The sequence below is a fragment of the Xenopus laevis genome, chromosome 9_10S (genome assembly GCF_017654675.1).
Source record: "Xenopus laevis strain J_2021 chromosome 9_10S, Xenopus_laevis_v10.1, whole genome shotgun sequence".
Classification (NCBI taxonomy): Eukaryota; Metazoa; Chordata; class Amphibia; order Anura; family Pipidae; genus Xenopus; species Xenopus laevis.
The window spans coordinates 112,559,994-112,632,082 of record NC_054388.1 but is presented as its reverse complement, the minus strand read 5'-3'; the positions used below and the strand labels follow the sequence as shown (position 1 = coordinate 112,632,082).

The 72,089-nt window shown below is 38.7% G+C and overlaps 2 protein-coding genes across 3 annotated transcripts; both read right to left on the bottom strand.

Annotated features, from left to right (window-relative positions):
- Positions 1-29,106: 29,106 nt before the first annotated feature.
- Positions 29,107-38,452, bottom strand: LOC121399005. 2 transcript variants are annotated; one of them, XM_041578749.1, is made up of 7 exons: positions 38,416-38,452; positions 35,776-35,866; positions 35,345-35,668; positions 34,397-34,465; positions 33,802-33,846; positions 31,388-31,438; positions 29,107-30,215 (listed from the first exon to the last, which is right to left on the bottom strand). In XM_041578749.1, exons 3-7 carry the CDS (start codon positions 35,646-35,648, stop codon positions 29,323-29,325), a joined length of 1,362 nt encoding a protein of 453 aa, XP_041434683.1. In that variant the 5' UTR covers positions 35,649-35,668; positions 35,776-35,866; positions 38,416-38,452; the 3' UTR covers positions 29,107-29,322. The 2 variants fall into 2 exon arrangements, with proteins under 2 accessions (XP_041434683.1, XP_041434684.1); XM_041578750.1 differs by lacking the exon at positions 38,416-38,452 and having other exon boundaries at positions 35,776-35,963.
- Positions 38,453-52,053: 13,601 nt separating this feature from the next.
- Positions 52,054-66,954, bottom strand: LOC121398999 (interferon-induced very large GTPase 1-like). The gene is given in 14 exon segments (XM_041578736.1): positions 52,054-54,566; positions 54,569-56,953; positions 57,257-57,302; positions 57,591-57,700; positions 58,810-58,873; positions 60,443-60,558; positions 61,069-61,132; positions 62,192-62,307; positions 62,812-62,875; positions 63,431-63,546; positions 63,705-63,753; positions 64,890-65,068; positions 66,007-66,052; positions 66,878-66,954. Coding segments are annotated over 14 exon segments (5,709 nt in total). The 5' UTR covers positions 66,923-66,954; the 3' UTR covers positions 52,054-52,257.
- Positions 66,955-72,089: the final 5,135 nt, after the last annotated feature.

Sequence of the window (72,089 nt, the reverse complement as noted above, 5' to 3'; positions counted from 1 at the left end):
GTCAGAAGAGCCATCAAACGTCTTGGAGCTAAGGACTATTCTTCAAGCTTGCCTGCACTTTCAAGATCAGCTCAGAGGCACAAGACTAAAGATAAGATGCATCAACATTACAGTGGTGTCATATATCAGGAGACAAGGGGGAGCAAGAAGTTCATCGCTACTGGCAGAGGTGGAACCAATCTTTTTCTGGGCAGAATCAACATTGGTGGATCTCACAGCTGTGTATCTTCCAGGAAAATTGAATGTAGCCGCAGACTTCCTCAGCAGGTTCACAGTAGGAAGACACAATTTGTGCCTCAACCAGAAAATCTTCAGAACCCTCGTCCGGATTTGGGGACAACTGGTCATAGATCTAAGGGCTTCATCCAGCAATACCAAATGTCCTCTCTTCTTCTCGAGGGAGCCGGATCCAGGGGCTCTAGCAGTGGATGCACTGACTCAGAAGTGGACTCACCGTTAATGCTATATCTTTCCTCCTCTACCTCTGATTCAGACAGTGCTTCAGAAGATCAAGCAGGACCAAGCAGAGGTAATATGCATTGCTCCAGCTAGGCCAAGGAGACCGTGGTTCTCGGATCTACTCAAACTGTCAAGAAATCGACCATGGAAACTTCCTGTTTCAAGTGATTTACTGGTCCAGGGTCCATTCACCCATCCAGACCCAGGGTCACATCGATTTCCGGGGTGAGATGGTCTCAACATCTATTGGTCTCAAGATTTTTCAAAGCAGCAATCAGGATCTTACCAGTCAAAAGATCAAGGTTTCCTCCTTGGGATCTTCCTAGAGTCCTCAAGATGTTGTCTTCTCCTCCATATAACTCCACTGAGGCTCTTTCGTTATGGCAGCTGACAGTCAAGGTGGTCTTTCTAGTAGCCATCACTTCAGCAAAAAGAGTTGGCGAATTGCAGGCTCTTAGCTTTTCTCAAGACAGTCCAACCTTCTTACCTTCTTGAGGTTCATTTCAGCATTTAAACCATAGGTAGTTTTGTCCTTTCACCTCAAAGATGAATTGGTCCTACCAGCCTTTCCTGAAGAACCAGGGTCTTCCGAGCTACAAGCACTAGATGTAGCAGAAAATATCTGAGCCTACTGCAAAAAAAAAACGAGTCTATCAGAAACTCAGATAGACTCTTCATTATTCCATTTGGCTCAAGAAAGGGTAATGCAGCTTCTTCCCGATCCATTTCCAGTTGGATCAGATGGATAATTAGGAAGGCCTACTCTTCTTCGGATCTCCCAGAACCATCCAATCTCAAAGCTCACTCAACCAGGGGCCAAGCAGCATCCTGGGCGGCCGAAGCAGGGGATCCTGATTTTAGAGCAGCATCCTGTTCCACTCCAAGCACCTTCATTTCCCATTATAAGCTGGATGTGGCATCCTCAGAACATTCTCTCTTTGGTTCAAGGATTCTTAAATCTGCTTCTTCTATGAATTAAATTATTTTGCATGAATTATGTCTGAAGGAATATCATTTTCCCACCCGGGAAACTTAACTTGCTACGTCCCGAAGAGTATGGACATGGAGAAGACTGGGGAAAAGGGAAAATTCTATCATACTTACCGTAATTTTCCTTTCCTGGTCCTCTCCATGTTAAGGTTTCCCAACCCGCAATGTTTTGATGATGTTAGAACTTGTAACTAGACGCCGGCGGGCTGCTCAAGGGTGAATATTTATTTTTTAATTAATGGGTGGGTTCTATAATTAGGAGAGGGAGGGGCCTATCCTGAAAAGTATTGACATGGAGAGGACCAGGAAAGGAAAATTACGGTAAGCATGATAGAATTTTCCCTTTTCCTGATATCTTCAGATGATAGAGTTCAGATTCATTGCATGGTTGTTGATAAAAACCCAGTTTTATCACCCAAAAGTGAAGTAATTCCTGGAAAAGTAGAAGGCCATTAATTCTCTGGGCAGGAGGTTTTCCTAGAACTTGTTTGTAATGACAATTTACGGACGCAGGCATCAAAACGTCCGCTAACGTGAACGTGATTCATATAGGGAAAAAATGGATCAGCGCCTTTGGCAACGGAGTCGAACTCACCAGAAACAAAAAGAAGGGGAGAAAGAAAAAAAAAGGAGAGAATCGACATATAGTGTAATATTTTTGGAAATATTCATTTTACACCAGATGCTTATGTGAAAAATTTCTATTTTATTGTGTTTGTTCCCCGTTTTTCCAAAAATTCCTTTTATTTTAGTCCTCCATTTCGGGGGCTGTGCCTAATATTTAATTTTCAGCATGCATGTGCGTCTTCCACCAACAAATAGTTAAAGTGCCTACTTACAAGACTTTTATTTTTTCAACCACGTATAGTAGTGTTTTCCTTTCCCTTTACGACAAATTTCTGTGCCTTTCACCAAACAACGGCTAAAGTGCCTACTTACAAAACCTTGGTATATGGCTCGCATGTAGTATTATTTTACGACCCTTTCTTCTTTTCTCAGTTCCTCCAATCAATCCCACATGGAATAGAGACGTATATTGTGTAATACGTTTTAATAAATGTTTAAAAACTTTCATAAAAAAATTTTGCACTCACATTTTAATCAGGTTTCACAAGCATTTCTATAAAATCAGCTGTCCTTTGCAGGTTGCCCAGATCTTTCCGGGGTAGGAATAAAAAAGCCGGCTTTTCCTATCCCTCGTGGTTGCGTTCCTGCTGGTCAGCGTCCTGTCCCCTACTGCCTGACGCGTTTCGCTGATCCAATCAGCTTCCTCAGAGGCATGGGGATATCCGTTGCATAATTTTCTTAAAAAGCCGATCCTCGGCTGGTTACCTTGGTTACCGTTCTATTTCCTACCGCTGTGCGTTCCACATGCGGTCCAAACCTCTCTCCAGTGTTTCTTCGTGGTTCGTTTCCATGTCGAAGTTTTCTAGGCAACCGCTACTTTATCTGCATACACAGTCTCTACTATCACTTCCTATCGTCTACACGGTACTTTCTAAATCCTACTTTTATCTAAAGATTCATCCTATCTGTATATCTGGTTCTCTAGCCATCCTAACTTTTTCTTTAGCGCTACTATGGTGTGCCTCGACTTATCCTTTCTATTTTTATTCTATTTAAGCAATCCCCTCCATTTATAGGTCCTAATTTGTTTTTAGTTCTTTATTTATTAACCATTTGATTCAAAGTGTTATTATTTTCATGTTCCCCTGATTTTGTCCTATCAATTTTATTTTTTTGTGTTTACGTGTTTTTCTTTTCATTATTTCCATTAAATTATTTGTTATTCACTATTTCAGGTGTTTAATTTTGTGTTCACTCTTTCCCTTATGGTGTATCAATCAATTATTATATGTTTTTATTTTACTATTTTCTAACATTTATTTCTTTTAGCTTCTGTGCTTTCTACATGTGTCATCATATTAAAGTGAAATATAAATGAATTTGAATACTAAATCCATGTGTTCTTTTGTGAATAAGAATCTCTTACTCTATGAATTTTGTATTATTTACTTAACGTGTGTCAGTGAAATTACTTTGATTACAAAAAAGCCTGCAAATTCATATCCAAATTTAATCCTTGAGGTTTTAAGGTCTGCATATCAAATATCCATTTACTTTCCTCTTGCAACGTTCTTTTAACCCTATCACCCCCTCTCCAATTTCCTTCCACCTCTTTTATGCCTGTCTTGCTACAAGTTCCCTTGGCAGACTTATCACAAACTAAATGTCTAACTGAGCACTTCCCCCAGCAGACTTATCAAATATAGGGGTGGAAATAAAACACACACACATTGATCATCATTAAACCAGAATAATATATTGTAAGAAAAGTAATACAATACCGATTGAAGACAACGCAACGTCTAGCCGAGCTTCCCTTGGCAGACTTCTGAGAGGAACATCAGCTGGGGGACCCCGGGCCCAAATCAAATACAGCGACTCCCAGAGCACATCAATCGGCCATTGGTCCTTACAAGACCAATTATTCTACACAACACGTCTGCTTGTAGATGAAGTCCCAAAGCCCCCCCAGCTGAGCTCCTTTTTATATTGGTACAATAACAAAGTAATAGATCATTACACATAGACATATAAAATAATAATAATGGCTACATGCCCAGGACATGGCCATGAGAATGACCATGAAAATGGAAATAACCATGTGAATGAAAATAATTGCTGTATATAATTGCTGTGTATTTTGATTATAACTATGTGAATAAGATATGAGCTTCCTCCTTAATAAACATATTTATATGTTTATGAGTCTATTACCTTAACTCCTACTATTCCCTGTTCTCCTGCTAATAACTGAATAACTCAACTCCAGTTGTTCCCTGGTCTCCTGCTAATATCAGTACATCCATTTTACAACTAAGGAGCCATATTGAATGCACTTGATCACACTCACATTCATACATGGCCTGCCATGTCACATTTGTATCACATTCGACCCTTGATCAATTGCATTCAATAGAATCTCACACGACCCTCGGTTGTTTGCAATACAAGCGAGAGACTTCACAACATATGAAAATCAATGATATCAATATTGGATGTACTACCAAATTATATTTCTTACTTTCCTACTATCGAAGATTATGGTAACTTTAACTATACCACTAAATAATTGGGTTATATAGTATACCTATAAGTATATACTTAAAAAGTTATACTTTTTTGTTGCTTTGGGGTACACATAGATATTAGTGAGGGTAAGCATTGAATTATGATCAGACAAAATATCACAACCAAAACTACTTCTATAACTGTTTGAACCCAACCTCCCACATCAGGGATCCAACTAGTAAGCCAGTCCCACCAACCTTCATCCTTATGTTCAGTGATGTTAGTGACTAAACTATGTATGGTCAGAAAGGTTAAAACAACACATACCTTTAAAATATTGACAACCATGGTTAAGCTTAAAAAGTAAATAATCAATGGCAGCCCTATTTTGTAGTACTGCATTTCTAATATCTCCAAAATCTGCCAAGAGACTAGTAATAGCTTTACTGGTAGCATTTATACTCTTGACCATAATACAAGCAATCTAAATAATTTGACGGCCTTGATACAGTATATGGTCAACGCAGGTATTGCAACCAGTGAAGCACCTAAAGCTATAATTTCTGATTTATCAAACAAATGTAAGTCTGATTCACAATCAGATGGGAGTTGCTCATACAATGTCTTTCTTTTATAGCGATGTATGGTCTGATCTTGTAATATATGGCTTGTAGGGATAGTTAAACTAAGCAGCAAAAGACAGGTTTAGATATTAAATCGGAGCTCACCCTTCTTGTGCAGCATCTCTACCTTCAGTCGCAGCTCTTGCGGGATCCTCCTCACCTCGTTGAGGAGGTAACTTTAGTGCACAGATTCACCCCGTTTCACGGCGCAGAGCGAAGGAATCACAGGAGACGGTATTGCTCAATTATCTTGCGGCTTTATTTGGCACATCTAGTGAGTTTCTAGCAGTGGGTTGGTGTGGAAAACCTACGCGTTTCATGCCCTCTTCCCAGGCACTTCGTCAGGGTCTAGTGTGAGTCACGTGTTCAGGGCTTTAAATAGGCTAATTATTAAGTGTCAATCAATTACATTGAATACTCCATATAAAAAACTGTGAATTGTTGTTTCAATTGTTCATAAAAAGTGATAAAACATTGTGCAATATCTTATATATATTTTAAATGATTTAAAAAATAATTTAAAAAGTAATTATGAACATTATAACCTTGCGTGTAGTGATTACAAAAAATCGTTTGTGACACTCCTTAATTAAAATACATCTGTTTTTAATCCTTTCAATACTTACATACAACTGATTTAACATCACATTCTCTGTTGAGTCCACCACCAAAGGGACTCAACAGAGAATGTGATGTTAAATCAGTTGTAGATTGAAATATTAACTGACTCCCCATTAGCAAATTAATCAGATTTTTATAAGCACTTTAGAATATGAGCAATTAACCAGAGAGAATTTATGGATTGTAATGAGCCCTGTATAAACAAGTAAGTAACGGTTATAAAAACAATTGGATAATACCAAGGAACAAATAATAGTATAGTTCTTCACATAAGGTGAGGTAAATAATATCAGGGATATTCTTTATACACTGTTTAAAATATACAAAATATACACATTAATAGTATATAATTAAATAATACCTTGAGAGTAAAAAATGAAATATAGTAATATCTAAACGAATGAAAATTATAGATGGTGTATTATTATTATATACATATATTTATTTTTTTAATAAAGCATCCAGTCAGCCAACAGTTATTTTTCAATAAGTGAAATAAATGAAATCTACTAAATTAACTGTTGGATGTAAGTATTGAAAGGATTAAAAACAGATGTATTTTAATTAAGGAGTGTCACAAACGATTTTTTGTAATCACTACACTCAAGGTTATAATGTTCATAATTACTTTTTAAATTATTTTTTAAATCATTTAAAATATATATAAGATATTGCACAATGTTTTATCACTTTTTATGAACAATTGAAACAACAATTCACAGTTTTTTATATGGAGTATTCAATGTAATTGATTGACACTTAATAATTAGCCTATTTAAAGCCCTGAACACGTGACTCCCACTAGACCCTGACGAAGTGCCTGGGAAGAGGGCACGAAACGCGTAGGTTTTCCACACCAACCCACTGCTAGAAACTCACTAGATGTGCCAAATAAATCCGCAAGATAATTGAGCAATACCGTCTCCTGTGATTCCTTCGCTCTGCGCCGTGAAACGGGGTGAATCTGTGCACTATAGTTAAACTAAGTCTGGTAAGTGCACAAGGCCCCCCAGAAATATTGGCTGGAATATAAGTAAAGGAAATGTTTCCACAAGAAAAGAACCATCCTTTTGGCAATGGGACATGCCTATCTAGACTGGGAGAGGGGATCATATGATTACACAACATATTAGTAGTAATATTATTACATTCCTTCATAGTTCTAGACATACTGGTGGTTTGGGTCTTTTAGTATCAATCTTTGCCTGAATACAAGCAGGAATCTTTTCACTACCACAAGTCATATTATAACACACATCTGCTGCAGTTATATGGTGAGTGATCAAAGAAAGAAAACTTTTTTTCATTTTTCTTGTAGCATTCTGATCTGCAACATATGCATATAAGAATTTGACAAACCCGACCTCCATTTCCTGGAGCAAAGACTGTGTAGGGCCACAAGATAGTTGATTGTCCTGGGAATCCAACTACCATTTTGGGAAAGAGTTTTTCAGTCCTCATAGGTAAGATTTCTTTTTCCTTTAATGTTGATCTATAAAGAGATACAGTTTATTATTCTCGTAAATAACATTTTTCTATTGGGACATAATCCCATTTCTCTTGACCTGGTCTGATTACTAATACAACATTATCTTTTCCTGCTGCAATTACTTCAGCAGGTTCTGGTTGTTTATTTGGGTGCTGTATCCAAATTTCTTCTACGTCCCTCCATGTCAGTACACATGGGGCATTGCCCCTCCCAGACCTGGAGGTAGGACCTATAACATAGCCAATCAAAATGAATCATGACCTATAAGACCACATGACTTCCTCCTCACCACAGTTATTTTTTGTCCTACTGGACAGGGAGGTAGGATCTCCCTCCTCACTTTTTATTTTTTGTTGAATTTTGAGAGAAATCAAACACAGTTTTTGTTTTTCTTTTGCATTTTCTTTTTGTTTATTTATTTATTTTTTACCTCTGTGTAGACACAGAGGGATGATTCCCAGGTAATGGAGAAGATTTTACCTGATGCCTCAAGACGCATAATCTGTAAATTATCGCTTATTGGGAAGAAGTGCAGGTGTGGGCATAGCCATGGTCCTAGCCCTGTGCTAAAATAGCCCCCCTGCTATATGCCCAGCGAGGCACAAGATTCAATCTAGTGCTTTTTGCGAAGAGACACAGTTGTGGGCTTCCCACATTATTACCTATGAGCCTTTTGTTTTTTCTTCTGTATTTTTATTTATTTATTTATTTTTGCTTATTTTTTACCTTACCTGATGCCTCAAGACGCATAATCTGTAAATTATCGCTTATTGGGAAGAAGTGCAGGTATGGGCATACCCATGGTCCTAGCCCTGTGCTAAAACAGCCCCCCTGCTATATGCCCAGCGAGGCACAAGATTCAATCTAGTGCTTTTTTGGGAACAGACACAGGTGTGGGCTTCCCACATTATTACCTGTGAGCTTTTTGGACTCCCCTTTTCTTTTGAGTTATGTGAGACTTTACAGAACTCTACAGAACTTCTGCAAAAGGGCCGTGGGTATGCATATGGGCTAGTTATAACTGCCTGAAGCTGGTGAGTATGATTCTTCATTATCTACTGTGTGTAGTGCACTGGGAAGTCTGCATGCTAATTAGCTAATTATGTCCCTCAGCTGAGAGCTATTGGGGCTTTGGCTGGAGTTTCCATCCAGCTAATTAGCCACTCTGATAAGGTGCAGGTGTGCCTTCGCCCCGTTGCTATTGCTGTTTAATATTTGAAGCCTTGTATGGGTGAACCTGCATCCTCTGTGCAGACACAGAAGTTATATTGGCACCTCCAGGAAGGACTAGAGGTTGCACTGCTCAAGCAGTATGGCACCTCCTTCCTTCTTATGAGTCTGCTCTTAACAAGCAGTGTTCCACCTGTCTGGATATTCCTGCTGACAAGCCTGAGCTATCTGGTAAGGTGCCTGTGTTCCCCTGACTTCTTGTATTATCTGAAGTCTTATGTTGTGAGCTGGAGTCCTCTGTGCAAAATACAATATTGGCTCTTGCTACACTTTTAAGTACTGGCTGGTGAATCCCTCTGCCTAAGCAGTGTGGTACCTGAATCCAGAGATTTTGATTTCTCGGTATCCATTGTGTATTTGAAACATTAATTTCACTGGGAAGTCTGCATGTTAATATGCTTAATATGTCCCTCAGCTGAAAGCTATCAGGGCTTTGGCTGGAGTTTCCATCAAGCTAACTAGTCACTATCTGGTAAGGTGCAGTTGTTCCTTTGGCCCCTTTGCTATTGCTGTTTAATATTTTAAGTTTTGTATGGGTGAACCTGCATCCTCTTGGCTGACACAGTGGTTATATTGGCTCATGTGCTCAAGCAGTATGGCACCTCCTTCCTTTCTTATGAGTCTGTTCTTAACAAGCAGTGTTCCACTGGACTGGATATTCCTGCTGACAAGTCTGAGCTATCTGGTAAGCTGCCTGTGTTCCTTCTTATATTATATGAAGTCGTATGTTGTGAGCTGGAGTCCTCTGTGCAAAATGCAGTTACACAAGGTACTAAGTCTGCATGTTAATAAGCTAATTATGTCCCTCTGCTGAAACCTATTCGAGTTCTAGCTGAAGTTTCCAACCTGCAGACTTTTCATTGCTATCAGGTAATGTGCAGATACTCCTCAGTTTGCTTCTGTTGTTTCTATTGTCCTCTGTGCAGACACAGAGGTTATATTTGCCTTTTATTACACTGGGTGCTTGCAGGGTTGGCTGGAGGCTTGCACTGCTGAAGCAGTATGGTAGCCCCTTCCTTACATTGAGTCTGCTCAGTGCTGTAACCTGATGTCATGGGGCCCCACAGCAAATTCATTTTAGGGCCCCTAACATATCCAGAGGTTGTGCTTTTTTACCAATACGTATTGAAATTGCTCTTTATTTGGGCCTCATGGGTCCCTATACCTTTTGGGCCCACCTGCAGCCGCAGGGTCTGCTTCCTCTTTAGTTACGCCCCTGAGTCTGCTCCTTAGAAGCAGTCTGCCACCAAGGATCTGTCTGGATTATTCCTACTGTCTAGCGCATATTATCTGGTTAGGTGCCTGTATTCCTCTGACTTCTTGTATAGTTGTCATCTGAGGTCTTAGGTTTGTGAGCCCGAGTTCTCTGCGCAGACACAGTAGGTAAGTGTGCTCTTATTACACCTGGTATTTCCAGGACCGGCTAGGGGTTTGTTCTGCTGTAGCAGCATTGTACCCCATTTTTTCCTATGATGTTTCCACACTTAACAGGCAGTGTTCCAAGTTATATGGTGTCTTTTTGTGTGATATAGGCCTTCTCTTAGATATTCTATTCCCATCTGGTGGCTTTTGTTGGGAGCTCAGTTGTAGTTATACTACATCTACTGAGTTTTTGTGACTGTAGGTTTCCCTTCTTTAATTGTTGGTAGATTAAAGGGCACTTACTGTTATGTCTATTGGCACCTTAACAGGCTTGAAGCCAGCTTGTCTATGGCCCTTTGTGTGGCCTCGGGCATCTCGCCAGGGAGCTGGGTTTGTGTGGCCTCTGGCTTTCATTATGGCCCTTGACTTGGGTTAGAGCCCTTGTTTTGGTCCATGGCTTTTTACCATGGTCCTCGGCTCATGGTTCTGCTGGCCTTTTACAAGGGCCCTTGTTCTGCTGGCCTGTTGCATGAGCCTTTGGCTCATGTTGTCTTTTACCCTTGGCACATTTGTTTGGTTGTCCTTTTACCTGGGTTATTATGGCTGCGGGCCTGTTTTCATGGCCCTTAACTTAGGTGCTTGCTTGCCTTTTACCAGGGTTCTTGGGCTGTTGGCCTTTTCTGTGGCCCCTGGCTAAGGTGGCCGCTAGTTTTTATTATAGTCCTTGTGGGCTTGTGGCTGGCAGTCTTGGCTGTGACCTATGGTGCATAGGTCACCAGCCAGGCTGTGGCGGCTGATAGGCATGGTTACTATTCTTGCTGTGGCCCTTGGTGGGCATGTCTGTTTGCCTTGCAGCAATCATTGGCAGGACAACAGCCATTGGTTTTGTCTTGTCTGCAATCCTTGCAGGTATGGTTCTGGTTACACCAGCAGTAGGCATGATTGACTATTTGGTTGGATCTAGCATGGGTTGTACCATCAGCTGGTGTTTGCTCTGAGTTTCACAGCCCATAGCTAATTTTGTTGCTGATTGGTATTCAGCAGCTGATGTTGGTCATATGTTGGCTTACAACTACCTTTTCTTCTGCCTTACATGCATTGTTTTTGGTCTTGTATGCCACTGCTTATTATCAATAAGGCTGGCTTGTGGACCAGGGTTTTGCAAGTTCAACAACTGACGTGCTCCATTGTTGCATGTATGGAAATTGACTTTTGTGTCAGGTGCCAGTGCAGTTGGTTACCTTGTCCCTAAGGGTGGCATTCACAATAGCTGACTTATTTACTATTGCTTGTGTATTCGAATTCCACTCTGGTTTTTTGCAAACACTTCAGCTGACGGGCATCTTGGCCTGCTAGTGTGACAATGGCCTTGCACATCTATGTTGGAATACATAATAGCTGGCTGGTCCACCACTGGTTGCATGTATGGTGGCTGGCTCTCTGCCAGTGAATTGTGCATCATTGCTGGTTGGTACCAGTTTTTGTAGGCTATAAGCTTCTGGCATGCCTGATTTTGGATTGTGATCCCAGCTGTTGGCTGGTTCAGTAGCTTCTATGTATGGTCACAGGTTTGGTTCAGTTTTTGCATAAACTGTAGCATTGTGCAGCTTGAGCTTTAGTGGCCTCGGCTTTTGTGGGTGTTTTCTAGAACTGTAATTGGCTTGGGTCCCATTGCTTGCTTGTGTAGCAGTTGGCTGGGGCAACAGCATAGCTTACGGGTAGATGGCTTTAAGTCCCATTGGTTGGTTCAGCAGCTTATCCTTGTGCTGTTGTATACCCAGTTTAGATTTGGTGGTTGGTGGAGCTACTGGGCTGTACCAGCATGGCTCTACAATGGTTACAATGATATGCTGATTTATGATAGACCAGAGTTGGTGTTCATTTAGTTAAGTCTTCATTAGGTATTATTAGCATGGAGTTAGTGGATCTTGGACTGATCTCTGGTGTAGAGGTGACTCCGGTCAACACTGGTTTGAGCTGCTTCCATTAAGATGCAGGACCAGGCTAATGTGGGCCAAGTCTTTTTAGAGCCACTTGCTATTGCTGAGGATCGTGTATTTCTCCAGCACTGGTGATAGATGCATTCAAGTTGTGTTTAGTTTCTGATCTGATTGATTTCCTGGTGGTTTCTAGGGTGTTTTAGTTCTGAGATGGCTATTGCCATCATTCTGGTTTTGTCCTAGGCACCTTTTTTGTTTTAACAGTTGCAGGATTTTTGTTCTTCCCCAGGTGGGGTTTTGTCAGATAAACATATTGCAGGTATCCCTCTAGTCACTGAGGGAACCTTTTTAAACAGAATATGTTTATTCTTAATCTGCAATGCTTGATCCTCAAGTACCGGTCTCTGTAATTTTGTGGTTGATTTTGTAGCTCTTGTTAATCGTTTACCATGTCCTAGGACATGTTCTTGTGCCTTTTATCTACCCTTTTCAGGAGATATACATTTATCAGCTCCCTTGTTGGATGGATGTGATGCTGGCCTTTTCTCAGGGCCTCCTTAGCATCCGTTTGGTTTTTGCATTATGTTGGTTATTCCCACCCCTTGTTTTCGGTGCATGGCTTGGTAGATCCCATGTGTACTGACATGGAGGGACTTAGAAGAAATAGAGAATTTTACTTACCTACTTGACGTAAATTCCTTTTCTTCTAGTCCCGACATGTCAGTACAGGGTTTCCCATCCCAATTATTTATTTTGGTTACTGTACTGCTATGGCAAAAGTATAACTGTGGTGAGGAGGAGGTCATGTGGTCTTATAGGTCATGATTCATTTTGATTGGCTATGTTATAGGTCCTACCTCCAGGTCTGGGAGGAGCAATGCCCCATGTGTACTGACATGTCGGGACTAGAAGAAAAGGAATTTACGTCAAGTAGGTAAGTAAAATTCTCTATATTCAAAATGCTAATTTTTCCAAAAATTGCGTTTCCTATTCTGAACCTTCCGTTATTGCTAAAACATCTTGATGTGCAGAAGTTAGACCGAATCCTTAGAAATTTTATTTGGCATAACAAAAAACCTAAAATTTCTTTATCTAAACTTAGAAAACCTAAAGGTTTAGGAGGGCTTAATGTCCCAGACTTAAGAAAGTTTAATATTGCTGCTAATACTAGATATATTGTGGAATGGTTGTCGGGTACTGAGAAATTTACTAATCTGAATCTGGAACTATTTTTGGACTCAAAAGAACATATTATATCTTCTTTACATAAAAACTGGTCTGAGCAACATATAGATATTAAGAGAAATCCAATTTTTAGGGATACAACCAGTACATGGAAAATTCTATGTAAACAGAATAATCTAAACTTCAATGTCTCACCTTTTTTATCTCCTTTCTTTCTGAAGGGGTTTCCCATAAAGCAAAGAAATCAATTTTCTTACAAATGGAGAAAATTTGACATTTCTCAAATTACTCACATTTTAGATCCTATTTTGGGAGACCCACTCCCTTGGAAAATGTTTAAGGAAAAGTATAGTCTTTCTGAGAAGGAAAGGCTCAGTTATTTGCAGATTAGACAAGGCTTTCAATTAATTGATGATAGAACAAAAACACAGCCACGTCATCATCAGTTTTATAAAGGTTTATTACAGTTGGTTGAAGACATTAAACTAAATAAAATTTCATGGATCTCATTACATCTTTTAAAGTCAGTTTCCAAGGATATGGATCCACTAGAGAACTCGAGTAAAAAATGGTCTTCATTTTTGGGAACTAATGTTTCTTCCAGGGAACTTCTGCACTCTTTCCAAAATTTTAGAAAGAATATATGTTCTGAGTCTTGGAGAGACCAGCATTTCCGGCTCATTCATTTAGGTTATGGCTTATTGTTCCAAAACTGTGATGGCTCTCAGAAGATTTCTTTTTGCCCAAAATGTAAAGAGCAGAATGTTGATTTCTTTCATTATATCTGGGATTGTCCGTTTATTAGAAACCTATGGGAAAAAATAAAAGGTTTTATTAAAAAATCGATTAATTTAGATGTTTCTTTAAATCCTCAATATGCTCTAGTAGATGTGAAAGACTTTTTTCAGGTATCTTACAATGGTTCTTCTATTAATATCTCAGATGAAATATTATCTTTTTGTTGGTTAGTTATGGCAGCTACTCGGAAATCTATATTCTTGTACTGGATAAAAGAGAACCCCCCTTCTTTGAAGGACGTGCTGTCTTATCTATTTAACTTATGTATTCAAGAGGTAATTAGATTTAGAATGGATGATCTTCTCCAAAGAAATAGAATAAGGAATAGATGGTCTCTTTATATCTCATCTTTAGAGGCTGATAAGAGGTCATTTATCCTTAATCTTATGGGACAAGATTTATGCTAATGATACGTTAAAAGAGATATTTAATGCCTTCATTCACAGAAATGTTTCTCCATGTATTTTTGCATTGTCAGATTTTAATTTGTAAGGAGAGAATATCAGGTCTATTTATCTAACTTAATTTTATTTTACTTTATTATTATTATTCTAATATTTTACTATTTTATGTTATTTGTATTTCCCCTTTTTCTTTATTTATTTATTTAGTTTTCTTTCATGTCAAATGTTTTTACCGTTATGCTTATGAATATTTCTTTTGCTCCTTGTTGAAACACTGTATGTTTATCATATTGTCATATTCTTGTATTTTATTGAAAATCTCAATAAAAAGAATTTCAAAAGAAAAAAGATAAGCCGTTTTGATGCAATTAACAATCCATCTACTTATTGTGGATGTAGCTGCTGGTTCACCTCTTCTATTACCTGAGGTAATAATGAATAGCTTATCTGATTTTCTCCAAGACTTAGTCCTATTTAAATAAATCGATAAGCTTTAAGCTTAATTTTTTTTTTTTTTTTAAATATGTCTCACCTCCTGACACTATGGGCCGCATTGTCTGGGCTACTAGGCACCTGCAACTCCATTCCTGTTGTTTTTACTGTTCCTACAAACAAACAATTGAAACACAGATAGAAATAAAAACTCTTGTGCGTACAAGACTTCTTTCTAAATGCTAAGTGCAGAAGAAAAATCATCCTTGTTATAGCCATTATCCTCATTGTACCTGAAAACACACTTCTCTGTGTTTGGCATCTTTCTCTCTGTGTGCTGCTCTGCACTGGAAGTTCTGTGCTCAAACTGGAAGCTAATTATGCTTCCCCACTGCCCAAAACTAAAATGGTGCTTTGTGGCTTAGCGTTGCCTAGCAACAGTGCACACCTGCGGATTCCTTGTGTGTTTGCCTGGTGTAACACGCAGGCATTTCTCCGGTGACTGTGATCAGATTACATCTGCTCTGCACCTCTTAACCCTTACTACCCTGGCTGCGAATCCGGTATATAAAGGCTTTTTTGTCTCTTTGAAAGCAGACATCTTTTAGCCTCCTATCAGCAAAAAAAAGACAAGGACAAGAGGGGGATGAAAGGAGATATAGGAGAGAAGGGACCTCATTGGAGTTTTTTGTTTAAACCTGTCCTATCAGCATGAGGGGGTGGGAACACCCTTAAGGTGGCCATAGGCACACAGATCCGATCGTACGAATCGAGGATTCGTACGATTTTCGGATCGTGTGTGGCGTGTGCCGACATCTTTCGCCCGGCGGAGATCGGTCGTTTGGTCGATCAGTCAGGTTTGATTTTGACCATATAGCCATGACTGTTAATGGCACATCGGGGAAAGATCCGCTCGTTTGGCAACATCGCCAAACGAGCGGATCTTTGCATCTATGGCCACCTTTAGTGTGGGGGCTGCCATGTTGAACAGGGAAATATCATTTGTGTGAAAGTAGGGAGGGGTATGTGTATGGGGCTGGGTTTTCATTTGGAGGGGTTGAACTTGATGGACTTTGTCTTTTTTCAACCCAATTTAACTATGTAACTATGTAACTATGTAACTATGTAATATTATTTTGCTATTATTTCCTCGATTGTCATCAGAAGATACACAATCTTTCTTCTGCTGCTGTTTGGTCTGTCCAGGTCTTTAGTGGCATCTGAACAGAATATGAATGTTACATACAGTAAACAAATGACTGGAGTTACAATTAAGAGAATGTCCAAATCACATAATATGCAGTTTAGAAATGTGCAAAATTAAAAATAAATAGATCATTTATAATGACATTTGAAACATCTGAAGACCCATTTACATTTGAGGCAAGTAAAGACAGAAAGAAAAAGGAGAAGAAAGGGAGAGGGTTCTGCCCAATTGACTAAATATTTAGAATAAGAAGGAGGGGAAATAAAATAGGAAAAGAGAAGAAGTGAAGGAGCGGAAAGCTGAGATTCTGTGCCACAGAGTATTTACAAGTTTCTGAAGCCTTAAATAAAATCCAGGCTGTTCATACACAAGAAGATGAAGTAGTTAAAGAGAAACCAACACAGATAGCAGAGATCAGGCCTCTTCAGTTAATAGAAATGTCACCTGTGAATTTAGTTAAACAAAGTGTAAACAACATTTGATGTTATTGTAATGCTTTCTTGGGCTAGGCAGACCACAAGAGTTAAATTGTCCAGCTAGTGAGATGAGCATGGGTTACACTGTGACTCACACATCAGGGTCAGGGCCTTCGTCAGTGGAAGTTTTCCCTTAAGGGTGTAGTGGTACTACAACACACAGGCTACTGTACATACAAATATAGAATTGATTGGACGCCAGGAGGTTCTTATGGTGAAGACAGATGAATGGTTTATTAGTACAAGACAATGACCACGAGTTTACTCACGTATGAGGAGGTATTGCATATCACAGTGTCAAGTGGATAGAGGAGGGTAATACAGTAAATTACTCCCATAAGGCATGGCAGACAAGGAGTACTTCAATTCCCTCAGGTGGATATACCTCTAAGTGGTCTGGATCCCATCCAGTGGAGTGGTCAGGTAGAAGAAGTCTAGGCCTAACACCCTATCCACTGTGGTCCCTTCACTAAAGGCATACAAGGAAGCACTTTGGGAAGCTACTCCCTGCTAAGGATCCTTGATGGAGCACACAGCTGCTCTTGCTATATTTCCTGACTATCTCACTCTCCTTGAGAGTCTATAACATAAACTGCCCTGTGCTTGCTAATCCTCATTCACATGGTTCCCTGGTCCCCAACTTTGTCTCAAAAGGTACAGCTCCCTTTAGGATGGTGGCTTTACTGGTCCTTGGTATACCCAGGCTCAATGGGAAACACCTAGCTGGAAGGACACCAGGAGCCAAAGAGGAACACCCACCCCTTTCCACACACTATATAGAAGTGTGGTAGGGAGTGGTCATTATACTATTGGCCAATAACTACTGGTTGAGTAAATGGAAAGATACATAGGCTTTTGCCTAGTAACTAGGAAAATAAGGAAGAGTAGGGATTTAAAGGCATAGGAGCCGTTTAGAACCTATGGGTCCCTAGATTTTAAAAATAAAATAAAAATTCAGAATGTGTTTATTTCATGCAAGTGTATCTGTATAGCTGTTAAAGGCCAGCAATTTTACATTGTAATCTCCATCATTGAAAAGTTCCCAGTAGAGGGGAATTTAGATGCATCAGTGGTTCATTTTCAAGTTCTGATCAGATGCAGCTCCCAGACTTGATTTTCTTCTGTGCTGTGATGATCAGTAAGTGAGTCTGGGAGGGAACTGGCTATATTCACATTCATAGGGACAATATCAGTCTCATATTTAGGATCTGATCTGCTTTCCTGGAAACTGTGCTGTTAGAAAAATGCAGAGAAAATGCATAAAGAATGCAGACTGGCGAGAACTACTATGCGGGTGCCTAGGGCTGTCACCTTAGCTCGGTATTTCTTTGTACTGTCAGTTTCAAAAATACCTGCCTCGAAACCCAGACATTACCCACCCTGATGTGCCAAATCTGTACCACACCCCCAACACAGTGTCATTGCCCCTTCACTTCACCCAAAACAATTTGTATTACATTGCAAACTAAAAATGAATGTGGCTAAAAATGGCCTATTTTATATAGTGAACTTATTGCACGAGGCTAAAGTTTGAGCTTGTCAATAGCAGCAATGATCCAGGACTTCAAACTTGTCACAGGGGGTCACCATCTTGGAAAGTGTCTGTGACACTCACATGCTCAGTGGGCTCTGATTGGCTGTTGAGAAGCTAAGCTTAGGGCTCGTCACTAATTATCCAGCAGAAAATGAGCTTCCCTGGCTGTAATATAAACTGATGCTACAGGTTTGCTGATTATTCAATTCTGATGCTAATTGCACTGGTTTCTGTGCTGCCATGTAGTAATTATGTGTATTAATTACTAATCAGCCTTATATTGTGACATTTCTATTCTATGTGTACTGTATATTGTGAGTGGCTCCCTAAGCTCAGTAAGTGACAGCAGCACAGAGCACGTGAATCAGTGAATCAGCAGAAAAGAAGATGGGGAGCTACTGGGGCATCTTTGGAGACACAGATCTTTACTGCTAAAGGGCTGTGGTTGCCTTGGGCTGGTACAGAAGCACAAAACATCATGTACAACATTTCTACCTACTTCATTCGTTAAGCTTTAGTTTTTATTTAAGGTGTTTTTGCCAACTATTCACAATGGAGCACCTGGTTTAGCACAGACTTCCTGTTCTCTCCAACTGATACAGAACATATTAAAATTGTAAGGTGGATTTGTGGGAGAAATACTGCTGGCAAAACTGCAAATTTCTCTGCAAATCTGTACCAGCTAAAAAAAAATATCATCCCTAGTCAATGCTTTGCTCTTGTGATGTCATCACTCCACCTCCTCTTACGGCAGCTCCCCTTTTAGAAAGCAGAAAGGGTGCCAACCCTATGGGTCCCTGTAATGAAGCCAGAATTCTTGGAAGAAATGCTGCATTGTGAATAAAGCAACATTTAACAGTATATATATGTTAAAATAGAGTATTTTACACTTTAAACTTGTGTTTGGCCCCTACTGTATAGTCTTTAAGGATAATGGAGTCAGGTATGCATTGGGCATTTTGCTGCTTGAGGCAGGAGACCATATGATGCCTGTGCCACTCTCATTTGCATCAGGCCAGGATAATGTTTTAATGTAATGATTAAAAAAGTTACCAGTAAAGTAATTTGCTGTCCCTTGAAATTGCATCTTATCTAACAAATCTCACCCTTTCTCAAGGCAAAAGTACCCTGGGAAGTTTATGATCATCTGATGTTGCAGCATTTTCTCTATGATTACGGATGTGAAATAATTAAATACACTATTGTAAAAGGCTTATAATTAGGGATGCGGCCGAATCCATTAATCCTTGGTGAAATATTCGGCCCAATACCCAACTGAATCCAAATTTGCATATGCAAATTAGGGGCAGGAAAGGACAAAGTGCAAAAATTCTTCTTTTGTGACGAAAAGTCATGTGATTTCCCTACCCACCCCTAATTTACATATGCAAATTATGATTTGGATTTGGTTCTGCCAGGCACAAGGATTCGGCCGAATCTGAATCCTGCTGAAAAATCCGAATCCTAGCCGAATCCCGCACGGAATCCTGGATTCGGTGCATCCCTACTTATAATAAATGTTATTTTAAACAAAAAGGGGCCAGGATGCAAATGATGGATCACTAAAATCCAGGCAAACATATGACTGGCCAGCTTGTTCCATGCACCCATATCATCTTTTATATAACACTGTGTAAACTGCCATCTGTTATTAAGTGCCATTTTACCACTCCTGCAGCTCTGCGTGTCACTTGATGTGGCTGAACAAGGTTTTCAGTAGATACCAGATTCTATGTACACAGGGATCAGACTCTCAGGAATTCAGTAACAGGAGACAGAGACTGAGTAAGAATGAAAGTGAAAGATACATCTGATAATTCCATTGTGGCAAACTTCACTGTGTTGGCTTTATGGTTTGATGTTTTGCAAAAAAAGGTTCAGATAAACACAGCACTGGACTGGGGGACCCAGGTCCCATTGGAGCTGCTGTTGATTTAGTTTATTTGAGATAGAAAAAACCTTTAAAATGACACATATTTTCAAAAAGCTTGAATGTTTATTTATTAAAAAATCCAAATATAAAAAGTATAAATGAATAAAAACTTTGATTGAATACTAATACCTCAAAATACTATTTTTCGTAAAAGAATGTGATTTCAAGTGAAAAAAATCCAGAACACCTCAAAGTAAATGAATATTTTACCAATAATTAAGGACACCTCCCACTGACTTTTATATGAGATGTTGAACTTTTCTGTTAGAACTTTGCTTGGTTTTTACAGTTGATAAAAAACCAAAACATCGTGGATTTAGAGTAATTATCTAAATACACAATTTTTAGTGCTTAAAAGTTTGATTTGAGGAAACAAAAAAACAAAAAAAAAAATACAAATGTTATAAATATACATCTAAATCTGCAATGGGTTTTGTAGTGAAATTCAGGATTACTGGCCAAGGGGTAATGTTGTCCATATTATGATATTATCCAATAGTATTAGGATGTAAACTGGCTGGGATGAAAGTAAATATATATATATATCTAGATATATCTGCAAATGTGCCGCCCCCAGTGGTGTTTGTTCCCTATTTAAAAGTTCTGCTTTGTTTTTAACCAGAATAGTTTAAGATGAAAAACAGTTTAATTCTAAAGTTGCAGTGCAGTCTGTAATACTGCGGGGGGAGGGCATATATTAATGGAGTTTCACAACTGAAATGACATGTTCTGAGAACACCCTTAACTGCTTCCAATTGGCCTTTATTTAGTAAAAAAAAGTACAAAGCAAGGTTTCATTGTTACATAGTTGATAAGAGTTGAAAAAAAGCCCATCAAGTTCAACATGTCAACATGTCAAGATGTGACAGCACTTACAATGTGGGGGTTGGGACATAGGGGGAAGCTATAATGCAGGCAGGCAGGAATAGTCCTATTCATGGTACACAAGCAGAAGAAGTCGGTATCCAGGCAAGAGATCGGTGCAGGCAGGAGTCAAGTCAAAAGGTCAAAGAGCCAGGAGTCAGACAATAATTATGGAGCATCACTATGTAGCACACTGATGTCACTGTAAAGCAGCGGCTATTGGCACCACCATCTTTTGCTGACTGACAATACTCCTCCAAATGAAAACCCAGCACATATACACACACCCCTCCATATACTCACATAAACTTTATATGCCCATATCTATACTAACTATAGATTTAAGTATCACAACAGCCTTAGATATTCTGCTTGCCAAGAAATCATTCAAGTCCTGGTCAGGGAGGGAGTTATATCACTCCAACATGCAGTGCAGCAGTAAAGAGTGATTGATGATTATCAGAGCACAAGTCATGTGACTGGGGGCACCTGGGAAACTGACAATATATCTAGCCCCATGTCCGATTTCAAAATTAAATAAAAAAAAATCAATATGCTCTTTTGATAAATGGATTTCAGTGCAGAATTCTGCTGGAGCAGCACTATTAACTGATGCATTTTGAGAAAAACACGTTTTCTCCTGACAGTATCCCTTTAAAGATGTAACATCACCTACCCCTGCTTCCAATGTTATTCAATTAGTAGAGTGGAAGTCCACATGTCAGGACACTTCTTACCGAATAACATTGGAAGCAGTGCCAGTTGGGAAGAGGCAATTTGATTGCTTCTGTTTTCCACTGGTCAGAAATGGCCAAACCACTGGGTGTAGCATTAACCTAAAATCAACGTCAATATAAACTTCAAAATTTAAAGGAATAGTTATTGTATTTAATGTTTTGCCCACAAGGACAATAATATGTCCTAAAATACCTTTCAACTGATGCAGGACAGGCCTTTTGTTTAGTAAAAGGAAATTAAATTATTCCTATGAGAACAGAGAAAGTGAGTTTAACAATTATTCAAAATGCCTTCGTATGTCAGGCAGGAGAAACTACAGATGCAGCCACTTTGGTTTGTCTGTTTGACACAGAATAACTAAACACAGATATCCCATTTATCTCATTTAACACAGAAAACTGCGTCACAACATCCCATCTAATTAAGGCATTCACCATTGTTCACAATGGTGCTTTGGTATGCTAATGGAAAGGTTAAATGCATTAAATGAGTTAAGATGACTTTAGATAACGCAGTTTCTTCAATTAACCATGAGTCATGACGCATTTATCTCACAAATCCAAGTGGCTTCATCTGTACAATCTTAACTCAATTTGGATTTGGTCAAGGTCGGCTAAACCTAACATTTAAACAGAATTAAGATTTGGCAAAATCCTCACTGATGGTGCCAGCTGGAAAGCATTTCCCTGTGTACTGAAGGGGGCACAAGCTTATAGAAAGTCCAGGCTACAGAGAAAGTGGAATCTCCAGTTGGAAAAGGAGAGATTCATTATCCAAAATCCCATTCTCCAACAAGCTCTGAATTATGGAAAAGTTGTCTCCCATAGACTCCATTTTGTCTAAATTATCAGAATTATTTAAAAAAATGTCTCTGAAATAATAAAACAGTAGCTTGTACTTGATCCAAACTAAGATATACATTATTAAATTGGAAGTCAATTGGGTTTTCGAAGCAGTAGAGGGGGTGGGGAGGTTTCAAACCTCAACCAGTGCTCGGTTCTTCACGATTCTCTCTGATACTAAAGCTCACAAGAGCTCGTGGATTTGTGGTTTTAAGGTCTATATAGCTCTTTATAGGATTTAGATTAATAATCGAGACCACAGTCCCGGGTACTCTGCCTTCTTTGTCTTTGTGGTGTCCTAGGGATAGAAAAAAACTAGGTAGTAGATTTGGGACAACTCCACCTCCTCTTCTTTTCTGACTTTCTATTTCTGACTTAATATTTATTCTGTTTATTGCGGTCTCTATTTAATTAATTACCTCAACTATAATTTATTGCAAAGCACTATCAAGCACATTCAATTTATGAATTATTGTTAAGTTCGGATGAATTTATGTTGATTGCCAGTCTTCATTAGTCGTTTAAGCACTTAGGCACTTTAAAAGTTTTTGTAACTCAAAGTGACTGGAGGGGGTTATTATTAACTTTTAGACCGATACACCTTGTTGCAAAATGATATAAATTAGTGTGAAATAGAATTGATTGTAGCTAAGGTCATATCAGTACAATTTTTTAACCTCATTATATATAACAGAATGAATTGTATCACATTTATTTAATTAATTTATAATCAATTGGGATTTTAACCAGTTAAATTATAGCAGAAGCACTTTTCTTTAATTCATACGATTACCACAAAGTAACCAGTAATTTTGCACGCAATTGAGATTATATTTATTAGGTAGCTGGAAACTAACTAGAGACTGCTGAGCGAGTTTGAAGCAAGTGGGGTAGTTTTTTCTTTCTTTTCAATTTAAGATATACATTACTCCTTGAAGCAAAACCAGCCTATTGGGTTTATTTGATATTTAGATGATTTTCTAGAAGTCTTAAGGTATGAAGATCCTTTTTGGTGCCCCTGGTAACTTGAGGGAAGATTTTCACCTTACTTCATGGCTGGCGTACCCCTGTCTACACTCCATATGCCCCACGTGTTCCTAGAGTAGTTATGTGATGTTGTATGAGCACAGTTGAGCACTAAAAGTTTGGTTTGTTCCCGAACAGGATGACAGTCCAATGGTGTGGTATCAACTGTCATCAAACTTCAGACACAGGTCAAAGCAGTCAGTGATCAGAATAGTCAGGAACTTGCCAGGAGTCATAAACCAGAAAATTGTGTTGACATGATACGGTTGCTCAAGTTGCACAGTGAATTGCACAGACTGTTGAGATCAGAGAAACCTTACAGCTATTTGTATGCCTTGGTTATATACATATATATGATTAAGGTGTGTATATTCCATTTCTCCCTATATGTATCTGTACTTTACATGTAAATATATTAGCCACACCCCTAAAGCATTAAGTATGTTAGTAGAAATAAACATAGGCCTTCTTACACTCATGTATTGTGCTTTATTGGAGATTAACGAGTCTGTGTGAAACTTTCCTTATTGACCAATGGTGGGTCCTGCATTCTCATGCCTGGGTCTAATAATAAAAAGCCCACATCTAGTAATTCATAGTAATCCAGATGTCAAGCAGATAACTAATGTATGCAACCTGCTGATTGGTGCTTCTCTACTGATCTGTCCATTCAGACTGTCAGTCCAAGTGATTGAACAGCAGCAACTCTGATGCCTCTTCAGTTCCTCGTCTTTCAGTAGATCATACACTGGCAGATATGCTGAATGGGTAAATTACATTTCCAAATCTGTCTGATCAACAACCCAACTTATATCAAAACTACATGAATATCTGTGGGCATTGTAGTTCCACACTCTGTACATGTATCAAATATCATATGATTTTATTGTCATGTATAAAGCCAACTTAAACACTGACCCCCAGCAAATGCCTGAGAGACCCATGTAAATGCCTGTGTTGCTACTGTGCAGGGCAAAACTTATTTTCATTAAATCAAACATAAAGTAAAATAGAAAGACACAAGGTATTGAGCTTCAATTGTTTTATTTCATTCACAGAATTTTATCAGCAAATAATTCTATAAATCAAACATTTGGGGGCACATTTACTAAGGGTCGAATTTTGAAGCTAAAAAATTTGATACTTCGTTATACGAAGTATTTTTAGATCGAAAACTGCCGCTTTCGTTCGATCGATTGATTGAATTGATTAAAAACTAAAAACAAATACTGGCTATAGGTTCTAGGAGGTCCCCGTAGGCTAACATAGCAATTCGGCAGGTTTAAGGTGGCAAAATGTTGAAGTCAAAGTTTTTTAAGAGACAGTACCCCAATTTTCGAATACTCAATGTTTTTTCAATTCAAATCAACCTATTCGATGGTCAAAGTACCCAAAAATTACTTCGAAATTCAAAGTTTTTGAATTCGAAAATTCACTTTGAATTAACTTCGACCCTTAGTAAACGGGCCCCTAAGTAACTGAGAAAAACACAATGTATTGAACAATAAAGTTGCAAAGAAAAAAAAATTCAAACAAATAAAAATAAAAAATTGCATTTTGCAATGTAATATTCTAGGTTTTGAATAGTTTTTCCATTAAAGACTTTTATTACATTTCCCCATAATGGTTTTATTTCATCAGCAGATAAAAAGATAAAGAGTTTATTTTGGCAAATATGCTTGTAAAAATCCTAAGGGAATAAATAGAAAGTGAGTGAATGTTTCTGTGGTTAGCTCTAATCTCATAATGTGGCCTTTAGAGTTCTGCTCAGGGAGCCCATAGCAGGTATATACTTTGTCCCATGATCATGATTCCTTCCATTTCTTTCTAGAGTTTTAGTCAATGCAGAATAACGCAATGCAGAATCTAATGATGTAACATATAAAATACAATATTTTTATTAATGTTAACTAATACACATTATGTAATTTATAAAGGTTCACTCCTTTATTTCAGACATGTACAACATCCTTTTGGGTGGACGAATAAATGCAAAACATTTTATCTTTGGAGATTACAGATGCTTTAATATAATTTCACTTTCCCATTGAAATTGACATGGCAATAGGCCAATCGCCACTTCACTTCCCACCACTGCTATGTCATGACCCCACCTCCCCTACATCACAGCCCCGCCTCCCCATCTGGAGTTAGTCTGGAGGAAAGGTGGCAACCCTAGAACCAAGACCAAGGCAATTTTTATTTTTGGACTAAATTCATGTGATGTTAAGGGTTCGACAAGGCACTTGGATTCAGCCATATCCAAATCTTGCTGAAAAAAGATTCAGCTAAATCCAGTGAACGAATGTTGAATTTGGTGTATTTTTATAAAGAAATATACTGACTATAACAGATTACTTTATGTCAAAAGTGAACAGCTGAGAATTATAGGAGGTATATAAAAATATTTTATTAAGGCTTTTTGTTAGAGCTAAAACCAGGGTCAGACTGGGCCGGCGGGGCACGGGGAAAAAACTCGGTGGTCCCCCTGGCTCTTGTGGGCCCCGCTGGGCCCAGGTCCGCACCCACATGTTGCTAAGAATTCCACAACCCCCTTTATCGGAGGTCACAGAAGAAAACTGTGCTTGCGCAGGCTCACAAATACGGCTCCACGTGCATGTGTAACGAAGCACCAGACACCAGCACTGCAGGCCCTCCAGTCCGACACTGGCTAAAACTCATCCAGATATGAAGTATGATATGAAGAGTCCAATGCGCTGTAACACCAAGGAGTGTAGTCCTCTTCTGCAGTAAATATGCACTGATTTCCTTCCTTTCCAGCACTACAGTAGTCCTGTGTCTCCGCTACAGGGGAAGAGCAGGTACACTAGAAAATGACATACCTCCAACCAGGGTCAGGACAGGCTGGTCTGTAATACCATCACTGGGAACTCTTCTGATCCACAGTCACACACAGAGGAAAGATTGCAAGGTTTATTTGTAGAACACTGTAACTTTACATAACATGCAAACATATAGATCTCTTACAATTTCTCATAGGCGGGTGCTGATTGTAGTCACAGAAATGATCAGCTACTGCTTCCAACAAATAATCATCCAGTGAATGACAACTCACAACTTTCAGTTTTAGCATTCACAACACCCCAAAGGTAGCATTGCCTGCCTTTGGTGCACAATCCCCACTGAATGTGAATCTCACAGTGGCCCCACTCCAAAAATCTCTCTTCCCTGAACCTGACAGCTGTCCCTAACCTGGTGGCCTTGTCATTGCAGGGTATTTATCCTCCTGGTCTCCGTTGGAGCCTCTGGCTGCTCTACTAACTACCCTGATCTTATCTTTCACTCCTAGAGTGACTACAACAAAACTGCCCTTTCACTTACTGTACTTCACCTGTACTGGAACCTAACTCCCTAGTTACAAAATTCGGGGGGGTTGTGGAAGCACTCTAAAGGCTAAGTTAAAGTATATTTAAGTATAATGGCAGTGCTACTTACAATGCACTTCCCTGGTCCCCTGTCTTCATAAGTAATTAAGTATCAATGCAAGTGCATATGTTTACAAAACAGGGTTTTGTAGCTACAAAGTTATGATCATAAAGTTGAGAAGCCACCATACAACATCAAGGTAAACCCCATATGGAGGTCCCTACCTTGTTTACCTCAGGTCATAGTATAAAAAGACTTACTTCTCTGCATAATAGCATTACTTGTAATCAGTGTATGTTGAACATTGGTTTCAGTTTGAATGCTAAATCCTCCCCCGCCAGTAAGTGGATTTTAAGAGAGAGATTGCCCAAACCAACATCCATATTTAAAAGCATAGGACCACCATTAGTTGGTAGGTAGTAGGGGAAGTATGGGGTGCTATTAAAAAAACACATGAAGCTCAGCCACAGCTTCCAGCTACAACACACAAAATTCGGGGGGTTGTGGAAGCACTCTAAAGGCTAAGTTAAAGTATATTTAAGTATAATGGAAGTGCTACTTACAATGCACTTCCCTGGTCCCCTGTCTTCATAAATATGACCAGAGGTAAACAAGTTAGGGACCTCCATATGGGGTTTACCTTGACGTGGTATCGGCTTCTCAACTTTATGATCATAACTTTGTAACTAACAACCCCTGTTTTGTAAACAGATGCACTTGCATTGATACTTAATTAATTATGAAGACAGGGGACCAGGGAAGTGCATTGTAAGCAGCACTGCCATTATAGTTAAATATACTTTAACTTAGCCTTTAGAGTGCTTCCACAACCCCCCAAATTTCTAACTCCTTTCTAGGCCCTATGGAGCACCACAGCACTTTCTCCATCAAGTGTGCTGATCAAAAGAGGCTGAGCACATGGGTCCTTCTCTTTTTATTGAATAGAATAGTGACATCTACTGACCAGTCACATAACTGCCAGCAGAATACTTTCACACAGGATAAGGAAACAACTTTCCTTCTATAACTGAGGTTCCAATCTTGCTGACTAAGTTATGCCCAGGGGACCAAAAGACCTTAAGGTTGACAAAATCTTCAACCTCCTACCAGAATTCCTAACTTTGACATTTTAATTTTAAATTGCTTGAATTTGGAAATTGCACCTCCCTTATAGCTGAATTTCAAAAATCTTATAAAAAAATCATAAATATGCCTTTAGGTCCCCAAATTCATTCTATTTTGCTTTGTTTATTCAGCTATCCCTCTCTGTTTTGTTTTGTCCCTATTTTCTGATGGTGTTATCTTTGTGTTGATACATGTCGTTATGATTTCAAGACTATATTTCTTTTTACTAGTTTTTTGTTTATTTACAATTCTGTCAACAGACTACTTGGGCTCTTCATGCTGTGCCACGTAATGCTTCTGCAAGTTCAAGAGGTGGCATGTGTGACAGGTAGAGGGCCATTTTTAAATGCTGCTGTTTCTGGTGACTGTGTGATTAGAATAATTACTTCTACACTTATGCATCAAAGAATCTGTGATATCTGATAATCAATTACATGCATTAAGGGGTGTTGGTAAGAAATTCTAAATTGAACTTTGCCATCACAAACTGACAAAAACTCTAATGTGGCACTGAAATGCTGCTCAGCAAGTGCCATAAGGAACCCATATTTTCCCATTATCAGACAATAAGACAGCACAATGAATGTTGATGGTACACATGACACATTTATCTTATCACCTGGGTACTTTCAGTACTCCCATTCATATTGTTCCTGTTATACAATTTGGTCTATGGAGTTCCTAAACAGACTGGGGTCATAAAAATACTTTGGAGGACAATATCCAGCCCATGGACCTCCAGTTACACAGTTATGTAGGAAAAATAAGGTGGTGAAGTGGGAGGAACCATGGGAGAGCAAGCACACCCATGGGCCCCCAATTACACAATTATGTAGGAAAATAAGATGGTGAAGAGGGAGGAACCATGGAGAAGCAGCAAGGCCATGGGCCCCCAATTACACAGTTATGTTGAAAAAATAATCTGGTGAGGAGGGAGGAACCATGGAGAAGCAGCAGGCCAATGGGCCCCTAATTACACATGTAGGAAGAATAGGCTGGTGAAGAAGGAGGAATCGTGGAGAAGCAGCAAGCACATAGCTCCCCAGTTACACAGTTATGTAGAAAAAATAAGCTGATAAACAGGGAGGAACCATGGAGAAGCAGCAGGCCCGTGGGCCCGTAGGAAAAATAGGCTGGTGAGGATAGAGGAACTATGGAGAAGCAGCAGACCCATGGACCTCCAGTTACACAGTGATGAAGGAAAAATAGGCTGGTGAGGATAGAGGAACCATGGAGAAGCAGCAGACCCATGGACCTCCAGTTACACAGTTATGAAAAAAAAATTAGCTGGTGAACAGGAATGGACCATGCAGGAGCAGTAGGATAAATCTGTTTGTGTTGTCAGAATTGTCTTAGAACCAGAGAATCAAGAGAAGAAATTACATCTTTATGTACAAATTAAAAGCAATACAGAATACAATGAATGTACATGGGATTTGTAATTTATACTGCCCCTTTTTGTGGCTTCTGTAAAATAAAAGACTACATTTGCTAGAATTGCCATTCCAGAAGCACTTACTTACTTGCCCAAGAAAAACCAGGAAAAAGACCCCACGCCCATTTGTTTTTAAGAGCAAGTTGGCTAGATGTGAAAAGGCCAACCTGAAGTTCTTGGCTTTGCCAAAAGACCATTAATTGTTCGTTTTATTTCTACACAATCCTTTTTAGTCAACTGAAACCTTTTCCGAACCTGTTTTCGGATAGCAACCCGCAAGTTTTTTGGAATGGCATTTTTCCCTCTATATCCATCAAAGTTAGTATTTTGGGTCCATGTTTTGTATGTCTCAAATTGTACAAAGTGCTGAAATAAAAGCTTGGCATAGACATGTGGTTTGCCATTGTGGTGTTCCTCCATAATTTGAAGATCAAGTTTCTTCAGAGCCTGAAGTTTAATGTCCGGTAGTGTCCTCCCTCTTGGAGCAGTATGGTTGACATCAGGTTGGTTGGTACGTTCTGTTAAAGCTCCAGTATTGTTGTCTTGCCTGACAGGTACAGATCTGCTTGGTGAAGGGGAAGTTATGGCAACGTTTGTTGGTGCAGGTGCAAATGTGAGGCAGTTCTGAGACAATTCAGTGTTTGCTTGTTGCAGAGTTTTATGTTTTACAGAAACCAGTGACTGTGAGGTGGGCTCTGCTGGATTGTCTAACATTTCCTCTGTTGATCCGTTGGAACAAACTGTTGAAGGTTTTGTTTCTTGAAAGTGATGTATTGCTGTTCCTTCTTTGGGGTTAATATGAACCGTGGAAATTTGAGGATGAGAGGTGCCCTCTACTGGATTCTCCAGATTGCTACCACAACTGCTTATTTTAATTTGTGTCACTGTTTCCTCATATAAAGGATTCTCATTACAGAGCAAAGACTCAAAGCTTATATTTGTGGTTTGTTTTTTCTTAGGAAAATGTCCACTTTCTTTATCTTGTCTTTCACTCTTGTGGCGTTTGTGGCTCTGAGTTATAGTTACTAAATGAGAATATTCTGAAAAAAAGAAAGGATACACATTTAACTAATTTGAAGGCAAAAAATAAGCAAAACTTCTAAAAAACATAAAATTAAATGTTGAGAATATAGAAAAGTGTAGACTTAGTACTACATATTGCATCCAAGAAAGTATACACTTATAATGTAAATTTTAAAGATAGTCGAAGGGGTTCTGTGACCATATAAAGGCACAAGGCTGCAGGCTGAGTTATACAGGGAACTCTGAGTATCACTCATGTATTATAAGGGATAATGTACCCCCTACTGTAAATGATAAGGATATTAGAAGTCACTGATGGGTTGTTCTGTGACCATATAAAGGCACAAGGCTGCAGGCTGAGTTATACAGGGAACTCTGAGTATCACTCATGTATTATAAGGGATAATGTACCCCCTACTGTAAATGATAAGGATATTAGAAGTCACTGAGGGGTTGTTCTGTGACCATATAAAGGCACAAGGCTGCAGACTGAGTTATATAGGGAACTCTAAATATCACTCATGTATTATAAGGGATAATGTACCCCCTACTGTAAATGATAAGGATATTAGAAGTCACTGAGGGGTTGTTCTGTGACCATATAAAGACACAAGGCTGCAGGCTGAGTTATACAGGGAACTCTGAGTATCACTCATGTATTATAAGGGATAATGTACCCCCTACTGTAAATGATAAGGATATTAGAAGTCACTGAGGGGTTGTTCTGTGACCATATAAAGGCACAAGGCTGCAGGCTGAGTTATACAGGGAACTCTGAGTATCACTCATGTATTATAAGGGATAATGTACCCCCTACTGTAAATGATAAGGATATTAGAAGTCACTGAGGGGTTCATATAAAGGTGCAAGGCTGCAGGCTGATTTGTTTTAAGGTACTGTACACGTGTGGAATGTCTGGAGGGATCATGCATCATCAGTAAAATAAGTATTTGTATTTGTTAGTACTGTATCTCACATGTTTAAATCAAATTTCTGTATAATGTACATTTTCTCTCTCTCTCTCTCTCTCTCTCTCTCTCTCTCTCTCTCTCTCTCTCTCTCTCTCTCTCTCTCTCTCTCTCTCTCTCTCTCTCTCTCTCTCTCTCTCTCTCTCTCTCACTTTCGCTGTCTCTCACCCAAGATCTACATAATTCTACACATATTACTTCTCATAGTCACCCCAACTCACTTGTATTCCCTTGTTTTCCAGGAGTTTTCTCACTCTTTTTCCAAACTTTAACTGCAAACACATAGAACACAAGTAACTAAATAGAAATTCATCACACACCATGGAGCAGATTTATTAAAAAACAAGCTAGTGTTGTTTCATCAGTTTTTAAAAAACATGGTAAAAAAATTCAGACATGAAAAATATGCATGAATATTTTTGGAAAATGTTAATATTTGAGATTAATTTGAAAAAAAAAAAAGCTGTAAAAAGTTGCCAAAATAAGCTTGGCAAAAGCTGCCAATGTTTTATTGAAATATATTTTTTTAATTTTTTCATTTACTGGGGGGGAATAAAAAGTAGAAAAACAAAAGCTACATAGCATGGAATATTTTTCAGCCTCATTGCAAAGCGATAAAAAATTTGATTATCAACAGTGTGCAAGAAAAAAATCTAATTTGAGAATATTCTGCCCATTTAGTATTTCCTGCTTCTTAAACATATAAGTTTTTCTGTTGGCCAAGAGTATTAGAGACCTTGAATACCGTCTCTAAATGTGAAATGTATGCCAAATGGAATTATTTGGAAATTTCACACCCATAAATTGTTTTTTTAATATGTACAGGACAATATTAATAAGCTTTTGTCCCCATTTTGCTTTTTCTTAAGCAGTAGTGGAGTAGTCATCCTCCCCTATAGAACAGCACTGGAAATATGGAATGGATTAAAATGTAACTGAATACGGGATTTTTGGCTGGAAGTTAATTCAAACTCCATAAAACCTAGTTAAGCAATTGAGCAACTAAGAAAAAGAGAGTAACAAGTCTCAGATTATGGTGATGAGTTGTAAACATGAACCCTCTCTTTTTTAGATTAAATTAAAAAAAATTTGAACACTATTTAATCAAGAGACTATGTACTAGATAAGATCATTTAAAAAGATGTCAATGAACTTAATAAACTAATGAAAGAATTCATTAATTAAATGTGTATTATTTAAATTGTATTTTTCCTTTTTATATTTTTTATTCAGCCTTTTAATTTTTTTATAGTAACTTGGTAAAAACGACTTTTTAAAAACATTAAAATAGTTTTTATTTTCTTTATTCTGTCTTGTATTAAAGTTAACTAGTATCAGAAAAATTCATCATTCAGAAAGCCAATTACACAAATACCTTTTTTTATGACGTCCTATTTAAGCAAACAATTATACATTTTAGTCGGAATTCCTTTTCTCTGTTAATTAATCTGTATCTTGTATTTGATAGTAAGTTAAGTAATTTAGCACAAACCCATGACGGAAAAACAATACAGATTTTTTAATGATTTTTTAGTAAACTTAAGGAATGGAGCTTCAAATTATGTTACAACTCTAATTTAATAATTTTATTTACAGTTTTTTTGTGTGTAGCAAAAATAATGTAATTGCTTAATCTCAAAGTCATTATTTATTTGACACTTAATAATTAGTATCAACATAAGCACCTTATCTTAAGGCAATTTCTATTTGTATTTACTCTATAAAAGAACAAATATAACAATTTTAATTAGTAAACTAAATCTTGAAATAATTATCTTATATTTACATATACCTAAGAAAAGTTGCAATTAACTTTGATGTATTTTTCTTTTTATATAAATGAAATATATACCATTAAAAAGTTATTCAGGACTACATCATATTACAGGTATGAGACTAGAATGCTTGGGACCTGGGGTTTTCTGGATAATGGATATTTTCATAATTTGGATCTTCATACCTTAAGTCTACTAGAAATTCATGTAAACATGAAATAAACCCAATAGGCTGGTTTTGCCTCCAATAAGGATTAATTATATCTTAGTTGGGCTCAAGTACAAGCGACTGTTTCATTATTACACATAAAAATTAATTTGCACTATTTGATTATAAGGAAGTCCATTGGAGATGGCTTTTCCGTAATTCGGGTTTCCAGATAACGGATCCCATACCTGTACTTCATATTGCAAACAAAATAAAAAAGGTCTTAATGAGATTTGTTGTACAGTGCTTTGCCCTCAAGAAGCGCTTTACAAATAAAAATATACATACATACATAAAAAACGGAATTGAGCTATAAATTTGGCTGTGAATCTTGAACTAAATCACACAATTTAAAGCACTGTATACTGAAAAAAACTGTCAGCTAAGCCCCTCAGTATTTGAATTGTGTTAAATAAATGAAGCATAAAAATTAATATTAATTAAATATTAAATAATATAATAAATACAACCACAAAGAAATCACAGTAAAGGAAATTTCTTTGACTATGCTTTGTTTCCTTTTTTTATAAAATGTTACAACAATGATCTATTGATACCACAAGTCAAATCCTACTTGGGTTTCTGATCTGAAGTATTGGTAGGGGAATCCTGCATGTGAAAGTGAATTACTGGACAAAGATGAGGCACAAACCTGGATCTGTAGACTCCCAGTCAGTAGCAGGATTTTCATCTTGAACTGTAAGCGATAACAGATTAAGTTATTATAAAGAACTACTGTACATAGGAGATAGTGGGTGAACAAAATTTCAGCTGATATAAATAGAAAATATGCCCAGTTATAACTAGTGTGTCTATTTATTTATTTTCTCATGGTTATAGGGCACAAAGTGAAACTTTAATACAAGGGTTCTAGACCAAAAGGTCTGAGCCTATACACAAATTATTATGTAGTTAAGGTCTGGTCACCATGATTACTGTTAATGCAATACAAACTTACATTAATATATATATTCAATTTACAGACAATCATAATTAAAGAAAGATGAGGAATTCTAAGCTATATTTTCTGTTATGAACCTAAATCCTATACGTATTCAGGGTTCCCATTTAGAATGTATTAGAAAACCCTGCTATCTTAAACCAGTGCCCTTAAGTGACAAAGTTATCATGGGAAATGGAATCTCACTTATGAGGCTTTATTAGGCACTTGCCACATACAATACATATGTTTTGCAAAAATATTATTGGGTGCATTTCCCTTTTAAATATATTTGTCATGTACACACCTGTACTTGAATTGTGCAAACTTGGGCTTGTCTGTGTCATCATGTCTTCTTTATAAGTCAAATTCTCAACTAATAAGACACAAAAGAGGCATTTTAATTGGTAAATCCTCACGGTATGATAGGTAGATATATTATTAGCCCCCATTATGCAGGATGGAGGGACTGAGGCCTGACTCTAAAACCTGCCTCTTCTGTCCAAAGATATAAATACGTGTCAAGGATAGGTACGGGCGCTGAGAAGAGAAAGAAGGAAAGGTGAGTCCTTCAGGTAGGAGCTATACTGTGCAGGCAGAACAGGATGAAAAGGGTGTGAAATAGGACAAAGTACTATGAAACTGAGCAGGACTGGAGTGGGATGGTGTGGGCAAAGCTGCAGAATCGGGAACTGATCAGGAAAGGTGAAGAACAGGACGGAGCAGGTGTAGAGAGCAGGACAGGATTGGATGGACTAGGACAGGACAGAGCAGGCATAGAGAGCAGGGCCTGAGAGCAGGAATGGAAGAAGACTGGAGAGCAGGAACGGAACAGGACTGGAGAGAAGGAACAGAACAGAACTAGAGAGGAGGATCAGAATAGGACGGGAGAGCAGGAATGGAACAGGACTGGAGAGCAGGCACAGAACAGGACTTGAGAGCAGGAACAGAACAGAACTCGAGAGCAGGAATGGACTAAGATAAAAGCAAGGATAGGTAAGTGCAAGGTCAGGGAAAGCAAGAAGCCAGAGCAGGAAACACAACTAGGGGCAGTGCCACAATGCTCAGTAAAGGCCAATGCTTAGGCACTGGTGGTAAGGAGGGCTGGCTTTATATAGAGCAGCATCAGCCCTGATCAATGGAGGACTGGCCTACTAGAAGTGGCTTATTTAAAGGTGCACTTTATGATAGGAAAGTCATTTTAGAGGTGTAACATGGGAGAAACATTATTATTGTTGAAGAGTGTTATCTTTACCTTCTATAAGGGCTTCTTCAAGTTCTTTACTCAGCTGCTTCTCATTGATATCTGCCAACAATTCTACAGCAAACTGTCCAGCCTTCTTAGTGGTGTTGTATCTAATGAACAAATCTGCCAGCTTATTTGCATCAGCATTCTCCAGTTCATTCCGTGGGATTCTATTACAGTCCTTAGGTGGCGGTTGATAGAAAAGTTTGTGTATTAAAGCACCAAAGCTCTTAGTGTTCAAGTTTTCAAAAGCATTCGCTAATGCTGAGCATATTTGTCCTTTGCTTTTATTTGCTCTTGTTATTGGGCTCATCTTTTAATTCCTTTAGATTCCTGTGTTTTAAATTCAAGAACAGGTTACAATAATATCTTATGAACATGAAACCAATAGCTTGTTACCAAAGTCCTGTACATTGGAAGAAACAAGCAGATATACCTACCGCCAAATAGGAGCTGCTGGTACTTTACTTGTCCCTACATTTCACTACATGGGATTGTTATATCGACTCAAAATGTGAACATTAGAAATACCTGAAAAGATAAAAAGCATAAGTAAATTATTATATTTTAATATACAGGTGCCTCAAATAACCTTCAAGGGGACAAAGTATTTAATACTGAAAGGATACAGTCTAGATAAAGTTTTTGACAAGTTGAAGCAGTAATTACAGATTATGTAACATAATAAAATTATGGACTATTTTTTGAATCAGCCTCCTGTCCCCCACCCTCCTTGTAACTCCTCAATGAGTTCAAACACTATTATATGTTGAAATATATTATATATTGAAATGGGAGGATCCGGTTTAAACATTTTAACTTGATTCCCACAATTTGACATCACGCCTACAGACTTCAATTTAGCACATTTTTTTGTAAATTTTTGGAGAAGCAAAATGGGTCAGATTTGCACATCACTAATCCTAGAAACTCAACTTTAGGCGTTAGTTATATTAGGATAAAGACATAAAATGCATATTTGCTCTTCTAGAAATTTTTGGAAGCCCAACTTGAAGGTATTTTAGGGGGTTATTTATCAAAGTCTGAATTTATCTCAATATTTTCTGCTACAAACTCTGATCAAATCCAATCGGGTTTTTATGCTTATTTATTATTACATTTTCCCGAAAATTTGCTTTGTGGGAAAAAATCAGATTGTCACGATTTTTTTGGATTTTCTATCAGATTTTCAATATTTTTTCGGATTTTGCATGAAAACTCCGAAAACTTCAGGGTATTGCACGAAACCCAGTGCACATAAGAAACAATGGGACTTCTCCCATTGAATTATATGCAACCTCAACAGGTCTGAGATCTGACGATCTGACGATCTGTGATCTGATTATGACTTTTCCATCCTTGGGGTTTAATAAATTCCGAAAAATTTGTGATTTTTTCAAAAGTCAGATTTTATAAATAAATCAGGTTTATTATTTTTTTTTTTTAGTAAATAACCCCCTTAGCATCAGATTTGAGGGTGAACAGTTATTTTTGAACTCCATCCTCCTGGAACCACATATCTTGGTACCAAATTGAAAGCTATGGGTGTCCCAGATCAAATGTTAGACATCAAGATTGGGGGTCTTAAAACAACTGCTTTAGAATGCATGCTGCAGGTTTCTCAAGTGAGTGGTCCAGCTGCTGGATGGTCTTGGGAGCAACTATGGAAAAGCCCTGAGGAGAAAATTGGAGACTTTTTAATGCAGATGAGGTTTTCATCAATATGACTTGCATTCAAAGAAGCCACGGGGGGGAGGGGGGGTTATTTCTAAATGTAGTTTCTCAGACACAACAAAATGTAATATTTTTTTTGTTTTTCTATCATTTATCACAGTAACAGGCACTAAACCTGATGAGAATGTTGGTTACAGTGGAAACATCTTGAAAGGACAACAAAAGGCAATGGAACTTTGTTTTATATGTGTGAAAGGACCTCTGAACATGTTTAATTTTGGTACATGTGGATATCTTGTTCAAGGAGAGCTCAAAGTACAGATCAAACTATGGCTAAAATATCAATCTAATAGTTGTTTGCAGATGAGAGAACAAATGGAATTTTATTATTATTTAAGGACATTTATACTGTGTTACTATGTTAAGTTAAGTTACATTAAAGCATATCTTTAATCATCAGCTCTCAAAAACAGATAATATAATAATAATGATGATGATGATAATAATAATAATAATAATATAATAATAATAATAATAATATCATATCAAATCACATATAAAAAATAATAATAATACTAATATTCAGAGAAGCACAGAACCCCAACCCTTAAATACAAATGTCTTTAAAGCTCTGATCACTTCTACTTTTATTTATTTCACATACGATGCAACTGCTTTTATTTTTTGGATTATGCAAATTAGGTTATGTACTCAGTTTAGTATTCAGCAAAATTTTATGTGGAAAATTATGGATTCCATGCCTTCCCAAAATTTGTGGAAGTAAACCCAACCATAACACTGCTCCACAACTTACCCTAGTTTTCAATAGAAGTTGCTAAAAATCGTAATTATAGATGCAAGAAAATTCATACGGATTGTACGGATCACAAACTTCAAAAAAACTGACAAATGAGAATGCGGATTCCAGGCAACATGTCAGGCATCTTGTTGTTATCTTACATATAGATATAATTATGTCATTTTATTCTTCATTATATGACAGTGGAATCAGACATGGGGATAAAGGACAGCCTTGTTCAGTGCTGGGAAACTGGGCTTTAAGCCCCACAAAGAGATTGGTCCAACTTGCAGCCCCTCCAATCACAGCTGCACAGCACAGAGACACCTCACTTAAAAGACAACTCGAACATAAATTCTCTTTCTAGTCTGGTACCGTTCATTTAGATAATTTTGCAAAAAAGAAAAAAATCATACTGTATGTTTGTGGGCAATAATTCTTCTCATTACAGAAATGCAAATCATCCACATTCAGAAATCTCGGCTAATAAGCCTCTCCCATATAATTCTTTCTAACTCTGCTCCCCCTGAGGCTGCACCAGCTGCACACGACCCTGTGAGAGATCAGAGAGAAGTTTAACCAAGTGAATAAACAAGAGAGAATTTACCTGCACATTCCTTTACATGGCACCTCTATGGGCAGCCCTGTGTCTCCGTCCACCATTGCTTCTTCTTTCTTCCTTTGGCGCCTTTTTCTCTTCCCTCCCCCTCTCTCCCTCCTTTCCTCTTCACAACAAGAATGTCAGATCAATGGTCACTGGGAGGAGTCAGGAACTTCTCTGTCATCAGGAGATAGAAAGTGAAAGGAAAGTTACACAAGATCTATTTTGCGTGTGGACACCTTGAAATGTCCCCATGTAACAAACATTATAGCTTGTAGCTTATAGTGGAGTAACCTAAACACCTAGGGGCCCCGGTGCAAAAATTGCCACAAGGGCCCCCACACCTGTGTTGTGGGTGGCTAACAACAATTACTGACCTAATGTCATAGGACTGACTTTAATAAGTTATTTTAATTACTAAAACTGGTACACTTTTTTTATGGCAAAGTACAATACAATTAAATTACATTTTTTTTATAACTCTGTAATAGTTTTGTGAAAATAATCTAGTGCAGGACCTCAGTGATAACAAATCATAGAAACATGTAAACATCTTTAGTGGTGGACCAGGTATTTCTTCTCAGTTACTTTTATGATAAAGTACAACAAAACATTTTTACAACTTGCCCAGTACTCACAATATGGGCCCCTGGCTCCTTCCCCCCACCAACTTCAGGGTCCACCTTCGGCCACCGACTGCAAACCCGGCTCCACCCTGCCCCGACCAGCTTATACTGGAGGAGGGGAGAAATCGTCAGGCAGGTCAGACAGATGGGAGTGGGTCTGGGCCGGTGGGGCACACGATGGCCGTTGTCACCAACCAGCAAGTATGCACAAAACGGGAGGTCATACCTCTCATCATTTCAGAACAAGAAAGAGGGACATAACCGGTTACCATATTAAGTTTACAAAATTTGGCTGGTTATGAAAGTTTAAACACACTCCCTTTCCCTCCATGTTTGCTGCTCAGCCCTACCCAGGTCCGGAACTAGGGGTAGGCAGAGTAGGCACGTGCCTAGGGCGCAAAGCTGGGGGGGCGCCAGGCACGTACCTGCTCTGTCGCCTACCCCATGTCCCGGTCCCGTCTCTCCCAGACTGCGTAGTGTAACTTTAACGAAAATGCGCCTCTGTGCATGTGCGACCACCATTTCGCACATGCGCGAACACCATTCCGCGCATGCGCGCTGGAGCGTAATTTCGCGCATGCACAGTTTCGCGCACACTGAGCCCGCACCGTGCCCGCCAGGATGCCTAGGTTGCCTGGCCGGGTTGGCACGGCTCTGGCCCTACCTTCCCCTCAGTGCTTGTTGCTGTCAGCCCCCCTTCTGTGTCCCTGTTTGTTGCTGTCAGCCCTCCTTCTGTGTCCCTGTTTGTTGCTGTCAGCCCTCCTTCTGTGTCCCTGTTTGTTGCTGTCAGCACTCCTTCTGTGTCCCTGTTTGTTACTGTCAGCCCCCCTTTTGTGTCCATGTTAGTTGCTGTCAGCCCTCCTTCTGTGTCCCTGTTTGTTACTGTCAGCCCCCCTTTTGTGTCCATGTTAGTTGCTTAGCCCTACCTTAGTTGCTGCTCAATATCTCACCCTCCCTTTGTTCCATGTCCATGCTTTACTCCGCCCCCGCCTTCTCCTCTGATCTCAGGCAGCCCCACATTCCTTTCTCCTATGCGCTCTACCTGCCCATTCTCTGCCTGCCCGTTCTCTGCCTGCCTGCTCTCTATTTCCTCTCTCAGCCAGCCCTTGCTGCTCAGAGGAGAAAGGGCCTGTTCCACGGAAGAGTGTGAGTGGGGCTGTCTGGAGCGGGTTCTGCAGCTCTCAGTGACCCGCGTCAGTAAAATAATATGGTCTCGCGAGACTTCGGACCGGACGTCACAACCCGGACGTCACTACCGTACGGTGGAAACGTCGGGCAGGTCGCGGGACATCTTTAGTCACTATCCGGGATGGCGGGACAGGCAGGCAAAATCGGGACTGTCCGCATAGGGACAGTTGTGAGGTATGATGTTAGGTTACATGAGCCATTTACTGGACAGAGTTCTGTCCTTTGCATCCACACTTCTTCCTGTTACAGTTAGAGCTGCAGTATTTCTGGTCAGGTGATCTCTCCCTGTTACAGTTAGAGCTGCAGTATTTCTGCGTCAGGTGATCTCTTCCTGTTACAGTTAGAGCTGTAGTATTTCTGGTCAGGTGAATCTCTTCCTGTTACAGTTAGAGCTGCAGTATTTCTGGTCAGGTGATCTCTTCCTGTTACAGTTAGAGCTGTAGTATTTCTGGTCAGGTGATCTCTTCCTGTTACAGTTAGAGCTGCAGTATTTCTGTCAGGTGATCTCTTCCTGTTACAGTTAGACTGTAGTATTTCTGGTCAGGTGATCTCTTCCTGTTACAGTTAGAGCTGCAGTATTTCTGGTCAGGTGATCTCTTCCTGTTACAGTTAGAGCAGTGTAGTATTCTGGTCAGGTGATCTCTTCCTGTTACAGTTAGAGCTGCAGTATTTCTGGTCAAGGTGATCTCTTCTGTTACAGTTAGAGCTGTAGTATTTCTGGTCAGGTGATCTCTTCCTGTTACAGTTAGAGCTGCAGTATTTCTGGTCAAGTGATCTCTTCCTGTTATAGTTAGAGCGTGAGTAATTTTCTGGTCAGGTGATCTCTTCCCTGCTTACAGTTAGAGCTGCCAGTATTTTCTGGTCAGTATTTCTCGGGCAGGTGATCTCTTCCTGTTACAGTTAGAGCTGCAGTATTTCTGGTCAGGTGATCTCTTCCTGTTACAGTTAGAGCTGTAGTATTTCTGGGTCAGGTGATCTCTTCCTGTTACAGTTAGAGCTGCAGTATTTTCTGGTCAGGTGATCTCTTCCTGTTACAGTTAGAGCTGTAAGTATTTCTGGTCAGGTGATCTCTTCCTGTTACAGTTAGAGCTGCAGTATTTCTGGGTCAGGTGATCTCTTCCTGTACAGTTAGAGCTGCAGTATTTCTGGTCAGATGATCTCTTCCTGTTACAGTTAGAGCTGCCAGTATTTCTGGGTCAGGTGATCTCTTCCTGTTACAGTTAGAGCTGCAGTATTTCTGGTCAGGTGATCTCTTCCTGTTACAGTTAGAGCTGCATTATTTCTGAGGCAGCACACAGACCATCATGAAATAGTGGGCAATATTTACTTAAATATATATACCAGTTTGGCCAAGATTATTTAATATGCCACTTAACTTGATTTAAACTACTTCCTTTAAGTAGGTGGGATATTCTGTGTAACAATAGGAGCTTGAAAAAAGACCTTGCTGTCTGAATCATTGCAAAGTGTTTGGGTCAAAGCCCACATTTTAATAAAAGCCATTAAAGAAGATTTTCGTTGCCAGTGCTGTCTGTTGGGAGTAGACAATAGGGAATTACACATTTACCATATAGTACTGTACATTGTATGTACTGGCCATGGCTAGCATTTCACAGGCTAGGCTGACAATACTGCAAAACTACCTGAAAAGAAAAAAAAGTAGATGTAAATTGTTATAGTATAATAATATAATTAGGGATGCACTAAATCCACTATTTTGGATTCGGCCATACCCCTGAATCCTTTTTGAAAGATTCAGCCAAATACCAATCCGAATACTAATTTGCATATGCAAATAGAGGTGGGAAGGGAAAAACTTTTTTACTTCCTTGTTTTGTGACAAAAATTCATGCAATTTCCCTCCCTGACCCTAATTTGCATATGTAAATTCGGATTCGGTTCGGCCAGGCAGAAGGATTCCAAATCCTGAATCCAGTGCATCCCTAAATATAATACACATGAGACTCAAATAACTTTAAATTACATGTGTTTAATTGTGCTTAGAGATACCATCATGACAGATTGGCTATTTTTTCCAAACCTGGCACCCGACTGCTCCATAGATAGAGAGGAGGGAGAGCTCTGGTCCCATCATTTCATGTGGAAGGCAAGGGGCTGATAATAATGATGTTTGCATATTTTTCCGGATGGTATTTCTGGGGAAACCATGCAAAAAAAGTTTGCTCATCCCTGGTGACCACCTGTGCACAACCTGTCTTTGCCTGTGGTGCACATGTGCTCACAATAAACGAGGACAACTTCTCGCCTGCATATTATATAGAGTGTGTGAGGCTCCTCTGATATTTCATTTTGCAAAGCGCTTATCTGCACATTCCTGCTTATGACACCAATATAGACAGCTTGTTTTCAATCTGGCATTGAAATGTATCCTCTGTCAGAAGCCACACATTTCTGACTTCCTACCATTGTTCTATTTGAACCAATCACAACAGCCATCAGCTCTGCTTCCCAGCAGTCTCTCACCTCTTGCACTGTGATATCACTCAAAGCAACTTCACAGGCTCTTAATGCAGTCACTTCTGGCAACCACCCCCTCATTGTTGCCCTCAGTGATATAGTGTGTCCCATAGGTGGATATCTGCTGTTGATACTTTAGTTTGGTTTGATGTTGATAGTAGTTAAGGAGCTTGACACAAGCTTTCAAAAAATATGGACTTAGGTCCTTTTGTGTAGACATCTGAAAACTCAAATAGACAACAGAATTAGAACAGGTATCATTTTTTTTAGATGAAGTATTATAAAGGAATTGTTCTATATAAAAAAAAACTAGGTAACTAGAAAGGTTGAGCAAAATAAAAATGTTTCTAATATACTGTAGTTAGTTAGTCAAAAATGTCATCAATAAAGGCTGGGATGTCCAACATAATAGTCAGAACCCAACTTCTTGCTATTCAGCTCTCTAACCTGTTACCAGTCAATAACCAATCAGTGACTTGAAAGGGAGTCATGTGGCACATAGCCATTTGCTTTTGAATCTGAACTTCATGAGGATCAAAAGCAACTGAATAGTTATGTTCCATGTGGCCCCCCATCAAGTCCCTGACTTACTAACAGAGAGATAAAAATCAGGAGCAAATCGAAAGGATTCAATTTAGACTGATCATTCACTGTGCTTCCGTCCAATGAAGACAATAACTTGTAGGAAAAGGGTGATGAATTCAGTCGGACACAGTGGGTTGCTGCAAAAACTGTGTTCTTTATGTTAAAATAAAGAACACGGTTTTTGCAGCAACCCACTGCGTCCGACTGAATTCATCACCCCTTTTCCTATAAAAATCAGGAGGTTGGGGTTCTGGCTGTTAACATCCGTTCATTCCATTTTTGGCATGTTTGGAAATCAGCTTATGGATTTTAGCAGGCTGATTTCAGCAGGTTAAACTCCACAAGCTGATTTTAGCCCAAAACCGAGAGCTGAATCTTCTTCTGTGTTTGTGTCTTGAAGCCTTATGTTGGCTCCGGCACGAACACACTCAATACAAAGTTATGAGTTTCCTCACTGAGCGTGTTTGCGCTAGAGAGAACACAAGGCTTCCGGACGCTAAAACAGCAAGTAGTCAGGGGCTTTAATCGGCCTGCGGATTTCAGCTAGTTGACTTTGACCCCATCTGGCCCAAGCCAAACTCTGCATTTCTTTTAGTATAGTTAAACCAAACACACCATCCCCAGCTCTTTCATTCTATGGTTTTTATTTGTTCTTTCTTTTTTACATTGTTTTTTACATTTTTGTTACATAACTTTATGCTTTGGAGGGCTGCACCATGCAGGTCATAATTATTTATGGCCAGTGACATTACTGTTCTATAATGGTAACAGTAGGGTCCTATGGTTTGGCAAGGGAGAATTGATTTGTGGGAACTGTAGTAACTCTGGAGCATGCTCTTAATTTACTGTTCAGTGGTGTGATGAGTATTAAAAGTTTATGCCACTAATCAATTAAAAGATAATAGTGTGACCCATCTTTGGTGGTTGTGGGCCCAGTTAGTGGGCCACATGATTAAAATAAATCTGGGGTTGTAGAAACAATGGCCATTTGGATGTTCTCTCTCTATTGCATTTGGGGTTGAGCAGGCAGGGCAGCCATCAGGGGGGACAGGGGGGGGGAGAGTTGTAGGGGTCCCGAGGGTTGATTAGCCGGGCCCCCCTGCTTTCTGAGAGCTGCTGACTTTGGGAAGGCAGGGTGGGAGCACAAGGGGAGGTATCTTCTGTCCATTACTTCCCCTTATTGGTCACTGAGTTTAAGTCCCGGTTGAGCTGCTCAGGGATTGGATAGCTGAGGTTTGACCTTCTCCTCCAGCTCATCCAATCACCATGCAGTTTTATCAGGACTTGAAATTCTGTGACCAATAAGGGAAGAAAATGCTGTCACTGGAAGAAGATGCAGCCACCTGTGCTCCCCTCCCCCTTTCTGTAGTTGGCAGCTCACTGACAGCAGGTGGGCCACACTAATGAAGTAAGTGTAACATGGCAGGGCCCCCCCTAAAGATAACTGTTTGTGGTCCCTCTTGTGTGGTGGGGCCCTGGGCACCAAATTTTTTTTAAACTTCTGGGGGGTCTAAGCCCCCAGTATTTTTTAATGGGGGGCCCTGACCACAAATGTTTTTTTAATGGGGGGGCCCTGACCACAAGTGGTTTTTTAATGGGGGGGCCCTGACCACAAATGTTTTTTTTCAATGGGGGGTGCTGACCACCAATATTTTTTATTAATAGGTGGGAACCATACCCACAAATTTTTTTTTTTAGTGTGTGGTGGGGGGTGCACCTGTGGGGTGGGGAGGGCGGACCTGTAGGTGGGGCTTATGGTGGGCGCAGCCCAGGGGGCCCAGGAAATTTTTTTCGTATGGGGCCCTATGATTTCTGATGGCAGCCCTGTGAGCAGGGATCAGTTCCTTGGGGGTACAAATGAAATAGCACTAAGGGATGCAAGAGCATGCCCCATAGTGTTCACTTACAGAACACTTTTGGCCCAAGGGTTGTGGTTCTCTACACTGAGTGCCTGATCAATAATCTGGTACTCGGTGTAGAGAGCAGTGCCAATAGGCAAAGCTCAGTTGGTCTTTACTGCCTGTCGTAGGGCACATTGTAAGGACAGGACCCTGATGCAGGGTTTGTCTCTTGAAGCTCAATTTCATGCACATGTACATAAAGTGTAAGTATATCAAAGTGGGTTGTGGTTTGCCTATGTACCTCCCCCTGCCCTCCCCTTTTAGAACTAACACAGATATATGGGCCATGTAGCAGGACTCGTACTTCTGTACTTTACAGCAATTAAAAATAGTATGAGGATAAGCAACATATCTTGAAAAGTTGTGAGTGAAGTCACAGTTAACATTCTCCCTACAAGAGTGACCCCAACTCACTTAGGGAGATTCAGTTGGGTGAATAATTTGGCCACTAGAGATCACTGTTTCCCTTAGAGTTTTCAGCTGAAAGCATTGTAGGCTACTACTCTTATATTATCACAAATATACAAATATATTGGGCTCCCTCTGCTGACCAAGCAATGCTTGTACTGAACACTCACATAAAGGAAATAGAAACTTGGACGCTCAGTATATTTAAAAATGTTTTCTTCAAACAAATTTGTAATTTTCTAAGTCCTTATCTAGGACACTATCTACCCAATAATAATCTGTGTCATTGCACTTGAGGTGGGGGCAGCTCTTTCATAAATACAGAAGAAATAATTCTTGTTGATTTTTCACTTTGGTTAATGTCCTTATAAGTGATACAGGATTAATTTAGTATAATCTCTTCTTCTGCCATCTTCCTTCTGGAGTCTCATTTGGGGTAATGTAAGAAAAGACGTTGCATCAAGCCAATCAACCAAAATCATTAATTAAATGTTTGCTCAGACAGATGACCAATGTAGGGATGTGTAAAATAGCCACCCCTAGTATTATTGTCAGGCAGTCCCTCAGTGTTATAGATGCCTAACTGGGTCCTAAAATACAGTTGGGAGGGGTACTTTTTGGTCTTCCTGCTCTAAGATATGCCCTTGTTGTTTCTCACAGGACCAGCAGATGGCACTGTGCTAGAGTATCAAAGGCTCTGAAGCCATGCTTTCAGTGTCCATCTTGTGCTGGCTCTAGCCTGAGCAGGAGGCAGAGCTCGAGTGGAACCTAGACAGGTCAGGTCTAGTCAGAATAGGCTACTCACCCTTATAGATCACTCTAGGAGTGATAGTCAGTCAGATTATTTAGCTGAGCAGCTTGAGGCTCCTACGAGGATTGTAGTGGGATTAAGATCCCAGGGTACTCATTGCCCAGAAGTAGGGACTAAGTGTACAGACCTAGGGTAGATAGATTCCCCTCAGGTTCCACTTAGGGAAAAGGCTGAAAGCTGGGTGTACCTCCTCAAAGCTGCATGTATTGTTCCTATCTCTGAGGAGAGTCATACTGACCAAAGGTGTTGTGAGTACTGTCTATGCACAATGTACTCTATGATCTATCAAATGTTCTGATTTATGTACACTCCACTGAGGATTGTATACTGTGCTCAATAAATCTGTTATTTGGTAAAGTTATAAGAACCACTGGCGCCCAATTCTTTGCACCCTTATTACTGTTACAGTTGCACTTCACCCTGCTTCCACATCGCTGTGAAGGCTCACTCCCTAAGGTTTTAAGTTCTCATCCGGAGCATATGTAATAGGAGTGAAGCTTATAGCTTATATACCTTATGGTAAACAGCAGGTGTTAATGATGCAGTCAGCTAGAAATGGTGCAACATGACATACTCTTCTTTGTCCAGTATTGGCAGTGATTGTCAACCAGTGACTTGGGAGCAACATGTTGCTCAACAACCCCTTGGACGTTGCATATATATATATATATATATATATATATATATATCAATTACCAATGGACCAGCACTCCCTTTTCTTAAAACATAATATTCTTTATTGTTGTCTTGGTATCAAACCGAAGTTTCGGTCCACCTTAGGACCTTGAAAAAGGTCCTAAGGTGGACGGAAACGTCGGTTTGATACCAAGACAACAATAAAGAATATTATGTTTTAAGAAAAGGGAGTGCTGGTCCATTGGTAATTGATACATACATAAAATCACCGTGCACCCCGCCATCAACAGCAGCCATGGAGTGCGGATACTCATTGGAGAAAGTATATATATATATATATATATATATATATTATATATATATATATATATATATATATATATATATATATATATATATATATATATATATACATATATATATATGTATACTGTATATATATATATACGTATATATAAGCAAACTACTGGATAGGTGCACTCAGAAAACAATAGAAATGCCTAGGTGCTGGAACATATATTAAAATCTATAGAGCAAAGAAATCCGCACTCATAGGTCTTTTGTGAAGAAAAAAATGGGTTTATTCAACGTTTCAGGCCCTTCCTGATGACGGCTCGAGTCTAAGAGCCGAAACGTTGAATAAATCCATTTTTTCTTCCCAAAAGACCTATGAGTGGGTTTTATGTCTTATAGAGAAGGCTCTTACAAGTTACTGCCACTCATTAGTTACCCAACACATTAGGGTGGAACTGGACTGTAGTCTTGACTATGAAACTTGATTTTCTAGTTAACTTAAAGGGATACTGTCATAGGAAAAAATACATTTTTCAAAATGAATCAGTTAATAGCGCTGCTCCAGCAGAATTCTGCACTGGAATCCATTTCTCAAAAGAGCAAACAGATTTTTTATATTCAATTTTGAAATCTGACATGGGGCTAGACATATTGTCAATTTCCCAGCTGCCCCAAGTCATGTGACTTGTGCTCTGATAAACTTCAATCACTCTTTACTGCTGTACTGCAAATTGGAGTGATATCACCCCCTCCCTTTCACCCCCCCAGCAGCCTAACAACAGAACAATGGGAAGGTAACCAGTTAACAGCTCCCTAACACAAGATAACAGCTGCCTGGTAGATCTAAGAACAACACTCAATAGTAAAAACCCATGTCCCACTGAGACACATTCAGTTACATTGAGAAGGAAAAACAGCAGCCTGCCAGAAAGCATTTCTCTCCTAAAGTGCAGGCACAAGTCACATGACTGGGGGCAGCTGGGAAATTGACGAAATGTCTAGCCCCATGTCAGATTTCAAAATTGCATATAAAAAAATCTGTTTGCTCTTTTGAGAAACGGATTTCCGTGCAGAATTCTGCTGGAGTAGCGCTATTAACTGATGTGTTTTGGAAAAAAACATGTTTTCTGATGACAGGCGGAGAAACCCTAAAAATGAATATGGCTAGAAATGCCATATTTTACATACTGTTCTTATTGGCTCAGTGTAAAAAATCAGCATCTTATAGTTGTAATGATCTCCAAAGCCTCCAAAGTTTGCCACAGGAGGTTCCCATCTTGGATCTTGTTAGGATTCCGCACAGAAGTTAGAGCGCTCACCTGTTACTCCATAAACCTTTTCAGATGTCTGGTGCTAAACAGCATATAAGGCCCCCTGCTAAGGGCCAGCACAATTGTATGTATAAAGTGATTTTTATTGGCTCATTGCAGACTTCAAAACATGGCAACATTTCGGGCCACCCAGGGCCCTTTATCAAGCCCATCTTGGATCTTGTTAGGATTGTCATTGGCACTGCACATGCTCAGTGGGCTCTGAGCAGCTGTTGAGAAGCTAAGCTTAGGGGTCGTCATTAGTGATGGGGGAATCTGTCCCGTTTTGCTTCGCCACAAAAACTGGCGAAAAATTAGCAAAACGCCAATTTTGATGCCTGTGACAATTCAAAGTTGACACCGGTGCCCCACTAAAGTCAATGGGTGATAATTTATCGTTGGCGGCATCAAAATTGGCGCCGGCGTCGGAACCGTCAAAATGTTTTCTATGCTAGCGAATTTTCACGCCAAATTCACAAATTTATTCGCCGGCGCCGAAACGGGCAAATTTGCGCCTGACGAATAAATTTGCCCATCACTAGTCGTCAAAAATTATCAATATAATATATGTATCAATGTTATATAAGCTGATGTTACAGGTTTGCTGATTATTAAATTCTGATGCTAATTGCACTGGTTTCTGTGCTGCCATGTAGTAATTATCTGTATTAATTACTAATCAGCCTCATATTGTGACATTTCTATTCTATGTGTACTGTATATTGTGAGTGGCTCCCTAAGCTCAGTAAGTGACAGCAGCACAGAGCATGTGCAGAGAATCTAGTCTAGATTTTGGGTGAAAAAACTCAACTGCTATAAAATTCATTAGAATGTAAGGCTTGCAATGAGGAATCCCTTCAATGGACATAATCCTTTAAACCAGATTTTTTATTTATTGTTTACTTTCTAATTTTCTACACAATGAAAAAATATTCAATATATTCAATATAGCAATATTCATTCTGAGCCGCCAACTACAAGTTACAAAATGAAAGTAAAGTTGTTATTGATGAAAGTCCTTGGGCACTTTGGTACCTGTGTTTGGAATTCGGCACTAATTGCTGTATGATTGTATTTGTGACGTTTTAGAGCCCATAAATGTTTTATATCACAGACATAATATGTGTAAATAAATTGCAGTGGCACAAGAAAGGCTGTAATCTAAACAAACTGATATTATAGACAATTAAGGGGGGCTATGTTCGACAGCCTCCCTTGTTATTCAGTATTTCTTATGCAGCTGCCCTATAACACCTGAGGGCATATTTATCAAGGGTCGAATTTCGAATTGAAAATCTTTGAAATTAGAATTGAAAAAGACCAACCAAAATTAAGTCAAAGTTTTTTGTTTTGGTCAAATAGGTCCGTTTTCAATCGAATAGGTCCGAATAGGTGAATTTCAATCGTACAAATCGAAGTAATAGCGCATTCTATCGAATTAGATTTGTGTTTCCCCCCAAAAAATGTTGATTTTTCAAAGTCCACCAATTAACTCCAAAAAGGTTCTAGGAGGTCCCCCGTAGGCTAAAACAGCAATTTGGCAGGTTTTAGATGGCGAATGGTCGAGGTCGAATTTTTAAAAGGACATTACATGATAAATTTTGGTATTCGAATTTTCACTCAAAATTCTAATTTTTTTCATTCAAAAATTAATCTGTCCCCTATTGTGTTCATCTTTCCTTTTCATGCTGTTGAGATACAGAAAGAATGAGATAGGGTAGTGCTAGAACTTCTTGGTACATATGTATTTGGCAACTGAAAATCTAAAAATAATACTTAACTGAATACAGCCCTGTTTCAGCAATACACCATAGTATACAGTATTAATACCAATAAATCATAACGTAGGGGATTGGTAAATAAGTTCCCCTTTTATTTTATAGTCCCCTAAGTTTTGGTCACTAAAGGGTTTCTTAGTTTATAGAAGAGATGAACTCCTTTTCCTGGGTTAAATCATACCCTATAGAGTATATATTGGAGGCCATAATGGTTCACTGGCTTTTTGTCTGGAACTCCCTAATAAGGGGATGGGAGCCACAGTACAACCCCAGCCAAATGCAGGATCCAGCTAGTGGTAAGTTATCTTATCTCCTGGTATAGGTCCCTCTAGCAGTTGCAGATCAGGGCTGTTTAGCTGAGTAGTTGGGGCTCCACCAAGGAGAATTAGAATGACCCAGCTGCATTATTTCCCAGAACAAAGAATCAGTGTGTAGGATTAGGGGGCTAGTTAGTTCCACTTGAGCTCCACTGCCAACAAATATTAAAGGAACAGTAACACCAACAAATGAAAGTGTTTTAAAGTAATGAAAGTATCATGTAGTGTTGCCCTGCAATGGTAGAACTGATCTGTTTGCTTCAGAAACACTACTATAGTTCATATATACAAGCTGCTGTGTAGCCATGGGGGCAGCCATTCAAGCACAGGATACACAGTAGATAACAGATAAGTACTACTATATTTTATATAAACAAGCTGCTGTGTAGCCATGGGGGCAGCCATTCAAGCACAGGATACACAGTAGATAACAGATAAGTACTACTACAGTTTAAAGAAACAAGCTGCTGTGTAGCCATGGGGGCAGCCATTCAAGCACAGGATACACAGTAGATAGCAGATAAGTACTACTATAGTTTATATAAACAAGCTGCTGTGTAGCCATGGTGGCAGCTATTCAAGCACAGAATACACAGTGGATAACAGATAAGTACTACTATATTTTATATAAACAAGTTGCTGTGTAGCCATGGGGGCAGCCATTCAAGCACAGGATACACAGTAGATAACAGATAAGTACTACTATAGTTTATATAAACAAGCTGCTGTGTAGCCATGGGGGCAGCCATTCAAGCACAGGATACACAGTGGATAACAGATAAGTACTACTATAGTTTATATAAACAAGCTGCTGTGTAGCCATGGGGGCAGCCATTCAAGCACAGGATACACAGTAGTAGTGATGGGCGAATTTATTCGACGGGCATGAATTCGCCGCCAGGGAATAAATTCGCAAAACACCTGCGAAAATTCATCCGAAAAAATTTGCCGCCGTCAAAAAGAATGTTCACCGGCGTCGAAAACAGGCGCCGCCGTCAAAAAATCGCAGTTTCGCAAATTTTTCGGCAAAACGAAACGGCGCAAATTCGCCCATCACTACTTAGTAGATAACAGATAAGTATTACTATAGTTTATATAAACAAGCTGCTGTGTAGCCATGGCGGAAATTGAAAAATTGCTATATGGCACAGGTTAAATAGTGGATAACAGTTAACACCATTATGTTCTACAGAGCTTATCTGCTGTGTAACCTGAGCCTTTTCTCCTTTGAATGGCTGTCCCTTTGCTATATTTATATAAACAAAAGTAGTGTTTCTAAAGCAAACACAGCAGTTTTACCAGTGGAGGGCAACACTACATTATAGTTTTATTACTATTACTTTCATTTTTTGATGTTACTGTTCCTTTAACTGTTTGAATGACACCACCAAATGCCATAGTAAAACAGTGAACTGGCAGTAGGCAGTTTTAAGTCAATAAAAAACTTAATACAAAATAAACAATGTACTCCTGGTTCTTACCCAGGAACATGGTCATTAACTTATTTAGTTGTTATTCATTTTATGTTGTACATTTCTTTTAAACTACCAAGAGCTTGTTCCTTTGTTATTGTTAACCATTCTTCGGGGATTTCTGCTGGATTTGCTTGGTAGAGTTTTGCAAAGTCATAATTGAATTGCGCAAGGACGAACTTCCAATAAAGTGAAAATGTTATGCTTCTCTCTGGCAGTATGATCCACTGGGGATAGACAGTTCTATAATCTCTATATGGATGCCATTTTCCTTCTGTGTCTGGATTCCTGAATTTGCCATTAGATAGGATAGCAGTGGAACATATTGTCTTAGAAAGAGCATTATCTGAAAATGTGTATTCAGCTAAACCCTTGGGCCGGTGAGCAGATGCAAAGTGTTCTTGATGGTCATCTCCTCCAGCTTCACAAGGGACATTACAAAATGGGCACTTCTTCCCACATCCAATTACTTTCTTGAATAATTCAATATGAGGTTTTACCAAAAGTTGAGAAAGTAAAACTTCAATGCTTAGTGACTTCATTTCTAATCTGATTTGTTCTTGCATTTCGGCGAGAAGAACATCAATGTTGTGTGAAAACAGCCTGATATCAGCTGTGTTTTGAAAAATTATGACTTTCACGGCATTCTTTGAAATCACCAAGTGTTTGTTTAGAATTGTACGAAACATTTCGAAAAATTCTGTGATACTTTGACTCATTTGCACATTTTTGTCTCTGAGAGCTGACTGTATTTTATTAATGATGGATGAAAGAATTTTTTTAACCAACTGATCCAACCGCTTAGAATTTTTATATTTCTTTTCAATGTACTTCATGATCCACTTTTTCACATATGACTCGTAGTGGACTATATATTCTGAATATTGCTCAAATCTGTTTGTTTCAAGCAGTTCTTTCAGGAGACTGAAATGGAAATGATTCTGGCTGTTGAACCTGATGGTTAAAGAATTGTTCAGAATGTCATCCATTATTTCTTTACCGAGTTGATTGAAAATGTAGTTACAGATCGACGGCTTGAGGCATTGTTGACAGAAAGCTTGAGCTCTGACTTTAGATTCATCTTTCTGATGTAATTTATCCTTAAATATTGAGAAATATTGAGGCTTTAGCCTGTTCATGAGAAGTTTGGGGTCATTATTCATTCCAAAGTCATCATGCATCTTCTGAAACTGAGGGGCTGCTCTTCCTAAAATGTGTAACTTCAGATCAACCTCAAACAACACATTGGGGTAAAGCTTTCTTACTTCCTCATCGTTCAGTTTGTAATTAATCATGTTTAGCAGCTCCTGGCAGTATGTTTCATTGTAATCCTCTCCTGTGTTAATGATATCTGTCACGTAGCTTTGACAATTGTATTCTAATGACTTTGCAATATTACTTAGCTTCTTATAGCAGCCCTTGTTGATTTTTTCAATGACTCCTTTTGGCGAGTACCAAGGAATGGTAACATAGCTCTTATTCATCTCAAAAAGATTCTGTCCATAATCTTTTAGGGATTTTATACTCTGAAGTTTCTCCTGAACAGCGCCATCTTTGTTTTTCATTTCCTTTGTAAGTTGCTCTAAAATTTCGAAGTCAACTCTTTGTTTCTTTAAGCGACCCACCTGTAACTCTGACAAAATTTGATCCCACATGGACTCAAACTCTTTCTTTAATTCTGAGTCACTCAAGTCATGTAATTTTAAGTTTTGGCTTTTCATATGAAGGTTGACTTTCTCTTCAAGAAATTTCTGGCAACACTCCTGAATTTTTTGAACTTCCTGCTTCCCACTATGAATTCGAACAGCTTCCCAACACTTGTTGGATATAATAATTTCCAGGTTCTTTCTGAGACATTTGACATAGCTCAAGAAGTCTGCTCTGTATCTTTCTGCAAGGTACATTCTATTATTTCCTGTCTCTAAAAAATATTTCAACTGTTCTGTCATGTGGGCCTCTTGTCTGTCCAATAGCTTACTTGTTTCATTATTTAGAATTTCTGCCATGATGGATTCTAGTTTACTTTGTGGTTGGTTTTTTATCACATTTTCTTGTTCTGTTACCCATGAATAAACCCTTTTGCGGAAATTCCATTCTAATTCTGAATATTTCGTAGACAATTGCTCATAGGCTTCAGCAACTAGGATATTTCTGAAATTGAAAATGAATGTCTCATATTTCACAGCTTTCCACAAACTTTGTATCCATTCAATGAAAGAGTCAATATTCTGAGGAGGTGGGCACCCGCTTTCTTTCATTAATTCAATCAAACTTTTTTTCAGCTTGAAAATATTTTCACTATACCCAGAGTTTATTGGGGCCATTGGCGGAACACCATGCCAAAGCCCGGGATGTACCAGCTGTGCTTGTCAGGATGATAAGTAATAATATCAGTAAAATTCAAAGACAGATTTATTTTCTCCATTTTTGCCGCAATGCATGTCATGTCATTTAATTCATTTAAAAGTTTGTTCCTAGTTATTCTGTTATTCAGAAAAGCAGACACATCATTCACATTCTGATGCACAAGGAAGCAGTTGCGTTTCCTTCCAACTTCTTTCATTCTAAGAAATGCATGGACTACTATCTGCAAAATGTCTTTCATTTCTGTGATGTTTTCCATGGCCAGGTTAACTATGGTTATATCACTCAATCCAACTACTAGAGTTGCCAGCTCATTGTCATGTTCATAGCTGTCCTCTAAAGAAGCCATTTCGGGAGCCTTTAAACCTTCAGTGTCAATCACCAGAATAAACTCACAACCCAGCTCTTTTTGCAAGTTTTCTTTCACTTTTATCAAAGTAATGAAGGCTCCTCGTGTGCAACGTCCACTGGCCACAGGGAACTGCAGCCCAAACATGGTGTTTAGAAGAGTGGACTTGCCTGTGCTCTGCACTCCCAGCACTGTGATTACTCTCATTCTGCATCTTCCCTCTGTCTTTTTGTTTAGCTCTTTTAGAACATCTGTTATCCATTTTAGAGGGATGTTGGAGGCATCTCCATCTATCAGTTCTAATGGGAAGCCATCCAACAAGAGATCAGCTGCTACTCCTGGTAGTTTACTGAACTGCCTTTCATTTGATTTTATTTGGTTTCCATCAACCATGCAACATTCTGCTTCATAGTACTGGCCCAACTCACGGAGAAAGTGATCAACCCCTAAAGAGCTGTCAGACATTTTATAGTATAATTGATTCAATTCATCTGGATTTTTTGACAATTCATTGAACTTCTCGTTGTGTTCAGCCTGTAATACTGACAGACTATTTCTTGTTATTATCTCCAAGTAAAACTTCATCCATCTTATAAAATATTCCCTTTCCACTGTGTTCATTATCATTAAACAGTTCATATAGTTTCTTATGCTACGAGGTAGCTCACATTGGTATTGTGTCCTGTGTAGATCAAAACATTTTCTTAACAGTCCCCTTTTATAAGTATTAATGTTAGTGCTTCCTTGGTTCTTCATTCTACACAACTCTTTTTCTATTTTGGATAAATCTTTCCACAGATTTCCCTGGAGATACATTGCTTTTCCCTTAAATTCTGATACGTTTTTTATTTCACTTGTGATTGAAATGGCTTTTGTTTTGGCTTTCTGACAGTCCAGAGAATTCTCATCTACTTGGATGCCATGTTTAGAGACTGCAGTAGCCAAATCTTGAATGCTTACAGGAGTCTCATAAAATTTAACAAATATTTGCCGTATTTGCCTGACTAATTCTGTTACATTTCTAATACTGGTTTTCAAAAAGTGAACTTTAGGTTCCTCAGACATTTTCTTCACTATCTCTATTGTTTTCTTATTTGCCTGCTTGTCTTCACTGCTTATGTCAATAATAAAATAGTAATGTGTTTTGTCATCTTTACATGACAAAAGTGATTCATATTCCTTCTCAGATAGATTTTTTGTCAATATAAACACAGCTGATGAAACATTTGTCAAAAATGCAAATTGCCTCCAGTTATTCTTCAAGTCTCCTCGTAAATTGGTGACTGCCAAAGGTTCTTGGAATATTTCTGATTTATTCACACTTCCAGGAAAGAACCAAGAAATTTCCACTAATCCATCGGCAATTCTTTTTTCTACATTTCCACAGTCCATATCATGATTCACAAAAATGTCATAATAATTCTGAGATTGGCAAAGCAGTTGGTTTAGGATTTTAGACTTGGATAAGTTGCACTCCCCCAGTCTGACAAAAGAAAATGTTGGCATACGTACATTCACTAAATTGTCTTCAATAAATCCTCTTACTTCAGCTAATGAGTGAGGTCTCCATCTCTTTACAATACCTCTCATTGGCCACAGCAAGAAGGTACATTCGGTGCCATCACCAGGTGGAAGAATCAAAGGGACAGCAAATTGGCACAAAGACATTTTAGATATGAGTTCCTGCCGTAAAATGTTATCTGAACAATGAAAAACAGCGCAAAGAACATCAAGTGGATGGATGGGATTTTGCAAATTAAAATCCATGCCTTCAGATTTGTCAAATATTAGATCCCATTCATCTCCCTTTCCAGATGATGGCTGGTTTATTGTTGTGTTTCTTGCTCCGCCATCAAGAGCCATGACTTTCTGCAAAAAATACTGAGGAATGTCTTCAAGGGTGTTAAGCTCAGCATTCTTTACAGATTCCAAGCCTATGCTTAGCACATCCTTAAGTGACAATTTGGACTTCCTACAATGCTGCAAGTTCAGTTCTGATAATACTTCTGCAAATGCTTTTTGTCTACCTGGTGATAAAAAAAAAACCATATGGATAAAAATAAATATATTATACATTTTAGTAGTCAATGACATAAAGTCAGAATCCATTTTCATTAGCATACATTTCGGGAAATGCTGATCTCCTCTTACACAATCAATGCCACTATACTTGCAGTAGAAGTGCCTCTCCTAGACAGTCTATTTGTCATTCTGTTAGTTGCCAGTCAGGTAGTTTAGCCGTATCATCATTTTAAATGTCTTATGTCCAGTGGGCCTTGGGGAATAATAGGGTAAACTATGTTGATGGTCACTAAAGAATAATCACTTACTTGGTTTTGTACTGGAAGACCTTTCCTCTTCATAATTGGATTGTTCCTGCACCAAAAATAATTAGTTCCATAAATTACAATTGCTTTTTTATAGTAGTAACACATTACAAATCAATACAGAACTGTATGATTTACTGTTAAATCGATGTATGTCTGTTTATTCCTTCACATTTTGCTGTTGTTTATCATGCCCTGGTATAGGTCTGCAGTAAAAGCATATTAAGCTTGGAAGGGGGTCAAGCCCATACAATTATTTCACAAATGAACATTTCAATTTACTTATCCAGAATTATCCATTTTTGATTAATCATCTTAACCAGCACCATAGACTTACAGGTGCATTATCTGTGTATAGATCCAGGTCACATTCATCAATATGTTTGTTCTGCTGATGTTCAGAAAAAGCATGAAGAGTCAGTCCCTCAGGATTCCTTAATTGGGAACCTAATTAGAAATGAAATTAGATCACTAAAATGTGTATATATATATATATATATATACATACTACACAAGTTAACCCCAGCACTATATATACACTTTGAGAAAGACCTTAGGATAGGCCAAAACGTCTGTAGCTCTGTAATAAAATATTTTTTATATTTAAAAAGACCCGACAGAGCAGATCTCTTTGCATTGAGATATATATATATATATATATATATATATATTATTAATTTTATGACTTAATTTTAATTTTATATAATTAACACACAAAGGAATGAGAAATAATTGTATTTATAACATTATATAGAAACAATAATTAAGTTCATTTATATTCCTTACAACAGGTTGAGGTGCTACAGTACAAGATCAACACAACCTGAAAGACAAGGTCCCATAGGGTCATTTATCATACGTGGTTTACATTAATGTAGTATGGTGGCTTACCAATTTTATTATCATAACTTTGTAACTAAAAACCCCTGTTTTTGTAAATACATGCATTTGCATAGATATTGGATTACTTATGAGACAGGGGACCAGGGAATGTGCATTGATCAACCCCCCTTATTTTGTCTACTTTATCATCAAGTGAGAGGGGTATAGATTATATCTAGATCCATGCACTTACCTGCTGCTGCTGGAGCAATGGCTTCTGCAGTCTGCAGCCCTGTATTTAGTATGTGCCATAGGCAACTAGTCACACCTTGCTTTGTGGTGGTTATGCCTGAATGATGGACAAGCTTGGCGTTGTCAAATGGATGTGCCCACATGCCACCTCCAATCTACACCCATGAATACATTTGTTGAGCTGTATTTATAGGAAATGCATTGGTCCTTATGATCCTGTGCTTTTTAAATGAGGCCCCATGGCCATAAAAGAAATACCAGACCAGTGGGACCCAAATCACCCAATGGGGATGCTAATAAATGCAACATTTCATGATAAAGTGCATGTTTTACCTGTGTCTGCCTTTATCTGTTTAGCAAATTTCTATCAATAATTCTATTTATGTCTGTCATCTCTAATCATCTGGTGAAATTGATCTTTGCAACCTTTTAAAATATATTATATAAATATAATATTAGCCTATTGAATTACAAATACTCACTGCGAAAATGATCTAGGGCTTGCTTTTCCTCTCGTTCTTTTTCATTTACTGCCTTAAAAGGTCGCTGTCAATGAAATTACACTTTATATAAATTTGCTCATAAATATTAAAAAGCTTAGTTTTTAATATTCTGTACCCTTGTGAACACCCCAGAACTACTGGCAAAGCAGCATACAGCTTGAAGAAAAATATGGGCAATGTGTATACACCATCAATGTGTGATAAAAAACAATACTCATGTAAAAGCATCATTTCTGTATTTATTTTAGTGCTCTCTCTATGGGGCGCATTTGCGTTTTTATGACAAATTTTCACAAAAAAGACAATTCGCAGCCACGTCACCTATTTACTCATAGTTAGAGTAAGACACACTTCGATAGAGGAAAAACCTCAGCACTATAGAACTTTCACGTCATTTCACCAGGCAAATTGACCAGCTATTTCTGTTCTCCACAAAGGCCTTGCCTAAGGAACAACTATTTTTATATAGATGAATACTCTTGATATAAAGACAGGTCAAATAGAAATTTCCACTTTTCCATCTTACCTACATAGGCTTTAGGACTCGCCTCATGCCACTCCAGCTAAAAACGTATCTGGAGATCCTAGCTAAGGTCAACTTTAGTTGCAGCGCACTAGTGGTTAAACTAAGGAACCAAGAATTTAACCATAACACACAAAACTCAGTTTCCAAGCCAGAGACTGACTTTTAAAGCCCAAATACACCAGTGCACTAATATGAACAGCAGCCTTGAGGAGGTCTTACTTCCAGGATACCTTAACAAAGGTCTTCCCAAACTGTGGGGCTGAGTCTTTGTTGGAGAAACCAAGTTAGGAGAAATGTGTGTAGAATGTCCTAAGAATCTTCTGGAAGCCCAGCTTGTCAGTTAGAGTGAGATTGGGGGTGAACAGAATTTCTCTACCCTAGGGGGCCGATTCATCAAGGGTCGAATATCGAGGGTTAATTAACCCACGATATTCGACTAGGAGCTAAAATCCTTCGACTTTGAATATCGAAGTCGAAGGATTTAGCGCAAATGCTACGATCGAACGATTGAAGGATCATTCCTTCGATTGAATGATTAAATCCTTCGAATCGAGCGATTCGAAGGATTTAAATCCAACGATCGAAGGAATATCCTTCGATCAAAAAAACTTAGGCAAGCCTATGGGGACCTTCCCCATAGGCTAACATTGACTTCGGTAGCTTTTAGCTGCCGAAGTAGGGGGTCAAAGTTTTTTTTAAAGAGGCAGTACTTCGACTATCGAATGGTCGAATAGTCGAACGATTGTTAGTTCGAATCCTTCGATTCGAAGTCGTAGTCGTAGTCGTAGTCGAAGTAGCCCATTCGATGGTCGAAGTAGCCCAAAAAACACTTCGAAATTCGAAGTTTTTTTACTTCGAATCCTTCACTCGAGCTTGATGAATCGGCCCCTAGGTGTCTCTGGAATTATGACACAAACTGATGAAAACTAACATTAAAACGTGTGCATGATTTAAGGGAACACACCTTTTCTGTGCTTTTCATATTGCACTTGCATTCATACAGTAAATGAGCTCTGCTACCTCTACTGTGTACAATGCTTAAATCCTCCCCTGTGCATAGATCATATCATAGTTCCACAAACTTACTGATGGTGCAGTAGGACAAGTCTCACTCTTGACACAGGAGACCCGGCTTGGTAGTGCAGGCTTTGGAGGAAGATGCCTTTCATTCATTGTCTTGACTTTCTGATCAGATGGAAACTCTTGTGAAAGAGAAGATGTACATAATTAGAGAAGTGATGTCTGGTCAGAACTGAGCATTTCTTTCCTACAGTGCTGTCAGCTCAAAAACTGCAATGCGCAGATGAGATTTTGGGCACCAAGCTCCACCCAAGGAAAACTCCAAGTTCATCCATAGCATAAATTCTTATAGATCTGAGTTGAAACAGTGGCTGTCGTTTCTGATTCTAGTAGCGGGGAAGTATAAAGGACACCCAATTCCACCTACATTGTAACAGCTCTTACATCTCTGTGCTCCCATGTTTACCTCATATCATGGTTGTGCCTGGTATGTATATGTTTTATACTCATTGGTGCTTTATTTATTGTTTTCCTTCATGATCTGTTTTTTAATCAAAAATCTCACCAGTTTTTGGGTGGCAAGTTTTATTTTAACTTTACCAATCATGGGGAAAAACAAGAGGTTTACATTTTTAAAAAAGAATATCTAATTCACATATTGTTCAATTCAAAAATTATTAAAAAATACTCACTCTGGGAATTTTCTTGGACACCATTCCATTCAAGATCCTTAGCGATCTTTGTCTTTGAAGGCTGCTGTGTAGTAAATGAGAGTGCTTATTTATACTTACAGATATAACAATGCTGATTTTGAAAGACAAATCTATAGTTAAAAGTTGAAAGTTAAATATATCATGCCTTGTGCCTTGTGGGTGAGACCATTGTTCTGTAGCACAATATAACACATGGTGCATGGTCAATCTCAATAAAGAACTACTGGCAATAGTTCCAATGATGTTCAACACAAAGGTTATTCTACTGAAAGTTTTGGTTGGACCTCTTTATAAAGAATTCCTTTAAGTTATACCCCCTCAAATCTAACCTTTAGGCTGACCAACCCAACACCCTTGGCTAGAGGAAAAACCTCAGCACTTCAAATCATTTCACAAGGCAAATTGACCAGCTATTTCTGTTCTCCACCCAGGCCTTGGCTAAAGAACTACTTTCTTCTGAGTTTACAAGATGAATACTCTTCATATCAAGACAGGTCAAATAGAAATCTTCACTTTTCCATATTCCCTTCATAGGCTCTAAGCTTTAGAACTCACCACATGCCCCTCCAGCTAAAAACTTATCTGGAGATCCTAGCTAAGGTCAACTTTAGTTGCAGCCCACTAGTGGTTAAACTAAGGAACCAAGAATTTAACCATAACACACAAAACTCAGTTTCCAAGCCAGAGACTGACTTTTAAAGCCCAAATACACCAGTGCACTAGTATGAACACCAGCCTTGAGGAGGACTTATTTCCAGGATCCCTTAACACAGGGCTTCCCAAACAGTGGGGTTTAGTCTTTGTTGGAGAAGCCAAGTTAGGAGAAATTTGGGTAGAATGTCCTTAGAATTTCTTCGAAGCCCAGCTTGTGAGTTAGGGTGAGATTGGGGGTGAACAGCATTTCTCTGCCCTAGGTGTCTCTGGAATTATGACACAAACTGATGAAAACTAACATTAAAACTTGTTCATGATTTAAGGGAACACACCTTTCTGTGCTTTTCATATTGCACTTGCATTCATAAATGAGCTCTGCTATCTCTACTGTGTACAATGCTTAAATCCCCCCCTGTGCATAGATCATATCATAGTTCCACAAACTTACTGATGGTGCAGGTGGACAAGTCTCACTCTTGACACTGGAGACCCGGCTTGGTAGTGCAGGCTTTGGAGGAAGATGCCTTTCATTCATTGTCTTGACTTTCTGATCAGATGGAAACTCTAGTGAAGATGTACATAATTAGTGATTTCTGGTCAGATGTCTGGTCAGAACTGAGCATTTCTTTCCTACAGGGCTATCAGCTTACAAACTGCAATGAGACTTTGGGCACCAAGGTCCACCCAAAAAAAAAACCAAGTTCATCCATATCATAACTTCTTATTTAACTGAGTTGAAATGGTGGCTGTCATTTCTGATTCTAGTAGTGGGGAAGTATAAAGGACACCCAATTCCACCTACATTGTTACAGCTCTTACATCTCTGTGCTCCCATGGTTACCTCATATCGAGGTTGTGCCTGGTATATATATGTTTTATACTCATTGGTGCTTTATTTATTGTTTTCCTTCATGATTTGTTTTTTAAACAAAAATCTCACCAGTTTTTAGGAGGCAAGTTTTATTTTAACTTTACCAATCATGGGGAAAAACGAGAGGTTTACATTTAAAAAAAAAATAAAATCTAATCCACATATTGTTCAACTCAAAAATTATTAAAAATACTTACTTTGAGAATTTTCTTGGGCACCATTCCATTCAAGATCCTTAGCCATCTTTGTCTTTGAAGGCTGCTGTGTAATACACAAGAGTGCTTATTTATACTTACAGATATAACAATGCTGATTTTGAAAGACAAAGCTATACAGCGTAGTTTAAAGTTGAAAGTAAAATATATCATGCCTTTTGGGTGGGGCCACTGTTCTGTAGTACCATATACAACATGGTGCATGGTCAATGAAGAACTACTGGTAATAGTTCCAATGATGTTCAACACAAAGGTAGAGACCACAATTGGAAGGACCATTGCCTGACCCATACCCACTGATCCCTAAACTAACCTGACCCGCACCCACCACACAACACATCCCCTTACCCAGAGCCTCTACCCCCACTTGGACCCTATAAGTAAAACTTACCTTCCAACCTTGAACCCTCAAAACCGGGAAGTGACATCACTCTAAAAAGATTGCCTTCGTGGGCGGAAGGGACCAATCCCGTACATTTGCCAGGTACTACCAAGAACCCGACCGCTTTTTTGAGTAATCCGCGGGTACACGACCCGGTGCAGGACTAGTAAAATGTAGCTATTGATCGATATTATCAGGGCACACAATGTGTAGACTTACTGGTGATATAGATGAACTAGATTCACTCTTAACTGTAGTTGACTTTACTGCTATTGATGGCCGTGGAAGATGTGACCTTTGAATAACATTTCTGCTTTTCAGTTCAGACTGACGGTCTTAAAGGGGACAAAGGAAAATCATTAGAACATGTTTAAATCGTCAAGATAAAAGTCACGGAAATCTAGCTTGAGTTATAGTTCTCTGTGTATCAGTATCACATGTCAGTACATCATGTAAATGTAGATATTTAGATATAAAGATGTAAAGAACTCACATCTGGGGATATCCAAAGGCTGTTGAGATATTTCCTCTGAATGGGATTGCTGCAAATAACAAGCATGAGCTCTTAGTTGCTTTGTATATTGTTAATATTATTTTATAGTCAGGTATTTGATTTATTGTAAGAATTTGTAAGGTATTGACATAAGTGGAACTTTACCTTCTCCTTGTAAGGGTCCAGAAACTCTCATGCAAATGCTCACCATGTGCAAGGGAGCGATAGGTGGGTGGGTGGTGGAGTTTGACCAAGTATAAATATACAAAGATTTTTTTTTTTGATTAGGGCAGATAAGAGACCTTGCTACTTGAGCCTTTAAAGGAGAACTAGCTCCCCCTACCAAAAGCCCCCTAAAATTTCTGGCATATTGCCCCCCCTCCACTATCTCACCTTGCGATGTGCATTAGTATAAAAAAAACTAAAAAAATTCTGACCCGTAAATGCATTTAAGGGTCAGATTTTTTTAAAGGTTTTTTTTTGATTAATGCACATTGAGGCCGGGGAGGGAGAGGGGGGGCAATGCCAGGAAGTTAAGGGGGGCTTTTTTTAAGGGGGGGTTAGTTCTCCTTTAGTTTAGTTCAATGGCTAAAGATCTAGTAACCCGTAGCAACCAATCAGCATGCAGCATATACTTGTCAGCTTTTTTTTTTAAAAAGAAACATCTGATTGGGTCCTATGGGTAACTAAGCCTGGGCAAGCTGCGACTATCCATTCTAAAGAAAAGGGAGTTACGTTATGGTGGCACAGTGTAATATTTACAGAATGGCTGAGGCAACAGAATAGCAATCTCATCCTCAACGGTCAGTATTCCATCTCTTGAATCCCTTTTCTGTCTAATCAGAGGCTAATTCTTTTGTTTTCTCTTTTGTAATGAATTACTGGTCCATCTACCAGCTCTTGGGATGGCCAAGCTTTGATTGTTCCGCAATTGACTGTGCGATCTCGAGTTTTGTTAGTGTAGTTCTCCTCATTAACCCATCAACAAGAGCATAGGATATGGGCTGATGTGATTGGGTATATGAAAAACAACCAATAAAGGGTTTTATAAGCAAAACTACAGTAGGAACCCTCCAGACAAACAGAGAAACACCACAATTCCAATGGTTTTTTTCCAGTATTAAGCACAAATAAGAAGGAACAATCCCTAGTGCACTTTCTATTTCCCAAATTGAAAAAACTCACCTTGATGTTCATGTTTTCTGGGCTGTTTGAATGGAGTGGAGACTGGGTTTCTTGGAATCTTCCATCTTTCTGTTTCTGGCTATTGCTTTCAGTGGTATCTGGTTTGATGCTCATGCTATTAATTCTTCTTATCATTCCCTTGACATAGTTACCTTTGGCTTCCTCTTCTCCATTACTACCTATTTTGAAACAGATTAAACAACAACATTTTTTATGAATGTTTTTATTAGAAAACTTAATAATGTTCCTCTGTCTCATATAAGATATGATGTTATGTTACAAATGTTCTGCATACTAAGAACATATTTAAACTAGGGGAAATAATAAACTGGATATTTCTAACCATAGTTTAGTCACCATAAAGAATAAGAGGTGGAAGGCACTGACATACAAGTAGATTGTTCCTGCTTCAAATACCTTCCAGCAAAGCCAGCAGCTCCCCTGCTACAGGAAACAACAAGTGACCCGCACAAACTTTTGAATAAAAAGTATTAAAGGATAAGTAAAGCTTTAAAATAAGCGAATGTAAAATTGATACGGGGGCTATTCTAAGACATTTTGCAATGTACATTCATTATTTATTTATTTTGTATTTCAAGATATTATGGGATACATGTGCTGTTAATATGAATGAATTTTGTTACAACAGCGCCACCTGCTGGTCAGTTTCCCACCAGTCTGACCACCAAGTAGTCAAGCAAGTTGTCAGGAGAAAGAAAGAGGCTGCTCTGATGTTCTTCTGCTTAGGTATAAAATGAGAAACCTCTCTGAAATCTTTCCTAAGCAGAAGAACATCAGAGCAGCCTCTTTCATTCTCCTGACAACTTCCTTGACTATCCTTGATCTGGACAGTTTTATTTTCATGATAGTACCCCTTTAATAGTTGGAGGTTCACATATTGAACACTTTCTGCATTGCCATTGACCTCCTTTCTCTACCATGAGTCTAGATTTTAAGGCTGGAGCAGAGGAGCTCATCTTAGCATTATTCTGGTTGAAGACTGGGAAAAGTAGGCATGGCAGTTTGAAGAACTGTTGTTAAAGTACATTTTCCATCATACCTGGTCCTTAGTAAACCTGTTCTATCAGAGTATAGAAAAGCTTTAGAAAATACTCACTTTCAGAAGTTATGGGATTGTGTTGGTCTTCTGGAAAATGGTTTTGCTGGAAAATATTTGACAAGAATAATGATACAAGGGGAAAACAGTTTATTGAAAGATGTTTTTACATTCAATTTAATGAACTTGCCATCTACTATATTAATATATAAGTATGGGATCTGTTATCCAGAATACTCAGGACAGTTTTCCGGATAACGGATCTTTCTGTAATTTGGATATTCATACCTTAAGTCTACTAGAAAAATCATATAAACATTAAATAAACAAAAAAACTGTCTAGTTCTACCTTCAATATGCATTAATTGTATCTTAGTTTGGATCGAGACTAAGGTAGTGTTTTATTATTACAGAGAAAAAGGAAATCATTTTTAAAAATGTGGATTATTTGGAGAAAAAGGAGTCTAAGGGAGCCATTCTGGATAACAGGATCCCATACCTGTACAGAACATTGTCAGCTGAGATGTCCAGATGAGAGAAAATACTGCGAGAGATTAAAGAGATTAAAGTACAGTTATGGGACCTGTTATCCAGAATGGCCGGGAACTGGGATTTTCTGGATAAGGGATCTTTCTGTAATTTGGATCTCCAAATCTTAAATCTATTAAAAATTAATTAATTAGGTCCGGTAGGATTGTTCTGACTACAGTAATGATTAATTATATCTTAGTTAGGGTGAAGTTCAAGATACTGTTTTGATATTATTGAGAAAATGTTTCCACATTTTTAATTATTTGTTTAAAATGGAGTCTATGGACAATAACAGTCCTGTAATTTGAAGCTTTCTGTATAATAGGTTTTCACATAATGAATCCCATACCTGTAGTAAATGAACAGAGTATCAATCATCAGCATTAAAATGAGAACTTACATTTGAAGGATTTCCAGCATCCCTCTCTGCCTGGAATTCTGACATTTCCCTTTTTCTTCATTTAATATTCCAAACCTGTAACATTGTATGAATACATGAAAAGGATAAAGCTGTTTTAGAGACCAGGGTAAGAGTTGAGTTAGTATATGGTTATTCTGGTCTACTTCCTACCCAAAAACTATACAAATCATAACTGACAAGGTTCGTTTTTGGATAGTTTTGGATAGGGTGAGCAGATCCAACAACTCTTTCTCATAAATACACCCTTTATTTTTTTAATTTCACAGTAATATGACCAATGGAAGCATCTAGTGGCATTTTTTTGGTGATAAGAAATGAGAATGTTTAGATACCTCTTTATGGAACAGCCACAATGTCATTGAACTCCTTTAATCAGGTTCTAATTCTAAAAGTCAGTCACCAGGACAAGTATGTGGTACTAATCACTAATGAGGGAGAATAAATTTGCCTGGCGCAAATTCGCGGCAAAATTCCACGTTATGTCGCTGCAAATAAATTCACAATAAATCTGAAAAAAATGTGGTCGCCCGTCGGAAAACTGTTGCACGTCAACATTATTCATATGCCCATTGACTCTAATGTTCGCATCAAAATTGACGTGGGCATTAGAATTGACACAGTTTCGCTCAAATTTCACGGGAAATTTGTGAATTTTTCAGAGAAATGGGACAAATTCGCCCATCACTGTTAATCACCTTTGATACATTTATATTGGGATACATTTCTTCTAGACTGGACTCTGGGGAATAGGAGGCTGTTTGGCAAAACACATCTTTGGTCTGGCCAGTCCTACACTCACTTTCATCCGATGAATTTCGTTAAAAAAAATCGTTATTTCAGGAAATGCAACTTGCTTTTCAAGGTTAAAACTCTAAAATGCTTGCCCTTCCAACTTTCTCTCCCTTCAAAGCTACCATTTTGAATCCAGTATCTGCTCTGCCACAAACCACTAACAAGCCTACCCTGACAATTTTTTAACCACAGATTATTCTTTCTCAGCTACCTTTCTTTAGCTTTCAATTTACTTATTCCCTTAGTGTAGAGTTTAGTGCCTAGAAAGGCAGTGGATTGTTAGCATTGTTGCCTTGCTTGCAGCGTTGGGGTCCTAAGGTTTGATTCCAACCAAGGCACTCTTTATAAATAGTTTTGGAGGTTCTCCCTGTGTCTTTTCTCCCAGATTTAAAATCAAAGAAGCATGTAAATTTACTCCTGATGGAATGTGATAAGGACCATAGATAGTTAGCTCCAATGAGGCAGTCTTGGTGTGTTTCTGTTTTTACGCTTTACATACTGTATGAGCTCAATTCTTTGTGTGATACATTTTTATAGTACCTTGCAGAACCTCTGACATTAGCCAGCACATTAGTTATGTCAACTAACCCTGTAACCTATAAAGTAATAAAACAGGGTAAAAATTAGTATACATAGTAAGATAAAGATGAGCTTATCCAGGCCTGGATTTGTGGAGAGGCCACAAAGACCCGGGTCTATGGTGGCAAAATTTTAGGGGCGGCATGTTGCCCAGCCACATTTTAAGCTGCACTGGGGACGCACAGGTCCACAGTGGTCTGGCACATGCATATGTGAGCTTGCGGGGGGGGGGGCATGAGCATGAAGGCAGATGGGGTGGGCTATAGACTAAGTGGCCTCAGGGTGCTGCTGAGGGAAATCCGGCCCTGAGCTTGTCTACATATCAGATACTGTATACAGGGCAGAACCAAAAATAACTTCATTTTGTCAGAAGGTCTATTCCATTAGCCAAACATGTTAATTAGTATGATGAATATTCTATAAAATGTTGTTAATTTCTTGTTGCATTATAACACTGTCATATAGTACCCAGTTGCATGCTACACAGTGCACTCACTACAGTACTTAGTATCACCATTATTCACCCTAGTTACCATATTGCACTTATCTACTCAATCGTCCAATGGGCCAACCAGTTTGGATTCCTTGAAGGCACCTATCTATCTTAATTCCATTCCTACCACTGGCCCCATCCACTGTTTTCTCTTTATGGTAGTTGTTAGCTTGCTGAAACGATCATAATTGCCTTCATTTGTTTCTGTGACAACCATACAAGTATAAATGACAAGACATATAAATGACAGGGAGAATTTTGGGCATTTTGTGATCTGATCATCAAGCTGGAAACTGCTCAGGCGACATCACACCTAGAACTGTCCCATGTGCCATTATCCAAAATAATAGAAACCTGCCATATAAAGAGAGAAAAGTGCAAACCCCAGTACAATGACATGCAATTGTTTAAATGTGTCACCACCAGGAAGTGAATCAGGGAAACAAAAATGAAAAAGAAAAATTCCCCCTTAAACTAAAAATACTGTTTACTTTGTACCATCTGTACACAAGAAACAGGAAAAACACGTTTAAACAAACCAAAAGGAAGGGTGAGCGAAGGAATGTAAAAACCTACAGTAGTTGTACCAATGTTATGAATGCTAGAATTCTGTTTTTCTGCTCGAAATGCAATCATGAAACGTCCTACTGAAATGAATGGGGATCGTCTGTTGTCATGCAGTTATTAATACATTAATGGAGGTGATCTCAAGACCAGTAGAATCACACTGTGGTCACACCACCTCTTACTGGTCTTTTGCTGGTTTTTCCAATCAGTCTTATTTTTCAGTACAGAACTAATTCAGTAGTTCAATACAAATTATTTCTCTTTAAGAGTTATAAAGTCAAACATAGACATTTCCATAAGGGAAGCAGATATAATTCTAGCTGAAAACAATGTTTTTAAGTTATGTTGCAGAAGTCAGCTCTCCTCCAGCCTACATATTATTTTCCCTTTTATGATTCTCCTTCAAGGGTGTGTCAGCCAGAGAACATGAAAGGAATGGGTCCTCACTCGGGAGTGGAGCTGCCTACTGATACCATGTTCTATGCCGGGGGTCCTCAAACTTTTTTCACCCGTGAGCTGCTTTCAGATGTAAAAAGAGTTGAGGAGCAACACAAGCATGGAAAATGTTCCTGGGTGGCACAAAATAAGGGCTGTGATTGGCCATTTAGAAGCCTGTATGTGGACTGGCAGCCTACAGGAGACTCTGTTTGGCAGTACAAGTGGCTCTATGAAACCAAAACTTGCCTCCAAGCCTGAAATTAAAAAATAAGCATCTTCTTTGAGGCCACTGGGAGCAACATCCAAAGGGTTGGTGAATAACATGTAGAGCTCGCAAGCCACTGGTTGGGGATTAACGTTCCATGAAGTCAGAACAAATTGAACAGTGAGTAGCAAAGGACAGACTTCTACAGGTATTGTAACCATTATCCTGAAATCTGGAAAGCTCCAAATTATAAGAAGGCCAACCCCCAAAGATTCAAATTCAACAGCAAACAGTAACGTGTAGCGACTTCCAGAATGGGTTATACAGCGTTACAGTTGTACTGATACAAATCCCTCCCTGTATAGCATTACAACACTATATTGGGCTAATGAAAGAAATAAAACATTATCATTAACCTACCTCTCATACAATCAGAATGTGTGGCAGCTCAGTCCGTAGTTACTTGTCGAGCTGCAGGTAAATCAGGAAATGGCAGATGCTAGCTGACAGTCACGCTACACACAAGAGCTGAAGAGCAGGAAATCAGATAAGCAAAAAATATTTGGACTTTCCACAAACTAACATTTACTGTTCTCCAAGGTACGACAAACACCTAATACATTTGTTTTTTGTTGTTGCAATTTTTATTTGTACAGGTATAGAACCTGTTAACCAGAATGCGTGGGACCTGGGGTTTTCCAGATAACAGATCTTTCCATAATTTGGATCTTCATACCTTAAGTCTACTAAAAAATCATGCATACATGGGAGGCCTTATTTATCAAAATGATTTAATTAAAAAAAGTCAAACCAAACTAAAATCCGTGATTGGACCTAATTTAGTATTAAAAAAGCTTGATTTCATCGGATTGGGGAAAAACTCGATAACATCGAGCGAAAAACTGAATCTTACTTTTTTTGTCAGAGTTTTTTTATGAGTCACTCCATTTTTTGGGGCTTTTTCCTGAAACGCCAGAAGTTTAAAGATTATTTTTCCGACTATTTTTGGACTTTTAGGGCTAATTTCAGTGCAGACAACAGAAACTTTCAAATAGGATAGGGATCTCTCCCATTGACTTATATAAAGGTATGGGATCAGTTATGCAGAATGCTTGGGACCTGGGGTTTTCTGGATAATGGATCTTTTTGTAATTTGGATCTTCATACCTAAAGTCTACTAGAAAACCATGTAAATATTAAATAAACCCAATAGGCTGGTTTTGCTTCCAATAAGGATTAATTATATCTTAGTTGGGATCAAGTACAAGTTACTGTTTTATTATTACACAGAAAAAGGAAATTATTTTTAAAAATAGAGTCTATGGGTGACTGCCTTTCTGTAATTCTGAGCTTTTTAGATAAGGAGTTTGCCAGATAACGGATCCCATACCTGTACTACCTTGGCATGTTTGAGATGCCAGATTTTCTGATTCTGCCTTTTTCCATCCTCGGGGTATAATAAATCCTAAAAAATTTTGTTTTTTTTCACTAAAAAGTTGGATTTTATAGTAAAAAAAACCTTGATTTTTCGAGTTTTTGGCATTCTGACTTTAATAAATAACCCCTAAATAAACTTAACAGGTTGGTTTTGCTTCCAATAAGGATTAATTATATTTTAGTTGGGATCAGGTACAAGTTACTGTTTTATTATTACACTGAAAAAATCATTCGGTAATTCTGAACTTTTTGGATAACAGGTTTCCAGGTATAACAGGTCCCATACCTGTATTATATTCTTCAAGCCTTACTAATGCATAAAACTAAACCTGTTGTGCAATAGACTCTGACAGTATCACATATTTGATTAGTCAAGGAAAAGCAGTCCCCTGTTTACTATCCAGACTGCCAATAAGGCTGAAACTAATTATCAATGAATAGCAGGGGAAGAAATTGAAATAGAGTTATGAATGTGTGAAGTCCACATGACACCATATAGAACAACGGATTGCATAAAAGTGAAAGTAAAAGGCTTGGGACCTGGGGCTTTCCAGATAACAGATCTTTCCATAATTTGGATCTTCAAACTTAAAGGGATCCTGTCATGGGAAAACATGTTTTTTTCAAAACACATCAGTTAATAGTGCTACTCCAGCAGAATTCTGCACTGAAATCCATTT

Bases quoted from the DNA above. Each gene is read 5' to 3' on its own strand.
- LOC121399005 (XM_041578749.1), bottom strand. From the start codon at position 35,648: ATGAGCCCAATAACAAGAGCAAATAAAAGCAAAGGACAAATATGCTCA. The intron at 34,466-35,344 runs GTAAAGATAACA...GTGTCTTATTAG, and splicing joins TGAAGAAGCCCTTATAGAAG to TTGAGAATTTGACTTATAAA. The intron at 30,216-31,387 runs GTGAGTTGGGGT...TCTTTTTTTCAG, and splicing joins TGGAAAACAAGGGAATACAA to AATATTCTCATTTAGTAACT.